This window comes from Eleutherodactylus coqui, chromosome 8, assembly GCF_035609145.1.
Source record: "Eleutherodactylus coqui strain aEleCoq1 chromosome 8, aEleCoq1.hap1, whole genome shotgun sequence".
NCBI classification, from domain to species: domain Eukaryota; kingdom Metazoa; phylum Chordata; class Amphibia; order Anura; family Eleutherodactylidae; genus Eleutherodactylus; species Eleutherodactylus coqui.
The window spans coordinates 123,905,019-123,965,966 of NC_089844.1; the positions used below are offsets into that span (position 1 = coordinate 123,905,019).

At 46.3% G+C, this 60,948-nt stretch overlaps 1 protein-coding gene across 1 annotated transcript; it reads right to left on the minus strand.

The window, feature by feature from the left end:
- Positions 1-12,742: 12,742 nt before the first annotated feature.
- On the minus strand, positions 12,743-59,922 carry LOC136577583 (cytochrome P450 2K1-like). Its single transcript, XM_066577510.1, has 9 exons — positions 59,728-59,922; positions 38,138-38,300; positions 28,629-28,778; positions 27,832-27,992; positions 25,304-25,477; positions 17,484-17,625; positions 14,971-15,158; positions 14,150-14,291; positions 12,743-12,954 (listed from the first exon to the last, which is right to left on the minus strand). The coding sequence occupies exons 1-9, from the start codon at positions 59,920-59,922 to the stop codon at positions 12,767-12,769; spliced, it is 1,503 nt and encodes a 500-aa protein (XP_066433607.1). The 3' UTR covers positions 12,743-12,766.
- Positions 59,923-60,948: the final 1,026 nt, after the last annotated feature.

Below are 60,948 nucleotides of genomic sequence, written 5' to 3' on the forward strand. Positions count from 1 at the left end.
CCAACCTTACATCTTAGATGATTTATCATCTTACTAGGTTTATATAAGCTATAATATATTTTTGTAGACTGGTTTCCATAAATATGCATTATGTCTTAGGGCTCATGTCCACGGGAAAAAGAAGAATTAAAATCCGCAGCGGATTTTAACTCTTCTCCCGCGCGCGGATCCGCACCCCATAGGGATGCATTGACCACCCGCAGGGTAGATAAATACCCGCGGATCGTCAATAAAAGTGATTTAAAAAAAAATGGAGCATGAAAAAATCTGGACCATGCTCCATTTTCATGCGGGTCTCCCGCGGGGACGGCTCCCGCGGGCTTCTATTGAAGCCTATGGAAGCCGTCCGGATCCGCGGGACACAAAAATCATATTTTACTCACCCGCTCCGGTTCTTCTCTTCTCCGCGGCGCCATCTTCTCTCAGCCGCGGCCGGATCATTTTGCTTCGGCCCGGCGCATGCGCGGGGCACGTCACTGACGTCATCATGCACATCCGCCGAGCCGAAGAATGAAGATCCAGCCGCGACGAGAGAAGATGACGCCGCCGCGAAGAGAAGAAACGGAGCGGATCGGAGGTAAGTTTATTCTCATTTATTTGCATTTTCAGCCCTCATGTCCGCGGGGCAGGAGGGACCCGCTGCAGATTCTACATGTAGAATCTGCAGCGGATCTGATTTTCCCCGTGGACATGAGGCCTTAATCTGACAATGTGCCATCTATATGAATTATGTTGGCTAATTAGGTGTGGAGTTATCTTGGCAAGCATGTTTTCTGCATTATGAGTAAGTTATTATATACATATGTTTTTTTTCTAATGGAAAGCCATCAGTCAATGCATTTTAACCAGTACTGGGAGAATAGACCTACCGTATATACCGGCGTATAAGGCGACGGGGCGTATAAGACGACCCCCCAACTTTCACCTTATACGCCGGTAATATAGTGTAAAAAAAAAAATCATTACTCACCTCCCCCGGCGTTCTGTCGCGCTCCGGCAGGATGTCGCTCGCTCCTCGTCCCCGGCGCAGCATTGCTTTCTGAATGCGGGGCTTGGAATCCCCGCCTCCAGAAAGCTAATACACACGCCGTCAGCCAGTTACAGCCATTCAATGACAGCATTGAATGGCTGTGATTGGCTGAAGGCGCACGTGGCTTCAGCCAATCACACCCATTCAATGATGTCATTGAATAGTGTGATTGGCTGAAGCCACGTGCGCCTTCAGCCAATCACAGCCATTCAATGCTGTCATTGAATGGCTGTAACTGGCTGACGGCGTGTGTATTAGCTTTCTGGAGGTGGGGATTCCAAGCCCCGCATTCAGAAAGCAATGCTGCGCCGGGGACGAGGAGCGAGCGACATCCTGCCGGAGCGCGACAGAACGCCGGGGGAGGTGAGTAATGATTTTTTTTTTTACACTTTTTTTTGGTATTACCGGCGTATAAGACGACCCCCGACTTCAGAGCAGATTTTTCGGGGTTCAAAAGTCGTCTTATACGCCGGTATATACGGTAATATTTTTGCTATCTGCTGTTTGTGACTTTTTAATGGCATATACTTATTATCAGCTAATAACATAGTATGTTAGGCTGAAAGGAGACAATGTCCATCTAGGTCAGTCTTTTTCCACCCCCCACACTCCTTGTTGATCTAGAGGAAGGCAAAAAAAAAACCAATGACGCAGAAGCCAATTTAGCCCATTTGGGGGGAAAAAGTTCTTCCCGACTCCGTAATGGCCGACAGAATAATCCCTGAATCAATGTTTTGAAAGTTGCTACCTGACTCCAAGACCCGGATCAACAACCCTGCCGGTTATTTAATGACTATATCCTGTAATATCATAGCACTCTAGAAAGGCATCAAGTCCTCTCCCTCTTGAACTCCTCTGTCTATTTTTCAATCACCACGTCCTCAGGCAGAGAGTTCCACAGGTTTACTGCTCTTACAGTAAGGAACCCCTTTTACTTATATTCCATGAGAACACAGGATCCAGCATGCTGAAATGCAGTATGACCAAATTTTCTTTCCTTTAACAAAAAGAGTTGGCGTGCCCCTATACACATAAGAAAGTCGAACACAAATCAAATGGTTAGGTCAGTGCTCATCTAATGTGTATGACCACCTTAACACATGCAAAATAAAAATGCAGAAGACCTTTAGGACCCTGTTCTTATGAGTCAAAAGTGGGACTCATCATACAAGGTACTATTATATTTAGTGTAGAGTCATACAGCTTCCCAAAGCCGGAACACCATTCAAACATGGTGGTATTATTGCAATGATTTGGGGAGATTTACTAACCAGGAAACTCGTCCTTATTGAAAGCATTTAATATATTAGGTCATCATGGAAAAATTGGGCATTTCGGCCACCTACTATTAACCTTTTCCAATCCACTGTCTGACGTCTAAAGACATTCTGATTGAAGGCTGTACAGCTCCGATGTTGGAAGACATTCGGCAGGGTATTCTTACTGTATATTACCGGCCGCTCTGTTGTCTGGGGCCTTTCAAGCATGTCCCATACCTCAGTACTGAATCTAGCCAGCAGATGGCGCCATTGTATAATGGCAGAAAGAGAAAGCCCCTAGGAAACCTTGAATTCAAAATTGGATTGCAAAGGGTTAATGTAGGAAAACGTCTTTTTCAGGCCATACTACAGGTACCTAATGGTTCTAAGATGTAAATATCTTATATTTTCTTAGCTGTTACTTAAATACAGATAACACACAAAGTTAGGAAAGATACCAGCGCTCAGGGGTGTCCTTATATACATGGCTAGAAAAGCATGATTTGTAAAGAAACTTACTTGGTAGAGCGGATAGTGGAACCTGCCATCTGCCCCCTTCCTGAACTCATCAAGATACAGAGGCTCAATTAGAATCCACATGAATCCATACAGGGACTCCTGCGTCTCACATTGGATCGTGCATCTTGTTTATTAGACATTGCAGGCAGGCAGACCTCTGCTGCGTTACAATGATACCCACTTCTGTTCCACGGAGCACTAGGAACATTTTTATGATGGAACAGATGCCACTTCTGTGGAGTACATGCTTCCTGGGACATGTGCCACATAACCTTCTATATGGATTAACTATCTCAATGAGCGGTATGTATAAAATTTCTGAGGTTGCAGTTACTTATTCTTCTCTTTGCTTGAAAAAAAGAGGTGTTTGGTTAGCCTCTAAAATGTCTAATAAACAAGATATATAATCCAATGAGCCATAGGAGTCCATTATGTGGATTCTAATTAAACCTTTGCATCCTATCATAGTATCATAGTTTGTAAGGCCCGAAAAACATACATAGTCCATCCAGTTCAGACTGTTACTCCCTAATGTTGATCCAGAGGAAGGCAAAAACAAAACAATGAGGTAGAAGCCAATTTTTCCCACTTAAAGGGAAAAAAATCCTTTCTGACTCCAATCTGGCAATAGGAATAATCCCCGGATCACTGACCCTATTGAAGTTATTAATGATTATAACATACAATATTGTATCACTCAAGAAAGACATTCAGGCCGCTCTTGTACTCTTTTATCGAAGTCATCATCATCACGTCCTTAGCCAGAGAGTTCCATAGTCTCATTGCTCTTACAGTAAAGAACTCCCTTCTATGTTGGTGATGAAACTTGCTTTCTTCAAAATGTAGAGGACGCCCCCTTGTTACAGTCACATTCCTGGGTATAAACAGATCATGGGAGAGATCCTTGTATTGTCCTCTGATGTATTTATACACGGTTATTAGGTGGCCCCTCAGACGTCTTTTTTCTAAACTAAATAATCGCAATTTTGATAACCTGAGGGGGACAAGGTTCCCTCATTCTCAGGATCAGTGGGGGTCTCAGTAGTGAGACCCCCACAGATCAGACTTTTATCACCTATGCCATAGATAGGCGATAAAAGTCTGTCATGGGACAACACCTTTAATTGGAGTTACATAGGGGGTCTTATTCTTAATTAGCGTGATTGTTCTCAGTAAGAGAAACCAAGTAATCTTGTAGATAGGATACCTTTTAATGGCTAACAAAAATACATGATGCTAATGCAAGCTTGTGAGCTAACATTAACATCATGTCTTTTTGTTAGCCATTAAAAGGATTCATATCTACCAGATTACTTGGTTTCTCTTACTGAGAGCAATCACGCTTCTCTCTACTGGCTAACAAAATACCAAACCATTTTTTTCATTTTGTTCTTAATTAGGGCACACAGGGGATCCTATTGCTAAGTGGTGGCACATAGGAGGTCCTATTAATTGGTGGGGTCTTTGAGGGGTCACTATTAATAAGTGCAACCACAGCAGACACGTTGTTATTATTCTAGAGAGAAGAACCGAATATGGACGACTCCAAAAAGAAACATCACTTGGATCACTGGAGGTACCTGCACTGTAATCACTATCACTGTGTAGAGACAGTATTTTAGTAGCATATAGTGTAACTATTATTTAGAGGTATATAAAAGTTGAGCCACTGTACCTAAGTCTGCTATATTGTTGTTTTATAGAATATATACGATTTATTTTGGGGGTACTGATGCTACATTTATGTTATAAACTTGGTTTTGGTGCTGTATTTGTGTATTCATCTTGGTTTTGGTTCGGTATTTATGTTATGAGATTGGTTCTGGTGCTGTATTTATGTACTGAGGTTAGTCCCGGTGTCGGGTTAAGAATGGAAGGACATGGGGCTGGCTACACATGGCCAAACCATGCCCACCTGCAGTGATCAATGGCCACACAATTTTGACAGTAATTTGTGTGGCCAACCGCACTGTGTGTTTCCATCCTAAGGGCTCCTTCACACTGGCGAGAGTGATATGGCGAGAGTGAAAATTGTGGCGATATTGCTTTTATGTACCTGCGATGTTTGAGCGTCAGTTATACTTTTTCGTGACAAATAATCTCTCGTTGCTTCGCTGCCACTTGCAATTTTCTCGCACGATAGATGACAATAGGAGCTTCTAATGTTAAAAACGCATTGCACGAACATCACAATTCCATGTGCTGCGATGCAACAAAACGGAGGCTCCATAGAGAAACATGGGCGATAAAAAAGAGCAAAAGGTAGAAAGAGATGGCAGACAGCGATTTCTAAATCTCGCAACATCCCATAAGAGAAAACATCGCAGATGTGAATGAAGCCGTTGAAAAGCATGGGTTTTACAACCTTTCACGCAGTCTCGCATCGTGCAAAAATTGCGTGATTTTCTCGCAAGTATGAAGGCAGCCTGAGGATTTATTAACATGTGACAGATTTGCAGAAAAATCTCACCTTTTTTGCTGCAGATTTCGACACAGATTTTGGTGTGGATTTGAAGCAGATTTCACTCCTTCGGTTAAAAGGGCGAAATCTGTTGCAGATACACAGCAAAATACATGTCAAAGTCCACACAAAATAGTGCAGATTTTGGTGTAGACTTTTTCCACTGCAAAAAATCTGCTGTAAATCCACTATGTGTGAACATTAGAGATGAGCGAGCAACAAAATGCTCGGGTGCTCGTTACTCGAGTCAAACTTTTCGTAATGCTCGAGAGCTCGTTTCGAGTAACGAACCCCATTGAAGTCAATGTGAGACTCGAGCATTTTTCAAGGTGACCCATGCTCCGCATAGGGGGGGTTGTGTGAATCACCTGAAAACATCAGAAAGTGATAGAAACACCACAGAAACGGATACGGAAGGGCAGGGGCAGCATGCATGGGTGCATCTGAGGCTCCCGGGTCGTACTATTAAGCCTAATTGTGGGCAAGAGCCTGATGGTCACCCCCCTAACAATTCACTTGGGACAGACCATAACCAGCAAGGCACATCTTAGCTAAGCACCACACTAGGTGCAACCAAGGCCAGTCACCGACTGCGGGTGACACCGCTGCTTCCTCTCCTGTGTTACATGCTGGCATTGCTGTCCAATCCCCCCCTAGGACGCAGGCACAAGCCTGCGCCCACAGCATACTCAAATTTTATCCTGCGCAGCGTTCAGCTGTCCTCATGCCACACGGCCGCTTGATAGCCACACCACCCTCATGTCTATTTATAAGTGCTGTAGGCACTTAAAGGGTGAAGTTGTGGATTGAGTGTATCTCCCTCGCAGGCTCTTAGTCTGGACAGGGTGGAGATCCAATGTGTCGCTGCCACCCCTCCCCTGGAGCACAAACTAGCACAGTTGGTGTTTCGGATGCTGGCAGCAATCCCAACTGCTGAGGGCAACGGCACGGCACCTGGTAAAGTGTTCTGCATGAAGCCTGCGGTTGCAATGTGAGCGCCGACTCCAGGTGTGGAGGAGCTGTTGGTGCTTGTGGACCGGCTGACAGATGTCCTCCGAAAGCATCCAGCCTGGACGAGGGACGGAGCTCCGACTGCGACCGGGCCCACAGAGACCATGGAGAAAATTTCGTCGAAAGAGGAGCCTATGGAGTGTGATGGTGCTTGGCGTCGGTCGTTGTTCGTGGGTCCTGCCTGCAGTGCCTCACAGAGACTGGAGACTGAGCCACAACTTTGCCGGATAAGTGTAAACCACCATTCTGTCGGGGCTCTACTGGACTCGGGTAGGCTGGTCACCTTGGTGCATGCTAGCCTGGTCGCAGAAGGCCTCATACCGGGTAAGCGCATAAGTGTGGTGTGTATAGATGGTGATACCAGGGTGTATCCTATGGCACAGTGTGACTTTGAGACCCCTGTCGGAACTATAACCTACGATGTAGGTGTTGTCAAGGACTTAATGCACAGCGTAATATTGGGACGTAATTTCCCTATATTCTGGGACTTGTGCGGGAAGGTGATAATCCCTTCGAAAGAGACTGACGCAAACCCAGCTGACCTTACACCTCCGCAGGATAGCGGCGTAAATGTGGACATTGAACCCAGGGATGTAACTTTTCCTTTACAGGTCTTGGCTGGAGATGATGCGGAAGAGGAAGATTACCCCTCGGTTCAGGATTTGTCCAATTTGGAGGATGCGCCTGAGAACTTTGAGGCAGCCCAATTAAGGGACCCCACTCTTGTTAATGCAAAAGAAAATGTCGTGGTAATAAATGGTGTGGTACAGGAACCGGGTTCTGACCAACGGTTCCTCCATTTTGCCATGAATAATAACTTGTTGTATAGAGTAACAAAAATAGGCGAGAAAGTGATGGAACAGTTAGTTGTGCCAAAGCCGTACAGGCGCAAGGTGCTAGACTTGGCACATAATCATGTATTAGGGTGACAACCCACTAGCGTTTGCGAATTCGCTGCGTTTTTTTCCAGGTGTCTATGGGGCTTTCTAATGTTAAAAACTAGAGATAAGCGAATATACTCGTTTCGAGTAATTGCTCGATCGAGCACCGCGATTTTCGAGTACTTCCGTACTCGGGTGAAGAGATTCGGGGGGCCCCGGGGGGCAGGGGGAGGCGTGGCGGAGCGGGGGGGAGCAGCGGGGAACAAGGGGGAGCCCTCTCTCTCTCCCTCTCCCCCCCCCCCACTTCCCGCTGCAACCCCCCCACTCACCCACGGCACCCCCCGAATCTTTTCGCCCGAGTACGGAAGTACTCGAAAATCGAGGCGCTCGGGCGAAAAAGGGGCGTGGCCGAGTAAGTTCGCTCATCTCTATTAAAAACGCATTGCGGCAAAATCGCAATTTACTGCAAAATTGCAATTTTGTGTGATGTGATTTTAACATTAACAAGTCCCATAGACCCCTGGAGAGAAAAAAAACGCTGCGAATTTTGCAGTGAAAAAGAACTGTAGTAGGTAGTCACCCTTAGGAGGACATTTAGGAACAGATAAAACACAGGATAGAATTCTTCAAAGGTTCTTCTGGACAGGGGTGTACAAGGACATAAAAGAGTACTGTGAGTCGTGTCCCACCTGTCAGAGCACCGCTCCTGTGTCGCACTTCTGCAGTCCCTTAGTGCCTCTCCCGATCATAGAGGTTCCCTTTGAGAGATTTGGAATCGATTTAGTGGGTACCATAGTCAAAGAGGACATCAATACATTTGGTCGTGTTAGATTATGCCACCCGGGACCCTTAATGAGGGTAAGCATGTCGGCGCTGTCAGTTGACAGGCGGGTACGCTTATCCATGATGATTCCCCCAGCAGCACTAAACACCCTCTCTGATAAGACGCTAGCAGCAGGGCATGCCAGCACCTTCAGGGCATACAGCGCAAGTTTGTGCCACGTGTCCAGCTTTGACACCCAATAGTTGTTTGGAGCAGAGGGATCACGGAGGATGTTGGTAGGTCAGCTATGTACTCCCTGTCCCTCTTTTTACAGTGTTCCCTCCGACTCAGCCTAAAATGGGGAGTGGTGACACAGTCTGGCTGGGTAGCCATAAAACTGGCAAAGGCCTTGGAGAGTGTTCCCCTGCCTGCGCTGAACATGCTGCCTGATCTTCGCGCCTTCCCTGCTACTTGGCCCTCGGAACTGCGCCTTCTGCCACTAGCGCTGTCAGATGGGAAGTTTAGCATCAGGTTTTCCAGCAGGGCCTTGTGGTATTGCATCACTCTCATACTCTCATCTTCGGGAATGAGAGTGGAAAGGTTCTGCTTATACCGTGGGTTGAGAAGGGTGAACACTCAGTAATCTGTGTTGGCCAGAATGCATCTAATGTGAGGGTAACGGGAAAGGCAGCTTAATATGAAGTCAGCCATGTGTGCCAGATTCCCAGTACACAACACATCGCTGTGCTCACTAGGAGGATGACTTTCATGAATCTCCTCTTCCTCCTCCTCTTCAGTCCATACACGCTGAACAGATGTGAGGAAAGTAGCATGGGTACCCTCTGCAGTGTGGGCAGCAGTCTCTTCCCCCCCCTCCTCCTCCTCCTCCTCCTCCAATACGCGCTGAGAAACAGGCGTGAGGGTGATCTGTCTATCAAGCGACATATTGTCATCCCCATCTCCTGTTCTAACCGCAAAGTGTCGGCCTTTATGCTTAGCAGCGAACTTCTAAGGAGGCAAAGCAGCGCAATGGTTGTGCTGATAATGACTGCATCGCCGCTCACCATTTGTGTAGACTCCTCAAAGTTTCCTAGGACCTGACAGATGTCTGCCATCCATGCCCACTTCTCTGTGAAGAACTGCGGAGGCTGACTACCACTCCGATGGCCATGTTGCAGCTGGTATTCTACAATGGCTCTATGCTGCTAGTAAAGCCTGACAAACATGTGCAACGTAGAATTCCAGCGCATGGGCACGTCGCACAACAGTCAGTGTACTGGCAGCTGGAAGCTATGCTGCAGTGTCCTGAGGGTGGCAGCATCTGTGGTGGACTTCCTGAAATGTGCACACACGCGTCGCACCTTGCTGAGCAGGTCAGACAAATGGGGGTAGTTTTTCAGAATGTGCTGAACCACCAGATTGAACACGTGGGCCAGGCATGGCACGTGTGTTAGTCTGCCAAGCTGCAGAGCCGCTACCAGGTTACGCCCATTGTCACACACGACCATGCCTGGTTGGAGGTTAAGCGGCAAAAGCCACAGATCGGTCTGCTCCGTCAAACCCTGTAACAGTTCTTGGGCAGTGTGCCTCTTGTCTCCCAAGCTGGGTAGTTTCAGCACGGCCTGCTGACGCTTTCCCACCACAGTGCTGCAGCGCCTCAAGCTACCAACTGCAGGCGACGTGCTCACATGTGGTAATTGAGATGTGGAGGTGGTGGAGGAGGGGTGGTGTTTGGAGGAGGAGGTGTAATACGCCAGAGAAACCATCACTGAGGTAGGACCCACAATCCTCGGTGTGGGTAGCACATGGGCAGACCTAGGGCAGACCGAGTTAGTGAGGGCACAGTTTATGTTGCATAAGACGTGCTGGTGGGGGGCAGGGACGGCGCACCGGGAAATATAGTGGCAACTGGGGACCGAGTACCGAGGGACTGCCGCCGCCATCAGATTGCAGAAAGCCTCTGTTTGATGCAGGCCAGGAGGCACTCGTGCCTGTGTCCTGGGAGGGGAATTGCATCTCTGTGCCAGGTTGTCACACTGGGGAAGAGGCTGTGGTGTTACCCGCAGGCGGTGAATGGCCTTCGTTCCACCTCATGGGGTGCTTAGCTATCATATGCCTGTGCACGCTGGTGGTGGTGAGGCTGGTAGTGGTGGCTCCCCTGCTGATCTTGGTGCTGCACAGGTTGCACACCACTGTTCATCAGTCATCTGTGCTCTCACTAAAAAACCTCCAGACCTTTGAACACCTAGCCCTCTGCACGGAGGCTTGCCACGAGGGGGTGCTGTGGGGAACAGTTGGTGGATTATTTGCTCTGGCCCTGCTTCTCCCCTTTGCCATCCTACTGCCTCTTCCAACCTGTTCTGCTGCTGCACTTGCCTCCCCCTCTGAAGCCCAGTCTTCAGTGAGGTTAGCAACCCAGGTGGGGTCAGTCACCTCATCGTCCACCAGCTCTTCCTCTGAATCCTCTGTCTGCTCCTCCCGCAGACTTACTGGCCTAACAACAACCTCACTGACAGACAACTGTGTCTCATCCTCATCATTCACAAATAGCTCTTGAGACAGTAATTGGAAGTCCCCACCCTCATCCCCCTGAGTCTGTGAAAGTTCCAAATTTTGGGCATCGGTCATGACAAACTCCTCACGTGGCTGTGAAACCATTTTTTCAGACTCAGGCCAGGGACTTGAGAAGAGTTCTTGGGTGTATGCCTGTTCATAATCTTTCCTTTTCCTGAAGTGACTAGGCTGAAATGAAGGAGGAGCAGCCTGAGGATTCAGAGGTGCAGTGCCTTGGCTAGCGTGAGTGAACTGTGTGGAAGACAGGGTGTTGGATAAAGTACTGGAGGCATTACCCGCTATCCACGTCGGCACCTGATCGCACTGTTGTGCTTTTAATAATGGTCTACTACCCGGACCTGCAAAATGTTAGATGAAGCTCGAGAGCGGAGATATGTGGCGCTCTACTAATCCCTCAGCAGCAGGCACTGTTTCACCCCGTCCAGGACTTTGACCTCTACCCACACCCTCATTCGGAAGCCCACTTCCACGTCTACGGCCTCGACCCTTACCTCTAGTCTTCACCATGTTGGATAAAGCACTTGGACTAAATGCTACGCAAAATGCAAGTTATGCTTCGTACGCTTATAGGCCAAAATAGACAGAATAATCAGTGTATACTGTTGTTAGCAGAAGTTCACAGCCACCCAGAGACTGGTATATTGTGTAAGCTCTGAACAGGGCCAGAAAAATTTAAAAGTGCATACTGCTGTTGAATAGTGCCAATTGACAGACCCCAAAAACTGGTATATACTGTACGCTCTCAACAGGCACAGAAAACTTTAAACGTGTATACTGCTGTTGAATAGCGTCAATTCAGAGACCCCAGAGATTGGTATATACTGTACGCTCTCAACAGGCCCAGAAATATTTAAAGGGGGATACTGCCGTTGAATAGCACCAATTCACAGACCCCCAAAGACTGGTATATACTGTATGCTCTCAACAGGCACAGAAAAATGTAAAAGTGGATTTTGCCGTTGAATAGCGCCAATTCAAAGACCCCAGAGATTGGTATATACTGAACGCTCTCAACAGGCCCAGAAATATTTAAAAGGGTATACTGCTGTTGAATAGTGCCAATTCAGAGACCCCCAGAGACTGGTTATATAGTGTGCTTGAAAAAAAAATCTGTGCGCACCACTGGACCCAGCCAGCCAAAATGCTGATGCACACAATGAGAGGAGTAGTAGTCCTAGAAAGGACTGCTGGGTTCTGATAGTCAGGATCCCTACAAAAACACTTTCCCTGCCTAGCAATGCTAGCAGAAGCTCTATCCCTAATCTCATGCAGCATGCGCCTGAGGCGAGCCGCGGGCGGCAACAGCTTTAATACTCGGCGGTCACCTGATCCAGCCAGCCACTCACTGCTGTAGACGTGCAGAGGGTTGGCACGTCACAGCAGGAAGTGGTAAAGCCCTACCTGCATTATTAGTGGCTAAAAAGTGCGCTAAACATGCGGGTAAGGGACATTAAAGTTTCTCGAGTACCAGGTGGTGCTCGCTCGAGTAACGAGCATCATCAAGTATGCTACGACTCGAACGAGCATTAAGCTCGGACGAATATGCTCGCTCATCTCTAGTGAACATGCCTTAAGTGTGGGCTGCTTTTCATGGGCCATTGTTTTGCACTTGCCCCGTATCCTAAAATTTACCTGCCATGTACTGCAATTGGCAGGTACAGCTGCAAGACGTTTTTGTTGTCTGAGATGACTTCCCGATATTGTTTTGCCTAGTTATTCTTACTATCACCGGTGGGGGAATGGAGTGAAAAATTTTGTTTTAGCAGAAGACGCCATCAAACTGGCCATGCTAGAACTTCACTGCTGTGTACCAAAGAACCTACCCTTGACCCCTTAACACCCCTAGATCAATTAGAAATTTATTATTGACCCCTTTACTAAGAGATCTACTTCCTGTCCTATATACAGAAATCAGGAGCAGTCTGGAGCATACTTACAATACATAAGGATTCAGGAGCACAGTAAATTTTTTTCTTTACTTTTGGCTGGAGATAAACTTTAATGAAAAAGCCCAATGAATGCTACTGAAACTACAAAGTTTCCTTTGGATTAAGGTACATTAAGCTAATTGGATGCCCTTGTAAGTTCTACACCACTAAAGATCTGGAGCTGAGCATTGTCTAGTTCAATAGCACAACTGAATCCCCCCCAGATACTGTATGTAAAGATGAGATACATTTTGTACTTAGTTTTTATTTTATTTTATCTAACATAAAAATTATGAACAAAAGCATTAGTCTCTGTGTTGTTGCCTTCCATCACTATATACTACTCGTTGAGCTTGGCACAAATCATATATGGTGTAGGAACCAATGTGAAACCAACGTCGGGCTTGAGATTCAGATCTTCCTTGGACACTCCTGCTGGTGGATAGAAAGTAAATGCTTGGAGAAGTCCTGTGAAGAACAGGAAAAGTTCCATCTTGGCTAAGCTTTCCCCAGCACAAGCTCGTTTTCCTGTTGAAATAGAATGTAATTAGTAAACCATATAGGGATCGTATAATAAGTGTTTGGTCTTAATTCCTGCAGTAATTGAATATACTGGATAATCTAAACTTAGAATGTCAAGTAAACATGAAAACATTAGTTTCATAGAGTTTTCGACACTGGTCTCCATTCAAATATCAATGTTAATTCCAAGACTAAAAGGAAGAGGGAGGTTGGATAAGTTGGCCTGCTTCCCCATTTCCTTTGCCCAGGTATAGCTAAGCCATTTGGGCTGCACAAAACTAAACTAATCTTTCTGGTGATGATGCTGATGGGGTACTTAAATGTATGACCCAGCAGCAACCACTAAGCAAGACCAGGGAGAGTCTATTGATAGGTTAATAGGTTGATATGTAAAATGAGACAGCTCGGTCGGGACGAAAACGTGTGTAGATGGGAAAAGAACTGGCTCAGAGATAGGAAGCAGAGGGTGGTAATAAATGGATCGTACTCTGATTGGGTCACCATTGCTAGTGGGGTGCCACAGGGTTCAGTATTTGGCCCCATTCTGTTCAATATATTTATCAATGACCTGATAGAAGGACTGCACAGTAAATGAGCTAAATTGGAATCTTAGTAGCATAAAGTATCTCCAAAAGGAAAACGGAGTCGGTGGTTCTCTAAAAAGAATATGCTTTTCTTTAGTAAATAAACTATGCCATTACATATCCCACTTAAAAAGAAAAGGCTGGAGGACGCGTTTCAGTTCTCAACGCTGAGCCTTGGTAAATTGGCATCTGCCTCGTTGGTGTTTTTTGCCGCCCTCTGGATCAACAAGGCGGGAGGGGGGGTAGAAACAGGCTGAACTAGATGGACATTGTCTTCATTCTGCCTAACATACTATGTTACTATGATGGACATTACTTAGTACATCTGCTCTTTTGTTTGCACACATTTGTAATTGATAACTGACATACTGGTAAAAAATTACCAAACGTTAAGGACATATCTGGGAGGTTGGAGGCTGGTAGAGGATATAGCCAAGATGCTAGGTGACCTAAGTCTGCAACTAACCAGTTTGCCTTGGCCGGGATATTTATAATAGATATGGCAGGAAATGATATACAAAGGATTTTAATAAATACACATGGTCAGGAAGTATTTTTCCCAGATGATTTACAAGTAAAATATTTTATTCTGCATTTTAGAGAGTCTGGTCACCAACCTGCTGAGAAAGGCATAAATGCATCATTTCGGACAAATTTCCCGTTTTCATCCAAAAAGTGATTTGGGTTGAAATTATATGGAGTTTTCCATTGAGTCTTATCATAGAGAACTGATGTCAGCAATGGAATAACCTCTGTACCCTGTGAACAATAAATCACCAGTTATCTTTCTTTAGTATATACCATTGAATTTGTTTTTTAAAAATGCAATTTTTGGGATGGCAATGGACCCCATTGCAGTCCCTTATGTTAACATTTGTCTAGAAGTAAAAGACTAGGGGAGGTTTAACCCTTTCCAATCCACTGTCTGACCTCTGAAGACATTATGGTTTAAGGCTGTACAGCTCTGATGTTAGAAGACATCCGTCGGGGTTCTCTTACTGTATATTGCCAGCTTCTCTGCTGTCGGAGCCTATCCAACGTGTCACTTCATGCAGTACTGGCTTTAGCCAGCATATAGCGCTGTTGTATAATGGCAGAAAAAGAGTAAGCCCCCTAGAAAAACCAGGATACAAATTGGATTGGAAATGGTTAAGACCTGCACCCGGGGTTCCGCTTTCCTGCTCCATTTGAGGAGCAGTTAAGGGGAATCTCCTTAGCCTAACAGCTCCCTCTCATGACGAAACCAAACAGAACTGAACAGACCCGATTGATTAGGGTTTATTTGGTTTCCGCTCAGGTGCCTAGCTTTTGGACAAAAGAAAGAGTGCTGCAAGAACTTGAGGTTCCATCGCAGTTTTTACACAAGTTTATACACAATGAATTAAATTGTAATTCCCTGGATCATACAGCTTCTTTTTTTTTTTTTTACTGAACTCACCTTTGGGATGCAGTGACCCCGAAAATTCACATCAGTTGGGGTTGTGTGTGACAGATTAAGAGGAACAATATTGCCAAACCTCTGTATTTCATGTATTACTGCATCAGTATATGGCATATTCTTTCGATCCTCTATGGTAGGCAACTGTCCTGGTTTGATATGTGTTTTAATTTCGTCCTGTACCCTCTCTGTAACGCAAATGAAAATTGGTTTTGTCACATAACATATACCAACACCATCCTGCCCATACAAATCAACTGGAAGAATATAGGTTTTTTACTGTGACTTGCATCCCCTATACAGGGATTCCCATGTAATGGGAGATACAATGAGCTGTCTGTTAAGAGAGAGGAGGTGAGATTATTCTGGCAGCTCACGAGTTACTCTTCTTGGCCACATGGCTCTTCTTTGTTGATTTGCATACAGCACAGAATAACCTTGGAAGCTCATCAGGAATAGAGAGGGCGTTAGAAGTGATTGATTTGCCATCCCCTACAGGCCAGCGAAGGTACTTTTTGCTATCAGTGGTAAATAAAGCCCAGGACCAAGCGCCGTATATTTACAGAGTTTGGTCCTTAGAGGGTTAAACAATTAATTTTGTCAAGGTTATTAAACCTTGCTGATGGAGGCAAAACACCTTTTAAGTCACTTAATACTTCCCAGAATTCATTTACTATAGGTCAACCATCGGTTCAAACTAAAAAATGTATGTTTTACTTCAAATCAATTTAAAAGCAGTGAGGCTACCAAATGACAGGGTGGCTACTGCAACCATGAACAGTGGCATTCTGCCAGTGGTGGCAGACCACGTAGCTGCTATGGGTCCCATCGGCCTAATGGCCCTGTCCAACCACTGACTTGCCTCCCATACACACACCTACACACACACACATACACTGCCATCAGAACTCTCTAGCTTATAGTCTTGCTTAACAGTGTGGCTCCATGTAGTGTAGAACCCGATTGTTACCCCAATATCCTGCTCTCAGCATAGTAAGTGCTCTCAGTGTAATATGTAACAGACATTAGGAGACAATGGGGAAACAGTCAAACTCTGCACTGCATGGAGGTGCACTGTCAGGTAGGACTGCAAGTTAGGAAGTTCTCCTGCTGACCATACTTTAAGAGGAGGGCACTATATCTTTGTAGGGACACAGAGGAGGCACTATAAGGCCTTATGTCCACTGGGAAATTCGGGCCTGCGCGGATTCTCCATGCAGAATCCAGCAGCGGGACCCTCCTTTCCCGGGGACATAAGGCCTAAAAAAAGATTTTTCTTACCTGTCCGGACAGTGCGGGTTCCTGTCCGTCGCGGCCGGATCTTCTTTCTCTGTGCCCGGCGGATGCCCTCGGAACGCTGGCAGCGTGCCACGCTCATGCGCCGTGCACTCTTTTTCCCTCTGAACTCCTGCTCTCCCGTGCTCCAGCGCCGGAGAGCAGAAATTCAGCTGCGAGTGTACCGCGGGACCAGACGGCTTCCATAGGCTTCTATGGAAGCCTGCGGGAGACCCGCAGAAAATGGAGCATGCTGCGTTTTCTCTCAAGTGCGGGAGAAAATGCAAATCCATTAAAGTGCCATCCGCGGGTGCAAAATACAATTTAATTGCCCGCGGATGGCTAATGGATCCCTATGGGCAAAATCGAATGCGAATTCCGCAGCAGAATCCGCAATTCGATTTTGCCAGTGGACATGAGGCCTAACTTTGTAGGGTCCCACAGGGAGCACTATAATTTTGCAAGGCTACAAACGGGGCATTATTATTTTATGGGGCGACTATAACTATGAAGGGGCACAGAGAGGTTCATTGAGGGTACCGGCAGGATGTGGGGTGTGTGCAGCGATGAATCATGACTTGAAAATTTTTCTTTACTGTGGTTTAGATTTACATAAAGACGAAAAACAAAATCGAATGGCTACAATCAGAGAAGACGTAACCTATGAACACTGGAGGTAACCGCACTGTAATCACTGTGTAGTACAGGTATCTGACAATTATTTGGGGACTGCATTATTTTGGGCTACACTAGGGCTGAGGCACTGTATCTATGCCTGTTGTGTACATATGCTGTCTCTAAGATAATCGTTTTTGGAGGGGGCAATTCTGAGTTTTTTGCTGTGGGTCTTCATGAGTTGTATATATATGCCCTGGCTGTGTATGGCTAAATAAAATTTAAAATATATATATATATATATATATATATATATATATATATATAATGTGTGTGTGTGTGTGTGTGTGTGTGTGTGTCAAAAGTTACTAGAGTAATTGGAAGCTACATGTACAAATATAGCAAAGTTTAACTCGAATGTGATAACCTTCTGTGACAAGTTATCTGGATGCATTGAAAAGCTGCTGTCATTTTATCTCAACACAGCAAAAGCCATCAATAAGCAATGGAAATGGCAAATTTTGGTGCAGAAAATTATTTTAACACATTAATTAAGTCAAGTTAAACTTTGCTATATCTGTAGCAATAGTCATTGATAAACAATTACTTTTATGAACAATTACTTTGCATTTCCGGGTACTTCATCATCAACAGAACTCCCCAGCGGATTGTCGTAGATGTAGTTTCAGTTCCAGCAGCAAAGAGATCCAGGACTGCATTAATCAGATTATCATCATCAAAAAGTGTCTGAGGTTTTGTTGACTCCTGAAACCACACAATGCGTATATTCTATTGGTTACTATACATAGCTGGTGTTCCATTCCCAAACCGTATACAGTAGTAAGTTACTTCTATCAGGGTAGTTAAAGCCTATTTCTGCTTTATAATGTTAGTGTAAGCAGGAAGGGATCTCCTTACGTTCATTTAGGATGTTGTGTCATTATTGTCACATACCCTACTTTGTATTGTACAAGCTGAATAATGTGCAGATATGCAGAATTATCTTTACATTGTGCCAATGCTATGCTGCCACCTAGTGGCCTGTAATTGTTTTTTCACTTCTAGAGATGATCATGTACCCTGGAAGAAGTCAGAGGAGTCGCAGCTAGAGAACAGAGCGATCGCACCGACCTGGCCCCTGGTCACTACGCTAAGCAGGAGCAAATACCATAGTAGAGTCCATCATGCACCACGAATAACAGGAAACCTGCATATTCGCAGAAATATGGGCACTAAATCAATGAGAATTTGTGTCTATATGTTTGTGTGTGCAAACACGGGCTGCATTTGTGCACACAAATAAACCTCCCCATAGCCGAAATACGCAAACGTAAGAGCATTTCGGCTTAGCAAATATGGCGCGTGTTTGTGCGGCAGAATTGCACTTATGCCCGTGTTAATTCGGCCATAGGCAGCAGCTGGAGAGATGTCTGCATTTGTAAGGATAAGGATGGTTGTACTCGTCACACTTGGGCAGGATAATATCACTCCTTAGGCAGAGTACCAAGAAGGTGAGTGAGGAGGCTTATAAGTCGATCCATGCTCCTCTGGGTAATATGCAAATGAGGAAGATGGAGCAATACTTCTGCAGCGCCACCTATTGGATGGCAGCATTTGAATGCTGCAGCAAGCTTCATGTGGTTGCGTGCATAAGTAGTCGCAGTGAGGATTTTTGGGGGTCGATTTCAGCCTGCACTTGTGTCTGGGATGTTTACCTGCACAGGTGATGTATAATTGCAGTTCTGTCTGCAGCGCTGGTTTCTCTACAGCATGATTACTGGATACCTGGGCTATTTGAACTCGCATTCATTTTCCTGGAATTGCCAGTGATATTATCATCAAAGCCTTTTCTATGTTTGTGCAGTTTATTAAAGAAGTGTTTGCTGTTTTTTCTGAACTTTGAACTCGGACTATGCTTTGGAATTGCAGTGACCCGGAGGACACTACAAGGTAGGCTAATAGGCAGCAAAGTCCTGTAATACCTGACTATGAAATCCTACAGAGACATAGAGAGTAATGTATAGGGAAGACATTGGCTGCTCGCTAGTGAATTGGTGGAGTGGGAGGAGTTGTGCAAAGCCTGGGAAAGTAAGCAGGGTAGAGGAGAAAGTGTGTTTGGAGAGGGGAGTAAGCATGGGAAATCAGGCGGAAATGGAGGAGGAGTCGTGGTTGGTCATCCGAGGTGGAAGAGAGCGGATTCAGTGTAAGGTGCTGCAGCAAGGAAAAAGTCCTCGAAGGTTAAGAGTTAGAGAAATAGGCCCGGGACAAGTTGCAGCTAGGAGCAGGAGTCCGCCAAAAGAGTACTTCTCAAAGCAGTGCTCAGAGGGAAAAACCCCAGATAACTTAGACTGGTGGGATTACCTTATCAAACAGAGAAAAAGGAAAGGAAGTTAAAACATGTGATCTTCTGTTTACCGTATGACTGTCAAAGTTATTGCTCATTTGAAAACTGGCAAGTGTGAACAGCTGTTTAATCTTACAAGCATTAAGTAAACTGTGTACTTTTGGTTTACTTTGGAAAACCTGGTTTGGACTCTTTATTCCATCTCCACCAGAATGCTTTATCAAAAAGGTACTGGCGTCACGAGAACATTCTAGTTATATGGTTATCATCACCTATACTATTTTACCACAGTGTGCCGCTGGGCCATGCTTAAGTGCTTCCGGGGAGGGACAGTAGAGCTGCCGTTAATTCCCATTGTCTCCCCGCATAGGCCTGCGCTCGGCTACCACATAATATGCTCTCTAGTATATCCTTCGGCACTTTGACTTGGTGACTACTTAGGCTTTGGACTCAGCTGTTCCATTTGACTTCAGCTCTGCATTATCCCCAGGTCATGACTATTCCCTTCTATTTATGACTCTGCTTGATTGGCTATGTGTGTTACCACTGTATCCCTAGGTGCAGGGAGTATGAGGGAGTCTATTTAGGTGTTTCCCTGGGCGATTACCCTGTCTAGGTGCAGGGGTAGTTAGGGACTGCTAGGGAAAGTACAGGAGGTGCACGCTTATCTGTGTCTATGTTCCCTGTTATACATTCAGTCTGTGAGTATGGTGTCTGAGTGCTCGCCTAAATAAGGCCGGCTTCACACGAGCGTATGCGTATTTGCACCTGAGTGCTGCAGTTTTGCGGAATAAACAATGCTTTTTTTGCCTGCAAAGATCGGCGTCTTTTACTGTACTTTTTGCGCACGACCACTTGTCTTAATGTATGTGTGTGAGTGCTTCTCATGCGCCGCCCCTGCTGATGTCATTGCTCTGCCCCCTGGTGATGCCATCAAAGGTCCTACAACAGATATAAAACACAGAGCCTGACCGACAGAAGAACAACACAGTTAGGGCTCTTGAAAGGGGAGGACAAAAAAACCAAAATGAGAATACAACTAAACTATTATTATCTCAGAAGACACAACTCAGCAGTCCTGACAGAACACACTGACCTACCGCTACCACAGAGATCCAGTGGGCTAAAGGACCTGTGGTGATCTGACTGTCGTGGGAGAAGCCAAGCTGTGTGTGTGATGTGTGGGGTGTGGTAGAGCTGTGTGTGTATGTACTGTGTAGCAGAGCTGTGCGGCGCATTGCATTGGAGGTTCAAAATCCGCGCCTTTAGGAAACGTTGGCTCTGATTGGTTTGCGAGCACCGTGGTTCAACTAATCAAGGCCATTGCTCAATGAACCAATCACAGCCATTCAATACGATGGCTGTGATTGGTTCATCGAGCGCTGCAGTGATAGATTCTAGAGCGCTACTGCTCAGCCAATCAGAGCAGCGCTTCCTGGAGGTGGAGATTTTGCACCTCCAAACCAGAAAGCGCTGATTGAAAACTACAGGCTAGTCTGCGAGAGCTGCAGAGGAGATGCATGGCAGAGCCGGACAGCGCCTATTAGGTGATGTATTGTGTTTTGTTTTGTTTTTTTGCTATAGCCAGGGCTTATTTTCGTGGCAAAAGAGCACTACAAAGTCATGCAACTTTGTAGGGACACAAATCGTGATATCGCTGCGAGAAGACACAGCGATATCGCACAGAACACAGATGCGATATTGCTGCAATTTTCTTGCGGCGATATCGCTATTGCTCCTGTGATAGAGGTTTTATGGTGGTGCAGTTTTCTTATGTACTTACATCTATGCACACTGGAGGTATCCAATGTTCTCCATTCTTACTGGATGGCCACTGTCTTTGCATCTCTAGTTGAGCATACATTTTAGATCTGTTATTTATGTATAGAAAAAGGTGAAAGCCCTCACTGACTGACTGACTGACTAACTGACTCACTGACTGACTGAATCACTGACTTGCCACTAATTCTCTAACTCCCCGGTGTCGTACAAACTTGAAATTTGGCACAAACATTCTTTAGGTCCTAAATAGGAAAAGTGAAGGGGTCACAACTCGATTATTTAATGCTAATTGCAAAATTAAGTGCACTACTATGTAATGTAACTTCCTGGTGTTGTACAAGTGTGAAATTTGGCACAACAATCTACCTTACCTCTATGTGTATATACTGAGGAGAATCTACCTCCCCTCTTTGTGCATATACTGAGGAGAATTTACCTCACCTCTATGTGTATATACTGAGGAGAATTTACCTCACCTCTATGTTTATATACTGAGGAGAATCTACCTCACCTCTATGTGTATATACTGAGAACAGTCTAACTGACCTCTATGTGCATATAATGAAAAGCTGTAAAGTACATAAGGAAACGGCTATGGACTGCAGGCATGGAGCATGCCTGTAAGCCTACGAAAGGGCTGCAATCTCTAGTCTGGGGTTAAATTTTAATAAAAGGGGTGTTACCTTTGAGTGTAAAAAGTGAGGAGAGTGGGAGGGGTGGCACATTCTGCAGAGGGACATGGGTACATGCAGTCGGAGGAAAATCTAACGCTGTATATACTGAGGAGAATCTACCTCCCCTCTTTGTGTATATACTGAGGAGAATTTACCTCACCTCTATGTGTATATACTGAGGAGAATTTACCTCACCTCTATGTTTATATACTGAGGAGAATCTACCTCACCTCTATGTGTATATACTGAGAACAGTCTAACTGACCTCTATGTGCATATAATGAAAGGCTGTAAAGTACATAAGGAAACGGCTATGGACTGCAGGCATGGAGCATGCCTTTAAGCCTACGAAAGGGCTGCAATCTCTAGTCTGGGGTTAAATTTTAATAAAAGGGGTGTTACCTTTGAGTGTAAAAAGTGAGGAGAGTGGGAGGGGTGGCACATTCTGCAGAGGGACATGGGTACATGCAGTCGGAGGAAAATCTAACGCTCCTCTATGTGTTTACATATATTATTCTTTGGTTCCTCTAAAGTAACCATGACTTCATGAAAATTTTCAGTGCGAACAGGAAAGCACCTGTACCAAATTAACTCGGACAAAGCCAGATATATCAGCTAGTCTTCTATATATTGTATTTATGATGTCTTGACAGACATAGTTGTATATTTACATTGGTTATTAATAAAGATTGACATTCATTTTTATATATTCTTTATTTGTTATAGTCTGTTTTGTATGCTCATCTGCACAATGGTAAAGACATCTGCTAATGTGACATCTTTAATAGCACAACTTACCCGCCGTACCACATCTGAGGGCGTCAACCATAAACAATATTGCACAATTTCATCAAACCTGTTAGAAACTACTCTTGGACTACAGACACATGACATGGGTGCAATTTGTTTTTGCTTTTTTTAGCAATTCTTGGGAACATGGAATAATAAATGCTAGTTTCTTTAGGGTGGCTTCACATATTGTGGATTTGGTAGAAAATCCCCACGAAAATCCATGTCAAAGTCTGCATTAAAATCTGCACGATTGATTTTGACCTGGATTTTGACATAAATCTGCAGTAGACTTCAACACTTCAATTGAAAGGGTCAAATCTTCTGCACATCTATGTCAAACTACGCTCCAAAATCTGCCATGTGTAAACGTACCTTTCTTGGCAATGCCAGTATGGGCTCTTGCACATTTGCATTTTCCTTTTTATTTTATTTTTTTTCAGCTGTGTGTGGGCTTGTTTGTGTTTTTTTCTGGGCATTTCTTTTTATTGGCACACTTTTGGGGTACATGTGAATTTTGAACCAGGGTGACTAAACAATTTCAAATTCTGCCATTCTGTACATTTTTGTTTTACATTTCTCATTGATATGTTAAAGAGCTACTCAGCCAAAAACAATTTTTTCCAACCCTGCCCCCCCCCCCCACCTGATTGACTGACTGTTACACTCTGAGGCCTTAGTCACAAGGGCGTTTTTTCCCGCGATTTGCGGATCGCATGACGGATGCGTGACTGGGGCCGAAAAATCGCCCGAAAAAACTGCTTCTAGCTGCGTTTCAATAGAAACGGGCCGGAGCTGTCCAGCACTGTCCAGCGCATTGAATTCAATGGAGCCGGCAATACAGCCGGCTCCATTGAAAGCAATGCGCTGTGGACGATCTCACGATGAATTTTCGGGAAGGGCTTAAATATATAAGCCCTTCCTGGAAATTCATCCAGAAATGTGTAAAAATAAAACAAAATTATATACTCACCTGGTCCCGGCAGACGGAGTTCAGCCGCGGCGGCCGGCAGTTCTCCTGAACTGCTCTGAGTAGTATTCAGCAGCTGTATTGCCGGCTCCATTGAATTCAATGGGCAAACATCATTCTTCTCTGCCACAGCTTTAACAGCTGTGGCAGAGGAGAATGATTTGTCTAGTATATATTCTCAATGGGGTCGGCACTGCTGCCGCCGGCCCTATTGAGCGCATATAGAGAAGAGAACAGGAATCGCAGATAGGTGCGATCTGCGATTTCTGTTCTATAATTTAACGGACGAGCGCATAAAAATATATGGGGGGATAGCTACAGGGCGTGGACAAAAATGTGGAAACAATGTGTAAGCTCACTAGCTCTTATGCGGTTCTGGACAGCGGCAAGCGTCTCCACTCTCCCTGTCTGCTTTCATCCAGCACTGAGAGGGTTAACCAGCTCTCTGGCTCTGATCTCCCCTGTGGAGTTAAATAGGTGTTACTCTGCTATTTAAGCTGACTGTGGCACTTTCCTTTGGCCTCAGAGTTGGTGTGTGTTCTTACACTCAGCTTTCTTCTGTCTCAGTTCTGCCCATGCTGTCTCAGTTCTGCCTCGCTCTCTGAGTTCTGTGTATGCAGTCTGAGTTCTGTCTGTATTCCTGAGTTTGAGTTCTGTCTGTCCCATCTCAGGTCTGCACAGCTCTCTGAGTTCTGTATATGCAGTCTGAGTTCTGTCTGTATTCCTGAGTATGAGTTCTGTCTGTATTCCTGAGTCTGAGTTCTGTCTGTATTCCTGAGTTTGTATTTAGATTCTGTTTATGCTGTCTGAGCTCTGCCTCTGTCTTTACGTTTGTTTTCTGTCAGTTCCATTGCTCTGTCCTGCATTTGTGTGTTCCTCTGTCTGCTGCTAGTTCCTATGTTTACTGTCCCATCAAGGATAGTCAGACCCAAGGTTCCAGCACAGTGCCGCCCTTATCAAAATGATTGGCTTACTTACAGGTAGGGGCCTTCCAAGTGTCAGTCTCCCCCTTTTCCCGGCAACAGTCCCCTATCTGAGGAGTCAGCTGCCAAACCACTCCAGGATCTGTCTAGGCTTGGTTGGTTGGTCCAGGGTCCAGTGGATCCACATTCCCAAATCCATAACATATTGTATGAAATAACCATTAGCCGTTTAACCATTAGCACTGAGCTGTCCTTTTGACCCCTGCATGGCTGAAAGCTTTCCTGCCAAATTTGCATTTACTTCACCTCTTGCCCTGCTCTGGGTGGTTTTGGTAGCTAGCTAGTAACAGCAGCTGAGTGGCTCCAACCCCAGACCAATGGAACATTGTTGCTCAGGCAGAAGTTCACTCCTGCTCAGCAGCATCTGTGTCATATTACCTCCACTTACGTTACATGGGATTATATGTTATATTTCAATAAGATATGTAGAGACTGATTTTAAGGCTTGCATTTCGTATGGTGTTTCCATATTTTTGTCCACCCGCTGTACATGGTAAAGGAAAAAAAAGTCACCGCTGCAATGGTCACCTGTTTTGTTGTGATAGATGATGTTACAGGAAAGGAAGGGCCCGTAGCGGGGCTGCAGCGCTGGGTGGAGGGGTAAGTATAGATCATTTTTTGTAATGCAGACAGCCCTAAAGCAGGGTTGTTGGGTAACCAAACAACCCCTTTAATCCCATCTTCTTTGGTTTTAGGAAGTGAGAACTCCATTCTGCATTATTAGGAAACAAGGGGGTAAAGAATTGGTCCAAATGTCAAGGAAGATGTTCTGTATGAGTAAAATTTCTAACTCGGATAGTAAAATGCCCTGATGTTCCCAATATTAGTGACGTGACACGCCTGTTGATCTAAAGGAAGATAATGCTGACATATATACCGCTATGGGAAACAAACAACTCACCTGTTCCTGTTTCATAAGATATGCATCAATATATCCAGTGATATCATTTGCATCGAACTCCACTCTTCGTTGCTTCATACTGTTTGTGATATAAGCTTTTAGATCTTTTATATTCTGCTCTACTTTCTTATGGAGGCCCAAGAGTGATCCAATTACAGGGTAATAATTGAACAGCTATTGAAAGAAATAGTCCCACTTTAGACATTCATGTATAAAAAGTACAGACAAGTGCAATAAAATGGGGCTTTATGGGAGTTCACAAAGCAATCAGACACACCACCTTTAAATATAGAAGACATACATATTATGAATTTTCTAAGCTCTAGTATTTTGATTTTTTTTTATTTTAAAACAAGTGGCTCAGTGTATGGCCACTAAGAACTGGAAGAGCAATACCTAGGGCATCCAGTTGAGGGAGCTGTCCCAGGAGCAGGTAGACAAGTTTTTACCTATTTATTTTTTCAATTGCAGCCTCCTTTGACCTGGCAACAATTGGAGGACAGTCCATCCACATTACACATAGCTGTCAGAGAGGGAAAGAAGAGCAAGTTGCTAAGCTTCTCCTCCCTCCCCTCTGCTGTCCATGACAAACTCTTCATTAATGGGTAAAGCAGCTGTCTGCTGCTTCACCAATCATAGGTGCATTATGCTAGTCACATGGCACCCTTTGCAGTTCACAGAGGACGTTTGTGACCTGTTAGAAGTTGGTGTAGATTTGGAGTGTTGTCACTAGTCCAGCATCTACCTGTTTGTTTGCTGGATTAATTTGCAAAGCACCATCTGTGCCTTTCAAATTAGGATCCTTTAAGACAAGACAGTTCTTGTAAAGTCCCTGTTAGCTCGTTCGCTCTCATTCAGGCTGTTTACACAGACAGATACATCTGTGGCTTACTCAAAAGAGCATAGTTCATTCTATAACATTTGCTGCATTAGACGAAGTGGAGAAAATGTCAGGTAACCTCTGAGTATAGAAGCTTATGCTATCTCTCAGAACACACATCTATTACCCAGAGCCTCTGTTAAGAAAATTGTAGATCAATGTATCAGTTAATTGTTCTTTTATTGCATTGTAGACTAGAAATATATAGCATGATACTAGTATAAGTAGTGAAGGGGTTAAACGAAACCATTCTATAGCAGTGCATGTTTTCTGATGGGACAGACGAGATAAGACAGTCTCCTAGACCACCCATGTGTGCATGTTTACTGATGGGGCAAACAGGAAATAGGACAGACTTCTAGACCCCCCTTGCATTCCTTTTTCCTGAATTCATAACGGTTTCATTGTATGTTATAGTTACACCTTAAGAGGTGTAACTTTTGTTAATCATTTTTTGTTTTAGCCTATTATGTATTCTTATTAATCATGGAGGTATATACTTTTGCTGTGATGTCATTTATGGTACATAAGCTTCGAACACCTTGGAATAAATTAGAAATCATCTGATACCGCACAGGCTGGTGTGATGTCCAGACTTCTGCACGAGATCTGGGATCATCTTCTCTTTGATAAACACATAAATTCTCCTTACAGCCTCCAGATATTAAACGATCCTCCTAGGCAGGAATTAGGAGGCAGCATGGTGGATGGATAGCAACTAGAGATGAGCGAGCATGCTCAGATAAGGTAGTTACTCGAGCGAGCATCTCTCTTCTAACTGCATTCTTGTCTGAGCAGGCTTGGGGGGGTGGCTGGGGTGAGCGGGGGGCGTTAGCAGGGGAAAGAGAGAGAGATCTGGCATCTGACTATTTAGGCCTCATGCCCACGGCCAAGTTGGTTTCCACGGCATATAGCAGCAGAATTCAAAACAGCACCCCCCCCCCCCCCCCCCCAAAGACTGTATACTCACCTTTCTGGATCCACCACGCAAGTCCTGTCTAGCGAGCCGGCGCGCATGTGTCTGGTACTTCCGCCAGACGCGCATTTTCCCACAGCAATTAGAGCATGCTGCACTTTCTTCCAGATGCAGAATTCCGTGGTAGAATTCGCAGCATGAACATTACGCTATTATGTTCAAAAGAACCTAATAGATGCGGGATAATGCCACAGATTTCTGCCGCCTGACACGTGGCAGAAATCCATCCGTGGGCATTAGCCCTTAGTGACTGAGGTTTTTTTTTTGGGGGGGGGGGGGGAATTAGTATTCAGTTTTGCTATGAGGTTTCATGAAATCAGTTTACATCTGTGAACCTTTTTTGGATATATACACAAAACTCTATAATTTCAGTACAGCACAAATAAGGCTAATAAACATGTTTTGTACTCGCACAGATGATTTTCAAATTAGTTGCGCCTTGATTTTCTTTCAACTTTCTCTCATCAAAGTATCCACCCTTATCTGTGAACACCGTAACTAATTGTCTAAATAAGTCTATATTCCGCACAAATTAGCTTCTTTCTTTCCTTTCTAAAAAAATCTACAATTTGGTGCTCTATTGAAATTATTGATCTGTAGTTTAATAAACCGATACTAATGAGACCCACTAAAAAGACTGGATACATCTTAATCATCAGGAAATGTTCTTACCATCACTTTTGGTGTACCGACCAGTTTGGCATTTTCATCTAACATTTCGATTAATACTTTAAATTTTGGGTCACTGTACTCAAACCTTTTCCCAAATATAACAGAGCAGATTACATTAGATACCGCACTGTTTATTAGGATGTGTGGATCGAAGGGCTTACCTAGAAGAAGAAAATGGAAATGATAAAAAAAAGGATGCAATATAAAAGGCCATTCCTAGACAATATTAGTCAGAGAACACTACTCAATCGAGACAGTACTCTAGTAGATAATGGTGAAACACTGCTCCAATCACTATGCACTATTATGGCGTGTATGTGTGCCAAGATAGAACATGCTGATTTTTTTTTTTTTTTGCGCACATAGTTCGCACCATTTGTGTGAGCAGCAACATAGCAACCTATGGGAAATTAGTACAGCATATTACATGCGTAAAACCTGCATACGTAATATGCTGTGACCAGACGCTTTTGTGAGCCCGGTGTAATTACATGCAGTAATTAGTATTTACTGTACACTAGTTTTTATACATGTTGCACTTTTTGTAAATACCAATACTGTCCAATAGTGTACAGTATACGGAGCTCATACAGACACTTATGAGTCACTAATTTCTGTGCAAGTAGGGCAATAAAAGATATGAGGTGGGATATGTATATTTGGCCAAAGAATCCAAGCAAAACTCAGGCCGTGGCTTTGAGGTTGGGAAGGTGTAGACTGGGATGGAGAAAAAGACAGACCAAAAACTAGACAAGAGCTTATGAGACACAGGCTTCTTGGTAAATGATAAAGCTTACCCTTGTGAGCTTTAAAACTATCCAAAAGGGGGACTAATTCATCTTGAATTCGGGTTTCCACAGATTTCTTCCCCATTCCAAAGTCTCGTAGTGTTGATAATGTGAACCTCCGCATTGCTTTCCATATTTCTCCATTGGCAAATATTATACCTGATGAAATACAGTTGAGTATGAGCAGAGTAACATTACACATACTGGAGACAATCAATCAATCATACCGGACAAACAAGGAATATAGCAGAGAAAATAAGAATATTTTTTGGGGTGGGGGGGCTCAGTTTTTGTTTAAACGTATGCAATAAAGAAGACTTAAAGGGGTTGTACTGAGAAGGATATATATATATATATGTATATATATATACCCTTGTAGGTAGAAAAGAAAACACTGGAATATATACATTTACATAGATATAGTTATATGCCTTTCTTTTTATGTATACTAACTTTATTCTCATTTCTACTATCTCTATGAAAAAACTTAATACGTCACCTTATACCAGATATGCCAAAGGCCTTGCCAGGCGAAGACAAAATGTATCTTTAAACACAGCATAGAAGAATCGGACGAAGGACGTGTGCTTGGCCGTTTTCCCAGAAGCGCAATATCAAGATGTTCAACTATGCATCTGAATTTTCACTGTCTCAGGCCGGAAATCCGGACTTCCCATATATGGAGAATGCATGCTTGGCCGCTTTCTTAGAATTGAGTGGGTGATTCCTTGCACTGGAGTTAAAGGGGTTGTCCCGCGCCGAAACGTTTTTTTTTTTTTTTTCAACCCCCCCCCCCCGTTCGGCGCGAGACAACCCCGATGCAGGGGTTAAAAAAGAACACCGCACAGCGCTTACCTGAATCCCCGCGCTCCGGTGACTTCTTACTTACCGGTTGAAGATGGCCGCCGGGATCTTCTCCCTCCGTGGACCGCAGCTCTTCTGTGCGGTCCATTGCCGATTCCAGCCTCCTGATTGGCTGGAATCGGCACGTGACGGGGTGGAGCTACACGGAGCTACACGGAGCCCCATTGAGAAGAGAAGAAGACCCGGACTGCGCAAGCGCGTCTAATTTGGCCATTAGACGGCGAAAATTAGACGGCAACCATGGAGACGAGGACGCCAGCAACGGAGCAGGTAAGTGAATAACTTTTGATAACTTCTGTATGGCTCATAATTAATGCACAATGTACATTACAAAGTGCATTAATATGGCCATACAGAAGTGTATAGACCCACTTGCTTTCGCGGGACAACCCCTTTAATTGAATACGTGATTTTCTGTACATAAGCCAGAGGCGCCATATCAAGATGACGACTGTTTTCACTGTCTCAGGCCGGAAATCCGGACTTCCCATATATGGTTATGAGCCCATCACCCATTCCTGGTGATGGGACAAAAGGGTATAAGATCTCATGTAATCTGTAATAAAGCACGGCGAAGCGCAGTCATGTCCCGTGTGAGAAACTATACCAGACCTCTGTGTGGTGTCTCTTCTTACCGCCGGCAGCGGGGCAAGTGGGGTGGGCCTGATTGGTGCTGTACTTAGAATTACCCTGACAATTTGGCGCAACCAACGTGGGGCGGTAAAACACCGGAGCTTACAACGCATTCCACCCGGATCCACGCCACGGAGAAGCCGTCCTGCTGCAAACCGAGCCTGATCAACTCACAGAACTCCAGGTAAGACCAGCATATATTTATGTTGTGTTTTACGCTGAGAGTCTTGCAGCGGGACTGACTATCTGTGGTTTGTGACCGGACGGGTTGGGTTAAGAGCTCTACACGGTAACTCGTGTGGGCTTCGGGTTTGCCGTCATGGACCACTGACCGTGATATGCGCACCAATCGGTCACCCGGAAACTAGTCTGTAGTTTATTTGTACTTTGAAGTCCGTAGTGTTTTAGCAATAGTGAAGGTTGTTTGTTGTATCTGCAGAATTTTTTTTCCTCTTTTTCTTTTCATTTGGTCTCACAGAAGAAGGAACCCTCGGTTATTTTAGTTGTTAATGGTTTAGCTAAGGAGAGGGAAGCACTCTGTGAGACAGGTCCCATAGAAGAAGGAACCCTCGGTTGTTTTAGTTGTTAATGGTCTAGCAGAGAGGGATACACTCTGTGAGATAGGTTCCACAGAAGAAGAGACCCTCGGTTTTAGTTTAGTTATGGCTTAGCAGAGAGGGATACACTCTATGAGTTAGGCCTCATAGAAGAAGAGACCCTCGGTTTTAGTTTAGTTAAGTTGTTGATGGTGGAGAGGGATGCACTCTTTGGGACTGGTTCCATGGAAGAAGATGCCTTCGGTTGTTTTGCCATATATAAGGGGCTGACAATTCGGGTCAGAAGGATGCACTCTATGGAGCGTGTTATTATTATTGTTGTTGTTGTTGTAATATGCGTAAGACCTTATTAAAGAAGATAGAGCCCCTCAAGGGCTGCCGCCATGTGGATGAATTTGTAGAATGTAAGAAAACTTATGAAAATGTGTGACATCGACCCGCACGGTAGATTACAAAAATGGCGTCTGGGAGGAGGTCTTTAGGACCAAGAGGCGCCTTGAAAGATCAAGGTTTGCTAGAAAGTGCTGGAGTGAGAAGCAGAGAGACAGTCAGAGAAGGTTATAAAACATGTGATTTGTTGGCAAAGAGAGAGGAAAAGGTGTATAATATGTATAATCCATACTAGGTGGATATATGTGTGTATATATGTATATACTATATGTGCAAATAGTTAACTGAGCTTGCTTTTAGAAGAGAAGGGTTTGTTTATGTAAAGCTAGAGCTTGTGTTTAGTTTTCAAGGTCAAGAGATAACGAAGCGAGAGAAAATGCAATAATAACCCTGGATAATATCTTTGCTTGCTGTAAAGGAATGAAGGCTTGAAATGAATTTAATTAATTATACCGTCTTAGTAGGCAGGAAATATAGCAATTTCTAAGGTATATTCTTACTTATACAGGGGTTGAAAATGAATGTTGCAAGGTCCCAGCATATGTGTTAATTATGAGTTCAAATGCAGGGAATAGTTAAGCTAAAACAATTCAGTCTGTGTTTCATATTCGTAGAGAGATAAGAGATGTTTTGAAAAGGTGGGGGCTTTCAGACTTCACTTTTTGTTCAGGGTCAAATACAGAGAAAGAAAGACAAGGGGGGCTGAAAAATACCCACAGATTCTAAAATACTTCAGCGTTTAATACAGCATATAATAGCTTCAGTAAATAAGAAAGATAGAATGTCTCAGTCACTCAGCAAACTTTTTTCCCATAATTTGTCAAAGATAGCGCTCATTCACAATCTCATCTCAATAGAATCATGTACTTTATAACAATATAGCACTCACCTCAATGTTTTTCAACTGATGTTTGTTTGTCAAACTTTTTTTGTCTGGGCATCTGTATGTACTGGTACACCTTCAAAGGGGGGTGAGGGAGCAAACTTGAGCGAATGGATGGATGAGAGTTAGTGACCCGTGTTCGGGCTGTGGTGAGTGTGTGATGCAGATAATGACTGGGGATAAAAGTCCCCCCCATGCATGGGACTTTGCTTGGTTGAGATGTGGACGTGTAGACTGTTAAGCTGAAATGAGCTGTGAAAAAAGACGCACGGAGCCAATATCGAAGGGGTGGAGCTAGATGATGTAATAGTACATAATGTTTCATCCCTCTTCTCGACAAGGGAGGGGGTGAGGATCTTGAGCAGCTAGTAAAAGTTTTTGTTTTGTTTTTTCTCCTGTCTCAAATTTGATAAGACATTGCAGGCAGGAACAGACTAATAATGAATTTGCTTAAAGGGATATCACATTTCCAATATTAATAGGTGTTTGTAGATTATTCTGCCCCGATGTAACTCATGTCTCTGTTATTGGTGCTAACATTTTACAGGCCTTATCTGCATCCATCAAATCTTTTTACAATGTTGTACTACCTTGAACTCGGCTACTATTCTTCCAATTGAGTATCCTCGTTCAAAAGGGGGGGAGGAGAAGGCATAGGTGATCTAGGTATTGCAAGTCAGCCATTTATAAATTTTTTTGCAAGCCATTTTTAAATTTTTTGCAACAAGATTCTGATCTTTTTGTAATAGAATATCAGCCTGATTGTCTAGCATTGATGCAACAAGAAAATTTAAGTTTTAAAAAGTTACTGAAAGCCCTTGTTAACAATGCATATTTTGAGTTGTTTTTTATAGATGGTACCCAGGGTGATTGACGACTCCATACTGGATATACAGTGGTTAAAAGCAGAATGCCTCCGCATGTCGCAGTACAAGAAGTGGAACTAAAAGCCCTCGCTGAGGCGTGTAGAGTGGAGGAAGGTAAGACGGCAAACATTTACACTGACTCCCGGTATGCATTTGGCATAGCTCATGATTACGGCCCAACATGGAAGGCCAGACAGTTTTTTACCACAGCAGGACAGCCAATTAAGAATGATGCAGCGGTCTCACGGAGGCCCTACTTCTACCTAACAAGGTGGAAAGCTCACACCAATTCCTACACCGGAGAAGCAAGAGGCAACGCCATCAAAGACCACACAGCAAAAGCAGCGGCCCTCAAGCCGTGGAAGAAAAGAAGAAAAGAAGAATTTAACAATAACTTTGGACTTTGATAAAAATTTGGACTTTGACAAAACTTGGACTTTGATAATAACTTTGGACTTTGATAAAAACTTGGACTTTGATAAAAATTTGGACTTTGATATGCTAAAGACTTTACAGTTACAAGCCAGCAAGGAAGAAAAGGAAAAATGAACTAAAAAGGGACGGCATATGGTGAACAGTCAACAGCACTTGCCCACCACGGTCCCTGTGCCTCATGATGGCCCAGCTGACGCACGGAAAGACGCACCTCTTAAAACAGCAATGATGTCGATGCTTGAACGAGGACGGGTGGCTCCTGGGTTTTCTGTAGTTGCTGCATCATTTGTCCAGTTTTGCATGATCTTTGCCGTAAGCAACAGGGCAGAAGTAAATTTGCCACATAACACTTGCCGGGACCACTCTACCCATTTCAGGGATTGCAAATTGGCTACACTCAGCTCCTACTTGTTGGGAAGTAAGAATATGTGCTTGTTGTTGTTGATGTTTTTCAGGTTGGAGACCTACTCTGTTACCAAAGTAAATAAGCAGGTAACCGCACAGAAGCTCATGAATGAGGTAATCTGCAGATATGGGGTACCGGAAGTGATTGACTCAAACAAAGGTACAAATGTCACAGGTGAAATAATGCAATACATCATGTCTGCTTTGGGTATATTCCAGGCTTTTCACACACCCTACCATCCGCGGAGTAGTGGGAAAGTAGATACAAAAGGCAATGAAGAAAACGGGCAAATCTTGAATTGAGTGTCTTCTATTAGTTTTTCTTTTTCTCAGGAGGGTACATGCCACAGTATCAGAGTTTGGGGAATGATTTTCTTGTTAATTTTGTCATAGGCCTCCCCAAGGAATTGTCAATAATGCTTTCTGCAGTCTCTGCTTTTCTCCCAGGTCCTACAGATGAGTGTCACAATCTAAAACCAGGTGACAGGGTCTATGTGAAAAAGTTTGAGAGAGAAACCCTGTTTGAATGTCCCTACCAGATGTTGTTCACCACCCCAACTGCAGTCAAGCTCGAAGGAAAGCCCACTTGGATCCACACTTCGCACTGAAAAAACTAATGATCCTGTATATCCTTTACATGCTATAATTTGGTACAATTCCTCTAACACACCTTTGACTACTGTACATTAGCCACCTGTTTCAGAACAAATTAATACAATCAAATGTGCAATATGAATCCTACACTGAGGGTAAGAATCCAACACTGCATCGTGCTAAGAGAGAAGTTGACGCTCCAGGTGGTAACTTTGATCCACATGTATACATAGATGCAATAGGAGTGCCAAGGGGGGTGCGAAATTAATTTAATTCTAGAGATCAGGTTAAAGCAGGTTTTGAGTCCTTATTTGCTATTGTCACTGTTAATAATAATGTAGATTGGATGAATTATATCTATTACAATCAGCAGAGGTTTGTAAACTACACCAGAGATGCTTCTGCAAGGGTTAGCTGACCAGTTAGGGCCCGCTGCATCCATGGCCCTAGAGTGGCCCTGGATATGATTTTAGCAGAAAGAGGTGGGGTATGTAATTTCCTGTATGTGTATTATCCCTTTGATCAAAAAGAGTATGAGTAAGGGACTGGATAATGTGACCAACGTTTCCCTTGTTTGAAAAAGATGAAGAGCCAGTTCCGATAGTGCCAACCACGTACGTTACCAGAAGAATGGAGAAATGGACTAGTACTGCGCCGCCTCGGTCTCATAAGATGGACTGTCAGTGGAATTCCCATTTGCCTAGGGAAAGTGCAGAAGACCTTAGGTTCCGGCGAGGGCACACCCTGTGGGGTGTTAACTTGTACAGATAGAGGGTATGGATGCCCGGAAATAAGCCCAGGGAATCCATGGCCTCCTTCTGAGGTGAGGTAGGGATCCCCCCTCCTAGGAGTAGGGACTTACGGGCAGTGGAGAAACCTTGACGCAAGGGAGAGGCGACCGAGGAAGAGTGCGAGGCCTGGTACTTGATCTCCATATTAAGTTTTTTAGGGGGGTTTGAGAAGGATATATATATATGTATATATATATATACCCTTGTAGGTAGAAAAGAAAACACTGGAATATATACATTTACATAGATATAGTTATATGCCTTTCTTTTTATGTATACTAACTTTATTCTCATTTGTACTAACTCTATGAAAAAACTTAATACGTCGCCTTATACCAGATATGCCAAAGGCCTTGCCAGGCGAAGACAAAATGTATCTTTAAACACAGCATAGAAGAATCGGACGAAGGACGTGTGCTTGGCCGTTTTCCCAGAAGCGCAATATCAAGATGTTCAACTATGCATCTGAATTTTCACTGTCTCAGGCCGGAAATCCGGACTTCCCATATATGGAGAATGCATGCTTGGCCGCTTTCTTAGAATTGAGTGGGTGATTCTTTGCACTGGAGTTAATTGAATATGTGATTTTCTGTACATAAGCCAGAGGCGCCATATCAAGATAACGACTGTTTTCACTGTCTCAGGCCGGAAATCCGGACTTCCCATATATGGTTATGAGCCCATCACCCATTCCTGGTGATGGGACAAAAGGGTATAAGATCTCATGTAATCTGTAATAAAGCACGGCGAAGCGCAGTCATGTCCCGTGTGAGAAACTATACCAGACCTCTGTGTGGTGTCTCTTCTTACCGCCGGCAGCAGGGCAAGTGGGGTGGGCCTGATTGGTGCTGTACTTAGAATTACCCTGACAGTACCAGGATGACCAATTTTCCCCTATCCACAGATTTGTCACTGCTCGCTTGCTGAAGACTGGCTCAAAAGAAAGTCTAGCGAACAACGACAGCCCTCGAAGAAGCCCTGCAGCTGCTTCATTCTTGTGATCGGTGAGGGTCGTAGCAGCGGGAACGCAGCTATCAAAACTTTTTAGATGTCCCTATGACATGTCTAAAGTTTTTTCAAAGCACAGTTAAACTTGAAAGGCTTAAATAAGGTTCAGGAATGAAAAAACTAAGCACCACAACAAGGGCACAGAATCTGAGATAGTTCGGAAATGATCAGAAGAAACTTCAGAAATGTTATTTTACTGAACAGAGTAGTAGATGCTTGGAACAGGATTCCAGTAGATGTCGTTTGAAAATTAAAAGTAAGGGTCACTTTATATGGGTTGATTCTCAAGCATGTCAATCCGCGCTCATTTGCTTTTGCTTTACACTAGCTGCAAATCGCAGCCATGGGGACAAATGATTGTAAGTCAAATCATTTGTCCCCATAGACCAGCTGTAGATGTACAGCCAATCACTGAGCATTTTTATGCTTGCTGTAAAACAACGATCAGCCCACGAATGACCGTTCGTTTGTTCACCGACTGATCATTGGTCCTTACTAACGATCTGGTGTTTAGATTTAGCGATCATGTCTTTCATAATGATTATTTTTATGGCAAGACAATTTTGATAATTTTATTGTTTATTGCTTTTGCTTCATTAAGGCTGCCTTAATATCTGTGTCGGTGGTTCGCTTTTCAGGGACTAGTAAAGTGGAAACCTATGGTCAAATGGTTCCGTCTTATGATGGAACCGAACATCGCCGAAGTACACCCATGGTCAAATGGTCCTGTCTTATGATGGAACCGAACATCGCCGAAGTACACCATTGACTATAATGGGGTCCATTCGGTTTCTGCTCAGCTGCCTGGCATGCAGTACTTTTTCTTCCGGTATTTTGGGCAGGATCTACGATGGAGACCCAAACAGAGCTTCCAGCGTGTATGTGAAGGCAGCCTAACACATTATCATTCTGCTGTCAGTCTACATGCTGTGGGTGAGGAGAAGCCGACACAGCCTGCCTCTTTGACTCGGAAAGTGTGTTTATTCTCAAACATCTCAGCGTTTCCGAATAGCACAAATGGGCAATTGGCATATCTGTCCTGAGTTGATGCTGCCCATGGTCCAGCAGCTTTATCCTGATGACAGGCTCCCATTAAACACGCATCTAGTAGCACACTGGACCTTCTTTAGCCTTCAGAACAACACATTCATCATGGCTTAGAGTCTAAGTTTTCTTGAAGTTTGCTGCCAATTGGATGGAGGTACTGATATGCTCTTAAAAAGACAGGCAGGGTTCATCAATTCATGCTGCTTCTGCCAAATTCTGCCCCTGCTATTAGCACAGTGCAACAGAAAACTGAATTCAACGGATTCAATGTTTTTAAACTGTTCAGTGATCTAATTGTTGTGTTCTTTTGCCTTTCTGTTTCTATTAGACACAAATGGCGCAGGAACTGGTCGTCTGCTGTTATAGCCCATCCCTGCTAAGGAACAATGAGTTGTGCATTTGGACATGTTATTTACTGCACCAGCATTTTGGGGGGGGGGGGGGTTGCTTGAATGCAGTGACTGTTCTTCAGAATGATTCTTAACATCTTCCTCTGACCCTTATCATCCACAAATTGTTTCTATTCACAGGATCTTATTTCGCTGTTTCTCCGCGATCACACCATTCTCGGTGTATACCCGACACTGTTGCTTGTGAAAACCCCACAAAGTTGGTAGTTTTTTAAATCCTGGTCCCAGCTACTCCAGCACTGTTGCCCATGCCTCATATGAAATCCATCAGATTACTCAATTTTCCTATTCTAATGAAGAGCCACACTGAAACTGATCTACAGAAAACTTTCCCACTTGATTTTATGCTGCACACGGGTCTGATTTCCATACAGGGTAGCTCCAATCGTGGAAGGGACGGGGTCTTGTGGTCATTTAATGTACGTAAAATCTAAGAGATGTTTCTGTTTAGGATGATTGTTTTCCAATTTTACAAATGTCATACATTGATGTAGCATTTTTGTGAATCTTCAATCAGAAGACTAGCAGAATCAGTAATAGTCACAATATCTAAATGCACATAGTAAAGCATTCTCCTCTACTAAGAAGTTTCTATAGATGAATTATGAGGTTTATAGGAAGCAAAATATAATTACCACGTTTGTTGGTCATTATGTCAAAGATTGGAGAAGTCGCTCTTTCGCTAAAATCTTCAGCTCGGGTCACAAGTGCTTCTTTTACAGCCTTGTACCCAGCAATTATTATTATTTTCTTAGGTCCAAAATTCAGAGTAAAGACGTCCCCATACTTCTCAGACAGCTGCAACGTAAAATTTTAAGTTAAATATGAATTGAATGGTCTGTAAAGATGAAATTGTGTTTTCAAATAACAATACTTTTAAAAAAACAGAACCATAAACATGCACTTAGAACAGTACGGACCACAGTTCCTGCTGAGTCCATAAGGCCTAGCTAATATGCAATCTGAACGATCACTGCATTAGGAACAGTGGGCACCTGACCCCGTGTGATCAGTCTGGATAGGTTAGGCGTCAAAAGACTGGATGGCGCTACTCCTGATAGGAAAATAGTACTGCAGTCCGCTACGGTAAAACATACACTAACTTTTTTTAAATTAAACAAAATGATAGGGAAATTACATGTTTCAGGCCCGAACCTGACACTTCATCAGATTCAACTGTCATACAGAAAATGTCAGCATTTAACTCCTTAGTAACCAGCCCATTGCCTTTTTACATCCTAGCTTGCTGGACCTTAATCGCTGAGAACGTAGAAACATGTTTCCTGCAGGGATTAAGGCCCTCTAAACTGACGACGTGACAGCTCCATGCTGCCAGCTCCCGTAGGTAGCCGGCAACCTGGAGCTGCCATTCCAGGTCGCGGGACTCCTCTCCCAGTCACATGATCGCCAGCATTTACCAAATGCCAGCGTTCATATAAACGTCAACAAAAAGTTTTTAAAAAGTTAAAGATTCAGCTGCCCTGATGGATCAGATCCATCAGAGCAGCTGAAAGTTCTTACCCGCCTTCTCCGCAATGTCCCGCACTGTCCTGGCCTCCCGGGTCCCGTCGGCGCCATCTGAGCATGAGCGCCAGACGTTATACGTCGGACTCGTGTTTAGAAGGGCGCGCAGCCCGGGAAATGTAAAAACTCTCTGGCTCCCGGCTCCCATTTTTGGGACATCTATATCGTTTTGGCCCCTCAAGGGCTCTACAAGTGGGCAATGGGGCCTCAAACACCTTCAAGCAAAATGTCTGTTCTAAAAACCACCAGCTGCTCCTTTCGTTTTGGGCCTCGTTGTGAATACGGACATAATATTAGGGCCACAATGGGTATGGTTCTGAACACAGGACAAACAGGGGGATCCATTTTGTGGATCCAAGTCTTCATTCCTATGTATGCTGTACAAAAAAAATGTTTTAAAAGTGACATAATTGCCAAAAAAATGAAAATAGTAATTTTTTTCCTCCTACCTTGCTTAGATTTATTCAAAAACTGTGAGGTCAAAATGTGCATTACACCCCTAGATTAATTCGATAAGGGGTATAGTTTTCAAAATGGGGTCATTTGTGGGGGTTCTTCATCGTTTTGGGCACTCAAGGGTTCTACAAGTGGGCAATGGGGCCTAAATAACCTTCAAGCAAAATGTCTGTTCTGGAAGCCACCGGCTGCTCCTCTCGGTTTGGGGCCCATTGTGCATACGGACACAAGATTAGGGCCACAATGTCCCGGAACTTAGCCCCTCCCCCCCTCCCATTGCAAATAGTGGCGAGGGGTGGAGTGTGGGCGGGAGCTCAGTACACTGCTTCCGGCTCTTCCGGCCTCCTCCTCCTGCAAAGAGGGGCACCATATATCAACCACGTGTGAAAACCTGGCCGATATACGGTTATCTGAACAAGCCCTAATTGTGCTGTTATTTTTATTGAATGGTGAACGCTGTAATACAAAACTGAAAAACAATGGTGGAATTACTGAACTTTTTCTATCACCCCTTCCCTCCCCCCTAAAAAAAAAAAGTTTTAATAAAAGTTCTACAACACCTTATATGTTCCCCTGGAGTGGTACCATTAAAATATACAACTCATCCCAACAAAAAAACAAACCCCATATGGCCATGTCAATGAGTTATGGCTCTTGCAATGCGACAATGAAAATCGTTTCACCCCTTAGGGTGGGTTCACACGAGTGTGTTTTTGTGCATGCATACACAAGCACAAAAACACGCTTGTATTTACAGAATGCAGTATGTAAGCCGCACCACGTAGGAATCTTTTTAAGAAAGCCATTAGTTGAATTGAAGTCAAAATTCCAGCTTTATTGGTTAAAACTCAATTGGTTACAGAGCTTTGCGACGTTTTGTACGGCACAGGTGACTTTATCAAGCATGCCTGCAAAGATAGGACATGCGTGCACCATAGGGAATGCACGCATTGTTTTCAATGGAGCCGCAGCTGCTGCCGGCGGCTTCATTGAAAACAATGCTCTGCCGGCTCCCTGCATTCTTTTTCAGGGAAGGGCTTTACATACAAGCTCTTCCCTGAAAAAGAAAACTTTTTGTGTAAAAAAAAAAAGGTATTCTTCAATTCTCTACCGCAGCTGTCACACATGTCAGCTGCGGTAGAGGATTCTGCTGCCATCAATTGATTTCAGGGAAGGGCTTTAAATATAAGCCCTTCCCTGAAAATCAAGTAAAAGTTGTTTAAAAAACAAAAAAAATAGATACTCACCTCCCTTCAGCTGCCGGGGCACAGCAGCATCTTCTCCTGCTGTCCCCTGCACTGTGATGCTGATCTATCAGCAGGAGGGGATTTAAAATCCCCGCCTGCTGAAAGAGCTGAATGTGATTGGCTGAGGTGCTCAGCCAATCACAGGCAGCTCTCGCCCGTCAGGCAGCTCTCTGCCGGCAGCAGAATCCTCTACCACAGCTGACATGTGTGACAGCTGTGGTAGAGAATTAAAGAATTCCTCTGCTGCATCTACCACAGATGTGGCAGATGTAGCAGCAGGGGATTATTTTATTTTGACTTCTGCCGCTGTCCCCGACTCTGCAGCGCTGCCGAGCTATCAGCAGCCAGGGATTTAAAATCCCTGCCTGCTGGTAGCTCTGATTGTGATTGGCTGAAGCACTTCAGCTAACCACAATCAGAGCTACCAGCAGGCGGGGATTTTAAATCCCCGGCTGCTGGTAGCTGACAACTACAGAGCCAGGGACAGCGCCAGAAGTCACGGCTGAGCCCCGGCAGATGAAGGGAGGTCAGTATTTTTTATTTTTTTTTAATACACATTTTTAAATGGCTTTTCAGGGAAGGGCTTATGAAGCCCTTCCCTGAAAAGCCATTGACGGGATGCCAGCAGCAGGATTCTCTACCGCAGCTGTCATGTGTGACAGCTGTGGTTGAGAATTGAAGAATTCCCTTTGCTGCATCTGTATGATGTAGCAGCAGGGAATTCTTTTAATTAGCGGGGGTGAAGGAAACAACTGCCGCATGCTTATATGTAAAGCCCTTCACTGAAAAAGAATGCAGAGGGCCGGCAGAGCATTGTTTTCAATGGAGCCGCCAGCAGCAGTCGTGGCTCCATTGACAACAAGCACGCAGCTGTGTTCACGCGTGTTTTTGCTCGTACCTAGGTGCGGACGTATGTACGCACCTAAGTACGCACAAAAACACGCTCGTGTGAACACACCCTAAAGGCACCAAATATCCTGGTCACTAAGGGGTTAAACCATAACGTAGTTTAATACATTTATATAACAGTAAAATAATGTCTGTACATGTAAGATGCACCAATGCCTGTTAGGGCATAGCTCAGGTATGCCCTAGCAGCGAGTAAGGGTCGTTTTACAAGGGGCGCTAAATCATTCAGCGGGAATGCGAATAATTTTCATTTAGTGTAAATGCATTCCCCGACTGAATGACAATTCATTCTCTTCTTGTTAATCATTCAGTTTACAGATGCATAAAACTGAATGACTGCAACACCTCCATTCACTAGTGATGATCGTGCCCGTGTAAAAGCACGGGGACGATTACCACTGGGACGTTCCGTGTAAAATGGCCCTGAGACCAGACAGTGGTTATTTCCCAATCAGCCCCCTCCCTTTGCACTACGATCAGTGCTGATTAGAGATGAGCGAACGTGTTCGTCCGAGCTTGATATTCGTGCGAATATTAGGGTGTTCGGGATGTTCGTTATTCGTAACGAACACCATGCGGTGTTCTGGTTACTTTCACTTCCTTCCCTGAGACGTTTGCGCGCTTTTCTGGCCAATTGAAAGACAGGGAAGGCATTACAACCTTCCCCCTGCGTCGTTCAAGCCCTATACCACCCCCCTGCAGTGAGTGGCTGGGGAGATCAGGTGTCCGCCTAATATAAAAGTCGGCCCCTCCCGCGGCTCGCCTCAGATGCGGTGTGAGTTAGATGAGGGACAGTGCTGTTTGTACCAGAGCTGCTGTAGGGAAAGAATTGGTAGTTAGTGTAGGCTTCAAGACCCCCAAAGGCCCTTATTAGGGCCACTGATAGCTGTGTGTTGGCTGCTGTTAGCAGTGGCAATTTTTTTTCTTCTCAAAATCGTCTCTGCAGAGCGTTGCACCCGGCATTAGGGACAGAAGTGTTGCATAGGCAGGGAGAGTGTTAGGAGTGAGTGTAGCCTTCAAGAACCTCAACGGTCCTTTCTAGGGCCATATTTAACCGTGTGCAGTACTGTGCTGGCTGCTGTTAGCTGTGCTGCATATGTTTTTTCTTCTCAAAATCGCCTCTGCAGAGCATTGCACCCTCCATTGATACTGCAGGGAAAGAATTGTGTAGGCAGGGCCACAACACAGTTATTATTCATTGAATATACGCAGTGCTGCCTTTTGGTGGAAAAAAACTGAAAATAATTGTATTTGTCCTGCCTCTGTCCGTCCTAAGGGCGGTGGACACGTGTCGGCTGCGTGTGCAACGTTTAAGAAATCAGACGCACCCAGCTACGTTTTACTCCTGGCTTCGCCATTTGCTTTCCTTAATTGGGAAAAAAAATACCTGCTCTGCCAGAGTTCATAACTCTGCTACCCTCACGTTCTGTGACACATAAGCAGGGACACAGCACAGTTATTAAACTTCTCATGTTCATTGAATATACGCAGTGCTGCCTTTTGGTGGAAAAAAACTGAAAAAAAAACTATTTGTCCAGCCTCTGTCCGTCCTAAGGGCGGTGGACACGTGTCGGCTGCGTGTGCAACGTTTAAAAATCAGACGCACCCAGCTACGTTTTACTCCTGGCTTCGCCATTTGCTTTCCTTAATTGGGAAAAAAAATACCTGCTCTGCCAGAGTTAAAGGGGTGGTCTCGCGAAATCAAGTGGGGTTATACACTTCCGTATGGCCATATTAATGCACTTTGTAATGTACATTGTGCATTAAATATGAGCCATACAGAAGTTATTCACTTACCTGCTCCGTTGCTGGCGTCCTCGTCTCCATGGTTCCGTCTAAATTCGTTGGCAGCTTGCTTTTTTAGACGCGCTTGCGCAGTCCGGTCTTCTCCATTCAGCACGAGCCGCTTCAGTGTGCTCCCCGCTACAGCTCTTCTGCGCATGCGCAGACGAGCTGTCACTGATCGGGAGCGCGCCGCAGCGGCCATTCTGTACCTTCCTCTGTTAGAGGAAGGTGCAGAAAGTGGAGCTGCCCAGCGGAGAAGCCCAGCCCAGCAGCCCCGAGAAGCCTCCCAGGTAAGTGATTTGTCGGGGGGGGGGGGCTGCCGCTGCGCCGGGCTGCGCCGGGGGGGCTGCCGCTGCGCCGGGCTGCCGCTGCGCCGGGCTGCGCCGGGGGGGCTGCCGCTGCGCCGGGCTGCCGCTGCGCCGGGCTGCCGCTGCGCCGGGCTGCGCCGGGGGGGCTGTCGCTGCGCCGGGGGGGGCTGCCGCTGTGATGGGGGAACTAGCGCTAGGCCGGGGGGGCTGTCGCTAGGCCGGGGGGGGGGGCTGCCGCTGTGATGGGGGAACTAGCGCTAGGCCGGGGGGGGCTGTCGCTAGGCCGGGGGGGGCTGCCGCTGCGATGGGGGAACTAGCGCTAGGCCGGGGGGGCTGTCGCTAGGCCGGGGGGGGGGCTGCCGCTGCGATGGGGGAACTAGCGCTAGGCCGGGGGGGCTGTCGCTAGGCCGGGGGGGGCTGCCGCTGCGATGGGGGAACTAGCGCTAGGCCGGGGGGGCTGTCGCTAGGCCGGGGGGGGCTGCCGCTGCGATGGGGGAACTAGCGCTAGGCCGGGGGGGCTGTCGCTAGGCCGGGGGGGGCTGCCGCTGCGATGGGGGAACTAGCGCTAGGCCGGGGGGGGCTGCCGCTAGGCCGGGGGAACTAGCGCTGGGCTCCGGAACCTAGCGCTGGGCTCCGGGGCCTTCACCTGGGCTGAGGGTCTAGCGCTGGGGAGCCGGGGGCTAGCGCCTTACCTGCTGCCTGGCGGTGGGCGTCTGGTCGGCGGCTGCGGGGCGTCTGGTCGGCGGCTGCGATGCGTCCGGTTGCCATGGAGACACAGCTGGCGGCGTCTCGGGAGCGCGCACGTCGGGCTGCAGCGAGCGACGGGGAAAGAGCCGGCGGCCATCTTGAGGAAACTTTTATAAGTTGCTGAAACGCTGGAACGGTAAGTACGAACCAGCTAGAAATGTCATTTACAGGGGGGCTTAGTAATGTATGCTTAATGGGGGGGACTGGGCAAAAAAAAAATTTAACTGCTTCCTCGAGACATCTCCTTTAATAACTCTGCTACCCTCACGTTCCGTGACACATTAGCAGGGCCACAGCACAGTTATTAAACTTCTCATGTTCATTGAATATACGCAGTGCTGCCTTTTGGTGGAAAAAAACTGAAAAAAATTGTATTTGTCCTGCCTCTGTCCGTCCTAAGGGCGGTGGACACGTGTCGACTGCGTGTGCAACGTTTAAAAATCAGACGCACCCAGCTACGTTTTACTCCTGGCTTCGCCATTTGCTTTCCTTAATTGGGAAAAAAAATACCTGCTCTGCCAGAGTTAATAACTCTGCTACCCTCACGTTCTGTGACACATTAGCAGGGACACAGCACAGTTATTAAACTTAGATTATTCATTCACTAGAGGCAGTGGGGCCTTTCGTTTTCAAAAAACGGAAAAAATTATATTTGGCTGCAGTCTTGCGCCAATTTATTTCCTGCCTGTGAAATCAAATCACTGGTAATACAGCATGCTGAGGGGTAGGGGTAGGCCTAGAGGACGTGGACTCGGCCGAGGACGCGGAGGGCCAAGTCAGGGTGTGGGCACAGGCCGAGCTCCTGATCCAGGTGTGTCGCAGCGCGATTAGGAGAGAGGCACGTTTCTGGCGTCCCCACATTCATCGCCCAATTAATGGGTCCACGCGGGAGACGGTTATTAGAAAATGAGCAGTGTGAGCAGGTCCTGTCCTGGATGGCAGAAAGTGCTTCGAGCAACCTATCGTCAACACGCAGTTCTGCGCCGTCCACTGCTGCAAATCCGAATCCTCTGTCTGCTGCTCCTCCTTCCTCCCAGCCTCCTCACTCCACTACAATGACACCTGCTCAGGAGCGGGAACACTCCCAGGAACTGTTCTCGGGCCCCTGCTTAGATTGGGCAGCAGCGGTTCCTCTCCCACCAGAGGAGTTTATCGTCACTGATGCCCAACCATTCGAAAGTTCCCGGGGTCCGAGGGAAGAGGCTGGGGACTTCCGCCAACTGTCTCAACAACTTTCTGTGGGTGAGGAGGACGATGACGATCAGACACAGTTGTCTTGCAGTGAGGTAGTAGTAAGGGCAGTAAGTCCGAGGGAGCAGCGCACAGAGGATTCGGAGGAAGAGCAGCAGGACGATGAGGTGACTGACCCCACCTGGTGTGCAACGCTTACTCAGGAGGACAGGTCTTCAGAGGGGGAGTCAAGGGCATCAGCAGGGCAGGTTGCAAGAGGCAGTGCGGTGGCCAGGGGTAGAGGCAGGGCCAGACCGAATAATCCACCAAGTGTTTCCCAAAGCGCCCCCTCGCGCCATGCCACCCTGCAGAGGCCGAGGTGCTCTAAGGTCTGGCAGTTTTTCACAGAGACGCCTGACGACCGACGAACAGTGGTGTGCAACCTTTGTTGCGCAAAGCTCAGCCGGGGAGCCAACACCAACAGCCTCACCACCACCACCATGCGCAGACATATGATGGCCAAGCACCCCACAAGGTGGGACGAAGGCCGTTCAGCGCCTCCGGTTTGCACCCCTGCCTCTCCCCCTGTGCCCCAACCTGCCACTGAGATGCAACCCCCCTCTCAGGACACAGGCACTACCGCCTCATGGCCTGCACCCACACCCTCATCTCCGCTGTCCTCGGCCCCATCCAGCAGTGTAGTTCAGCGCACCGTCCAGCCGTCGCTTGCGCAAGTGTTCGAGCGCAAGCGCAAGTACGCCGCCACGCACCCGCACGCTCAAACGTTAACCGTCCGCATAGCAAAATTCATCAGCCTTGAGATGCTGCCGTATAGGGTTGTGGAAACTGAGTCCTTCAAAAGTATCATGGAGGCGGCGGCCCCGCGCTACTCAGTTCCCAGTCGCCACTACTTTTCCCGATGTGCCGTCCCAGCCCTGCACGACCACGTATCCCGCAACATTGTACGCGCCCTCACCAACGCGGTTACTGCCATGGCCCACTTAATCCTGGCCGCATTCCGAAAACCAACAAAATACAACCGTGCTACTAGGTCCGCAGTCACCACCACATTACCACCAACGCGGTTACTGTTAAGGTGCATATAACCACGGACACGTGGAGAGGACACGTAGTGCCTCAAAAACATCCCCCTCCTCCTCCAACAGGGAAAACATTCTTGGCAAATGCCTTTGCATTGGTTCGTCTGGTGGCAGTCCAAGAATTTCACCTTTACCGACACTACAAGAGAGCCCCCCCACCATCCCCCCGCCACGGCCCACTTAATCCTGGCCGCATTCCGAAAACAAACAAAATACAACCGTGCTACTAGGTCCGCAGTCACCACCACATTACCACCAACGCGGTTACTGTTAAGGTGCATATTACCAGTCTGACTGGGGCATGCAGACACCTTGACAGAATGAATAGTGTGTGACACATAGGTTCCCCATTGCTATGCCCACGTGTGCAGCTCCTGATGGCGGTGGCACAGGATTCTATTTCTCATTGCTTCTGTACAGCATTGTGGGCTATCGCCCCGCCCCTTTTAAAGAGGGTCGCTGCCTAGCCGTGCCAACCCTCTGCAGTGTGTGCCTGCGGTTCCTCCTCATGGCAGACGCACTTCTAAATAGACATGAGTGTGGCGTGGCATGAGGGCAGCTGAAGGCTGCGCAGGGACACTTTGGTGTGAGCTGTGGGGAGGAGGGGGGGCGGTTGGTCAGCATGTAACCCAGTAGAAGTGGCAGTGGAGTGTCATCCAGGCAGTGATTGTGCTTTGTTGTAGCTAGTGTGGTGCTTAGCAAAGGTATGCCATGCTAATGAGGGCTTTTCAGAAGTAAAAGTTGTTGGGAGGGGGGGGGGGGCCCACTCTTGCCGGTATTGTGGCTTAATAGTGGGACCTGTGAACTTGAGATGCAGCCCAACACGTAGCCCCTCGCCTGCCCTATCCGTTGCTGTGTTGTTCCCATCACTTTCTTGAATTGCCCAGATTTTCACACATGAAAACCTTAGCGAGCATCGGCGAAATACAAAAATGTTCTGGTCGCCCATTGACTTCAATGGGGTTCGTTGTTCGAAACGAACCCTCGAACATCGCGGGAAGTTCGTTCCGAATAACGAACACCCGAACATTTTGGTGTTCGCTCATCTCTAGTGCTGATCAATGTGCATCAGGGGTTAAATGTCTGTGATCAGGGTTTTAATTGATCTTGGCTATTAGTACTAGAGTGCTGCCAGCAATTGCTGTCATATTCCCTTGCGAATAGCAATGGCATACATATACCGCATTATGCGGGAACGTGCATGTATATCCTTTCGTGAGAAGGGGTTAATTACGTTGACCCATTGCAGACTGCAGATCCAGAACAAATAGAAATAGAGACATCCTGTCATGGTTGAGTAATGCTGCTGGTAGGTTAGGGCTTACTCACACGGGTGTACGCAGTTTCGGTCTGCGGAATACACAGGGTATTCACAGACCAAAACTGCTCGCATTTACTATGTGTTTTGGACCTTCTTACATTCCTTTGGGTGCGTGATTCATGTGCGCAAAAAAAAATAAAAATACAAGAAGGATCTCTGCTGGCTTCTTTCATAAATACGCATGTATCATGTGTATTCACTGCAGAATACTGCGGTGCTGTTTACCCTCTACCCCATCTAAAACTCACCAGATTTGCTAGGCAGTCTGTCAGGAGAAGGAGCAGCAAACTAAAAACAACCCTTGCCATTTTACATGCAGCTACTGGCGCACCCTAGTGAGATGCCGCCCTAGGCACAGGACTTCAAATGCCTAGTGCAAGATAAGGGCCTGCGCACTTGGTCTGTTTACAGACTGCAGAGGCCATCTGTGAAAGGGATTTCATAGCCTTCTGTAGCCAATCACAGACCTCAGCACTCTAATGCTGAAGTCTCTGATTGACTGCAGCAGCCTATAACAGACCTCAGCGCTCGAATGCTGAGGTCTGTGATTGGCTGCAGCAGCCTGCAATGTCCCTTTAACAAGCTGACTGCAGACTATACACAGACCTAGTGCTGTGAACAGAGCTACAGCTCTGCAGAGAGCCAAGGGAAGTGAGTGTAGCATCTTTTATCAATGGGACTCTGTCACATCCTATAAGCACCATAAACTTAGTTATGGTACTTATTGAACAGGTCCTGAGGAGTCCAGATATACATTTTATACTTACCAGGCTTGCCGTTCCTGCACTGCCACCTCTGGAAGGGAGCACGGTAAGTATAAAAAAGTACAGCCCCTGACTCCTCGGGACCTGCCCTATAAGCACAATTATTTAGCCTACAGTGCTTATAGAATGTGACAGGTTCCATTTAAGTTTAGCAATGAGAAGCACAAATTATTTTAAAAAACAACTTGGACAACCCCTTTAAACCCCTAATCGCCAGCTTATATTAGGCCTTAATGACCAACTATGGGCAGGTCGTGTGAGCCTGCCCATAGTATACAGCTGTGCAAAGAACTGTAAGCCAATTGGATGTCTCTGCACTTCTGGTACACCTTCCCTGTAACAGCATTCAGCTGTATCCCTCTCCTCTGTCTTCTACTCATTCTGAAGGTCCCTTTATACAGGACAACTGTAGGGCGAATTAGCGCCCAACAGACATCCGTTGGACTGCCACCAGACTAGAGCTCTGTCTAGTGTTTACACTGGAACGATAGTCATTCAAGTGAATGTAGGTGTAGCGGTCCGGAATCATTTTGTCCCGCTCACCTCCATCCACAATAAACAGAAGTCGCTGAAACATTGAGCGGCTCCTGTTTACACGTCCCGACAGTCACTTGGTTTTTAGTTCTGCTAAAAGCTAAGTAACTCTGACAAGTTAGCAATTTCATCCAAATTTGTTCTTTCTAGCGAGATTTTGGGCGATAATAGTCCCATGTAAAGTATCCTTTACACTGCAAGTTACAGAGGCGATTTCTGAACATACTGCATAAGGGAGCATGTAGGCAGGAAAAGAGGCACTGCAGGCGGCTGAAAGGTGAGGAGAATCACAAATTACCCAATACACAGTAGATTACAAAGCTCCATGGAATCACATGTACTACTGATCTTTACCCCGGGGAGCTGTCTTATCTACCTACTCAAAGATGCGGTGCAATTATACACTCATTATGAATCTCGGTTCTGATGACTCTCACAAGGGCAGTTGAGTTCAAGTTGATATGAATCAGCAAAATATTTGAAGTTTGATTTTAAGCCAGTTTTTCTAGAGTCAAAAAGGTCAAAAGTATAAACAGGGATAATAAAAGGAACTTTGTAATAACATTCTTTGTAATAACATTCAATGTCCTTGTATTTTGCCATAAAAAACATTTTAAATGATTAATGATTAAGAGATGTAATGATCTTCTAATACAATATGAAGCTGCACTTGGTTGACCTCCTTATCCTTTCTGCTTTTTTGGAGGTTATACTTGTACCACATATGCAGCATATAGGGGCATTCTCAACAATGGAGACCTTCATTATCTGAAAGTATAACAGGAATACTGACTTCTAGATTGCATGAAAGGGAATGCATAAATGATTTCCATAGATGGCAAGCACTGGTAGATTACAATCAACCAGAGAATTCGAGAACCTGGAAAAGTGAAGCTCCATGAGAGGAGACTTGTTTTGGCCAGTAAGCCATTAGATGTAGAGATGAGCAAACACCAAAATGTTCGGGTGTTCGTTATTCGAAACGAACTTCCCGCGATGTTCGAGGGTTCGTTTCGAATAACAAACCCCATTGAAGTCAATGGGCGACCAGAACATTTTTGTATTTCGCCGATGCTCGCTAAGGTTTTCATGTGTGAAAATCTGGGCAATTCAAGAAAGTGATGGGAACGACACAGCAACGGATAGGGCAGGCGAGGGGCTACATGTTGGGCTGCATCTCAAGTTCACAGGTCCCACTATTAAGCCAGAATACCGGCAAGAGTGGGCCCCCCCCCTCCCAACAACTTTTACTTCTGAAAAGCCCTCATTAGCATGGCATACCTTTGCTAAGCAACACACTACCTCCAACAAAGCACAATCACCGCCTGCATGACACTCCACTGCCACTTCTACTGGGTTACATGCTGCCCAACCGCCCCCCGTCCCCCCCACAGCGCACACCAAAGTGTCCCTGCGCAGCCTTCAGCTGCCCTCATGCCACACCACCCTCATGTCTATTTAGAAGTGCGTCTGCCATGACGAGGGACCGCAGGCACACATTGCACAGGGTTGGCACGGCTAGGCAGCGACCCTCTTTAAAAGGGGTGGGGCGATAGCCCACAATGCTGTACAGAAGCAATGAGAAATATAATCCTGTGCCACCGCCATCAGGAGCTGCACACGTGGGCATAGCAATGGGGAACCTATGTGCCACACACTATTCATTCTGTCAAGGTGTCTGCATGCCCCAGTTAGACCGGGCTTTTTAATTCATAGACACAGGCAGGTACAACTCCCTATTGTGAAGTCCCTGTCGACCGACAGCATGGGTGGCTCCCTGGAACCCACCGGCGGTACACAAAAATATCCCATTGCATTGCCCAACACAGCTGAGGTAGTAATGTCGTGCGTAATACAGGTGGGCTTCGGCCCACACTGCATGCCCCAGTCAGACTGGGGTTCTTTACAAGTGGACACATGTAGGTTACACTCCGTGTGCACCTACAGCATGGGTGGCTCCCTGGAACCCACCGGCGGTACACAAAAATATCCCATTGCATTGCCCAACACAGCTGAGGTAGTAATGTCGTGCGTAATACAGGTGGGCTTCGGCCCACACTGCATGCCCCAGTCAGACTGGGGTTCTTTACAAGTGGAAACAGATGCATTTATAATTCCCTGTGGACCCACTGCCTGGGTGGGTGCCAGGAAGCCACCGGCGGTACATAGAAATATCCCATTGCATTGCCCAACACAGCTGAGGTAGTAATGTCGTGCGTAATACAGGTGGGCTTCGGCCCACACTGCATACCCCAGTCTGACTGGGGTTCTTTAGAAGTGGACACATGTAGGTTAAACTCCCTGTGGACCCACTGCCTGGGTGGGTGCCAGGAAGCCACCGGCGGTACATAGAAATATCCCATTGCATTGCCCAACACAGCTGAGGTAGTAATGTTGTGCGTAATACAGGTGGGCTTCGGCCCACACTGCATGCCCCAGTCAGACTGGGGTTCTTTACAAGTGGAAACAGATGCATTTATAATTCCCTGTGGACCCACTGCCTGGGTGGGTGCCAGGAAGCCACCGGCGGTACATAGAAATATCCCATTGCATTGCCCAACACAGCTGAGGTAGTAATGTCGTGCGTAATACAGGTGGGCTTCGGCCCACACTGCATGCCCCAGTCAGACTGGGGTTCTTTACAAGTGGACACATGTAGGTTACACTCCGTGTGCACCTACAGCATGGGTGGCTCCCTGGAACCCACCGGCGGTACACAAAAATATCCCATTGCATTGCCCAACACAGCTGAGGTAGTAATGTCGTGCGTAATACAGGTGGGCTTCGGACCACACTGCATGCCCCAGTCTGACTGGGGTTCTTTAGAAGTGGACACATGTAGGTTAAACTCCCTGTGGACCCACTGCCTGGGTGGGTGCCAGGAAGCCACCGGCGGTACATAGAAATATCCCATTGCATTGCCCAACACAGCTGAGGTAACGTCAGCTGGAATGCAGGTGGGCTAAAAATTAATTTGATTACACTGTAGGCGAGGGCCCACAAAAATTGCTGTATCAACAGTACTAATGTACATGACAAAAATTTGCCATGGCCAGCCAAGAGGGCAGGTGAAACCCATTAATCGCTTTGGTTAATGTGGCTTAAGTGGTAACTAGGCCTGGAGGCAGCCCAGTGTAACGAAAAATTGGTTCAAGTTACAGTTCCAACGCTTTTAAGCACATTGAAACTTATAAAAATTGTTCAGAAAAATTATTTGAGTGAGCCTTGTGGCCCTAAGAAAAATTGCCCGTTCAGCGTGATTACGTGAGGTTTCAGGAGGAGGAGCAGGAGGAGGAGGAGGAATATTAGACACAGATTGATGAAGCAGAAATGTCCCCGTTTTGGATGGTGAGAGAGAACTATGCTTCCATCCGCGGGTGCAGCCTACGTATTGCTTACGTATCGCTGCTGTCCGCTGGTGGAGAACAGAAGTCTGGGGAAATCCAGCCTTTGTTCATCTTGATGAGTGTTAGCCTGTCGGCACTGTCAGTTGACAAGCGGCTACGCTTATCTGTGATGATTCCCCCAGCCGCACTAAACACCCTCTCTGACAAGACGCTAGCCGCAGGACAAGCAAGCACCTCCAGGGCATACAGCGCGAGTTCAGGCCACGTGTCCAGCTTCGACACCCAGTAGTTGTAGGGGGCAGAGGCGTCACCGAGGATGGTCGTGCGATCGGCTACGTACTCCCTCACCATCCTTTTACAGTGCTCCCGCCGACTCAGCCTTGACTGGGGAGCAGTGACACAGTCTTGGTGGGGAGCCATAAAGCTGGCCAGGCCCTTAAAGACTGTTGCACTGCCTGGGATGTACATGCTGCTCGATCTCCGCACCTCCCCTGCTACCTTGCCCTCGGTACTGCGCCTTCTGCCACTAGCGCTGTCGGCTGGGAATTTTACCATCAGCTTGTCCGCAAGGGTCCTGTGGTATAGCAACACTCTCGAACCCCTTTCCTCTTCGGGAATGAGAGTGGGCAGGTTCTCCTTATAGCGTGGGTCGAGCAGTGTGTACACCCAGTAATCCGTTGTGGCCAGAATGCGTGCAACGCGAGGGTCACGAGAAAGGCATCCTAACATGAAGTCAGCCATGTGTGCCAGGGTACCAGTACGCAACACATGGCTGTCTTCACTAGGAAGACCACTTTCAAGATCCTCCTCCTCCTCCTCCTCCTCCTCCTCAGGCCATACACGCTGAAAGGATGACAGGCAATCAGCCGGTGTACCGTCAGCAGCGGCCCAAGCTGTCTCTTCCCCCTCCTCCTCATCCTCCTCATGCTCCTCCTCCTCCTCCTGTACGCGCTGAGAAATAGACAGGAGGGTGCCCTGACTATCCAGCGGCATACTGTCTTCCCCCGCCCCCGTTTCCGAGCGCAAAGCAGCTGCCTTTATGGTTTGCAGGGAATTTCTCAAGATGCATAGCAGAGGAATGGTGACGCTAATGATTGTAGCATCGCCGCTCACCACCTGGGTAGACTCCTCAAAATTACCAAGGACATGGCAGATGTCTGCCAACCAGGCCCACTCTTCTGAAAGGAATTGAGGAGGCTGACTCCCACTGCGCCGCCCATGTTGGAGTTGGTATTCGACTATAGCTCTACGTTGTTCATAGAGCCTGGCCAACATGTGGAGCGTAGAGTTCCACCGTGTGGGCACGTCGCACAGCAGTCGGTGCACTGGCAGCTTAAAGTGATGTTGCAGGGTGCGCAGGGTGGCAGCGTCCGTATGGGACTTGCGGAAATGTGCGCAGAGCCGGCGCGCCTTTACGAGCAGGTCTGACAAGCGTGGGTAGCTTTTCAGAAAGCGCTGAACCACCAAATTAAAGACATGGGCCAGGCATGGCACGTGCGTGAGGCTGCCGAGCTGCAGAGCCGCCACAGGTTACGGCCGTTGTCACACACGACCATGCCCGGTTGGAGGCTCAGCGGCGCAAGCCAGCGGTCGGTCTGCTGTGTCAGACCCTGCAGCAGTTCGTGGGCCGTGTGCCTCTTATCGCCTAAGCTGAGTAGTTTCAGCACGGCCTGCTGACGCTTGCCCACCGCTGTGCTGCCACACCGCGCGACACCGACTGCTGGCGACATGCTGCTGCTAACACATCTTGATTGCGAGACAGAGGAGGAGGAGGGTGCTTTAGTGGAGGAAGCATACACCTCCGCAGATACCACCACCGAGCTGGGGCCCGCAATTCTGGGGGTGGGTAGGACGTGAGCGGTCCCAGGCTCTGACTCTGTCCCAGCCTCCACTAAATTCACCCAATGTGCCGTCAGGGAGATGTAGTGGCCCTGCCCGCCTGTGCTTGTCCACGTGTCCGTTGTTAAGTGGACCGTGGCAGTAACCGCGTTGGTGAGGGCGCGTACAATGTTGCGGGAGACGTGGTCGTGCAGGGCTGGGACGGCACATCGGGAAAAGTAGTGGCGACTGGGAACTGAGTAGCGCGGGGCCGCCGCCTCCATGATACTTTTGAAGGACTCCGTTTCCACAACCCTATACGGCAGCATCTCAAGGCTGATGAATTTTGCTATGCGGACGGTTAACGTTTGAGCGTGCGGGTGCGTGGCGGCGTACTTGCGCTTGCGCTCCAACAGTTGCGCAAGCGACGGCTGGACGGTGCGCTGAACTACACTGCTGGATGGGGCCGAGGACAGCGGAGATGAGGGTGTGGGTGCAGGCCATGAGGCGGTAGTGCCTGTGTCCTGAGAGGGGAGTTGCATCTCAGTGGCAGGTTGGGGCACAGGGGGAGAGGCAGGGGTGCAAACCGGAGGCGCTGAACAGCCTTCGTCCCACCTTGTGGGGTGCTTGGCCATCATATGTCTGCGCATGGTGGTGGTGGTGAGGCTGTTGGTGTTGGCTCCCCGGCTGAGCTTTGCGCGACAAAGGTTGCACACCACTGTTCGTCGGTCGTCAGGCGTCTCTGTGAAAAACTGCCAGACCTTAGAGCACCTCGGCCTCTGCAGGGTGGCATGGCGCGAGGGGGCGCTTTGGGAAACAGTTGGTGGATTATTCGGTCTGGCCCTGCCTCTACCCCTGGCCACCGCACTGCCTCTTGCAACCTGCCCTGCTGATGCCCTTGACTCCCCCTCTGAAGACCTGTCCTCCTGAGTAAGCGTTGCACACCAGGTGGGGTCAGTCACCTCATCGTCCTGCTGCTCTTCCTCCGAATCCTCTGTGCGCTGCTCCCTCGGACTTACTGCCCTTACTACTACCTCACTGCAAGACAACTGTGTCTGATCGTCATCGTCCTCCTCACCCACAGAAAGTTGTTGAGACAGTTGGCGGAAGTCCCCAGCCTCTTCCCTCGGACCCCGGGAACTTTCGAATGGTTGGGCATCAGTGACGATAAACTCCTCTGGTGGGAGAGGAACCGCTGCTGCCCAATCTAAGCAGGGGCCCGAGAACAGTTCCTGGGAGTGTTCCCGCTCCTGAGCAGGTGTCATTGTAGTGGAGTGAGGAGGCTGGGAGGAAGGAGGAGCAGCAGACAGAGGATTCGGATTTGCAGTAGTGGACGGCGCAGAACTGCGTGTTGACGATAGGTTGCTCGAAGCACTTTCTGCCATCCAGGACAGGACCTGCTCACACTGCTCATTTTCTAATAACCGTCTCCCGCGTGGACCCATTAATTGGGCGATGAATGTGGGGACGCCAGAAACGTGCCTCTCTCCTAATCGCGCAGCAGTCGGCTGCGACACAACTGGATCAGGAGCTCGGCCTGTGCCCACACCCTGACTTGGCCCTCCGCGACCTCGACCGTGTCCACGTCCTCTAGGCCTACCCCTACCCCTCAGCATGCTGTATTACCAGTGATTTGATTTCACAGGCAGGAAATAAATTGGCGCAAGACTGCAGCCAAATATAATTTTTTCCCTTTTTTGAAAACGAAAGGCCCCACTGCCTCTAGTGAATTAATAATCTAAGTTTAATAACTGTGCTGTGTCCCTGCTAATGTGTCACAGAACGTGAGGGTAGCAGAGTTATTAACTCTGGCAGAGCAGGTATTTTTTTTCCCAATTAAGGAAAGCAAATGGCGAAGCCAGGAGTAAACCGTAGCTGGGTGCGTCTGATTTTTAAACGTTGCACACGCAGCCGACACGTGTCCACCGCCCTTAGGACGGACAGAGGCAGGACAAATACAATTATTTTCAGTTTTTTTCCACCAAAAGGCAGCACTGCGTATATTCAATGAACATGAGAAGTTTAATTACTGTGCTGTGGCCCTGCTAATGTGGCACAGAACGTGAGGGTAGCAGAGTTATTAACTCTGGCAGAGCAGGTATTTTTTTTCCCAATTAAGGAAAGCAAATGGCGAAGCCAGGAGAAAAACGTAGCTGGGTGCGTCTGATTTTTAAACGTTGCACATGCAGCCGACACGTGTCCACCGCCCTTAGGACGGACAGAGGCAGGACAAATACAATTATTTTCAGTTTTTTTCCACCAAAAGGCAGCACTGCGTATATTCAATGAATAATAACTGTGTTGTGGCCCTGCCTACACAATTCTTTCCCTGCAGTATCAATGGAGGGTGCAATGCTCTGCAGAGGCGATTTTGAGAAGAAAAAAAAAATGCAGCACAGCTAACAGCAGCCAGCACAGTACTGCACACGGTTAAATATGGCCCTAGAAAGGACCGTTGAGGTTCTTGAAGGCTACACTCACTCCTAACACTCTCCCTGCCTATGCAGCACTTCTGTCCCTAATGCCGGGTGCAACGCTCTGCAGAGCCGATTTTGAGAGAAAAAAAAATTGCCACTGCTAACAGCAGCCAACACACAGCTATCAGTGGCCCTAATAAGGACCTTTGGGGGTCTTGAAGCCTACACTAACTACCAATTCTTTCCCTACAGCAGCTCCGGTACAAACAGCACTGTCCCTCATCTAACTCACACGGCATCTGAGGCGAGCCGCGGGAGGGGCCGACTTTTATATTCGGCGGACACCTGATCACCCCAGCCACTCACAGCAGGGGGGTGGTATAGGGCTGGAACAACACAGGGGGAAGTTGTAATGCCTTCCCTGTCTTTCAATTGGCCAGAAAAGCGCGCTAACGTCTCAGGGAAGGAAGTGAAAGTAACCCGAACACCGCATGGTGTTCGTTACGAATAACGAACATCCCGAACATCCTAATATTCGCACGAATATCAAGCTCGGAAGAACACGTTCGCTCATCTCTAATTAGATGCTAAAAAAGGACAAAATTAGCACAGAGCATCCATAAGAGTAACAGGAGATCCAGAAGGAGAAGCTACCAAAACATGTGTGCTCTAAAAGTATAGTATATTGTCTGGTACGTGCGAGAGAAAGTGCTGTCAACCCAGAGGCGCTGTCCAACAAGGCTGTGGGCCTCGTGATGATACAACAGACTGGAAAGAAAGGGGTAGGTTGAAGACAATATTTGAGGCCAAAAGGTGAAACGTAACTTCTCTTTTATTGAACAAGTAATTTGACACATTTCAAATGGGCAACACAACAAGATGCAGGACAGCCTATAACTATGTGTATCCATCCAGATTTCTAAGTGTCAAGGCAAATGAAGTAGAACTGCTGTGCCTCTAAACCAATCCAGTTTAGGGCTAATTTCAAGGGCTGTACCTTGGCATCGCCAGTTTTATCCCTTAACCCTATCAATTGAGATCTGATCTCCACGGCAAGGGACCCTAGACTGCCACCACAGAAATAGTCTTGTTAAAAGGCAGCTAATGCAACTTGGTCAGATTTATAGTAACAAGCTACCAGAGGGTATAGACTGAGACATGATGGAGCAACACGTCATGACAGGTGGAATTATTCCATAATACAGTGCTGGAGGGTGTAGAAAGAGGCATAGTCGAGGAGCATAGCCAAAATCAGGGCAGACGGAATTCTTGTGAAACCCAGAAGCAGGCTGAAATTCAGGGCAGTCAGAGAAAACATGGTGAATAAACGACCCAAGGTTGGGAATAGAGAAGTCAGGAAAACTTAGATGAGACAGGTATGAATCAAAACAAGGAGAACAGGCAAAATGGCAATCACCATTTGTACTTTATAGAGACTAATTCCTCCCGCATCCTCTGGCGCAAGAGGGAGCCTTAAAATAGAGCAGGAACAGTCAGGATGTGTTAGGTGTAGAAAGTCTGGTTGTGTACACTGGCCTAGCATGTGGACCCACTTTTCGGGGGGCAGAGAGGGAGCCCAAATGATAGCGGTTGGGGTATATGCTGCTGGGCATAGAGGCAGAAAGATAGGGCTCATAACCACCAGCTGGATGAGGTGAGAGATGTTGGCAATCTTAGACTTACTACATGACTCTGAGGAAGAGGCATTGTTGCCCTTAAAGGCATCAAATTGCTGGTTAAATAAAAGAGAAGTCAAGTTTTACCATGTGACCTTGAATACTGTCTTCACTCATTAGGGTTGTGCAGTACCCTAGCCTTTTCCTTCCAGTTAAGTGCCTATTAGAGAGCAAGAAGCCTCCATGTTGTTTTTGAACCGGAGCCTTCTGCTGTCTATTTTTGTCTCTGAATGAGATTATAATATGCATAATATGCATTGTGGCTTTCGAAATCAAGGTACAGGAAAGAAAATGCAAAAACTCAAAACTGAGTCAGGGTTCACACTCTGTTGTGGCATGCATCCAGCCTCTCCATCCTGGGGCTTCCTCTAAATCGCCAAAACAGCATTCATATGGAACTCTGGATGCAACCATGGACTTTAATTATTCAAATAGAAACCAAAGATGCAAACTTTGGTCTTCGTTTGATCTGGGTTTATTTCCTTTCCTTTTTGTTTGGGAGGACAGACTAGCCAAGTTGACTATGCTATTCAGTCCTTCAACTTGAAAATAACAACTTCAAAATACACCAAAAACATTAAAAGAGATTATCTTACTACGACAAGTTCTGACACTATTAGGACATATGGACAGCATAGAGGGGCTTCCTAGCAAAGGTCCCCCCTTTGAGCCAGAGTTGATGCAAACAGCAGCTCTTACTTAGGCGGACTTCGTCTGTCAATGTATTGCATGCTATGACATTTTCATGAATCTAGTTACCCTTTTTTAGGAAAATATACATAGGAACTTTCTATTATCTTCTGATTATGGAGGAAGAAGGCTTGTTGGTTTGTTTCAGACTACGTTAGGCTATATTTTCTCCACAAATTGCACAGCAATGAGCCAGGAAAAAAAACACTAATTGAAAATATTAACAAAAGGATATTTTAAAAACATGTTAGCAGAACATGGATGTATCTGTCCCTAGTACAATGACAAGAAGATGGCACTCACAGCTCATTATGAATGCACTTATACCCCTGTTTCAATCATCAACCCAACACCCAACCAATGCTCCCACTGTGCTGCCCATTTTACATACATGGCAAATAAAGTATCCTACCTCCATTAAGGATTGGTATGGCTTATTCAGGTCCACAAGGTTAAGGTTACCAATGAAAGGAAGGGGTGTAGGTCCAGGAGGCATATTTGCTGTGGTCTTCTTAGATCCATTTTTCCAATAGATGAACAGTACAATGGAAATAAAAAAATATATTAACAGATCAACTCTAGTCAAGAAGTAGGCTATAAAAGCCATAGTGGAGTACTGTTACGAGTCCGCTCTGAATGTGTCAGTGTTGTTATATTTATACACAATACACATGGACTTAATTCACCTACACATGTTAATCTTTACTCGGGTACAAATAAGCTATAATAAACTGATTGGCTCATTTCCATTTACCACGATCAGTCATTGTGGTTTTGATTGCATAACTTTAGTTTGATATGTTTTATACTATGAAGTCAATACATCAAATAGAAAAAGTCAGCTCACCCAATCCCATTCAGCCGGTTCAACTTACAGGTATTCACAGAGAACCCAGTGAACTTCTGGTAATTATGTTGCTCCATAATGAATGCATAAGCTTCCAGCACTTCCTTAGAAATGGAACTTTTATTTCTTAATCCATAATAACAGTTTCAATGGTGTATATACCATAGTGTCTACACGTTCCTAACGTTACCGCTCTTGGTCATGGCATCCTAACAATGAAAAACTAAAGCAAGAAAAGCAATCTCAACCAGAAGCTGTAAAGATAATCATGTGACATTACTGGTATATTAGCATTCACTATAAACTATTTCCCATTCCATATTATTAACATATCAATATACAATGATACCTTGGGTTGAGAGCGCCTCAGCTTCCAAGCTTTTTGATTTGAGAGCAGGTTCTCTCCCGAATTTTTGCTCTGATTTAAGAGTAAAAACTCGGGTTACAAGCCTTGCTCTTAGTGGGGAGGCTGCTGCTGCTGCTGATGGCCCCATTGAAAGCAATGGCCTGCCAGCAACCCCTGCAGTGATTTTCAGGGAAGGGCTTTAAATATAAGCCCTTCCCTGAAAATCATCCCTAGCTGTAGTAAAAAATATACACTCACCTGTCTACCGCCGCCGGGGCTCAGACGTGACTAGCTGCTGCTTGTTCTCCCTGCATTTTTAATTCCCACTTGCTGAAAAGTTTCAGCGCTTACAAAGACAGGGGCAATACAGAAAGTCAAAAGTACAAAAATTACAGAACCACGGTTACATAGTAATCAGTTGATGGAAACAATAGGGGTGA

What these genes read in the sequence shown, in the direction of transcription:
- LOC136577583 (XM_066577510.1), bottom strand. Translation starts at nt 59,922, where the DNA reads ATGGCTTTTATAGCCTACTTCTTGACTAGAGTTGATCTGTTAATATAT. An exon ending in CATACCAATCCTTAATGGAG is followed by an intron (nt 38,301 to 59,727) that starts GTAGGATACTTT and finishes TTTACGTTGCAG; the next exon opens with CTGTCTGAGAAGTATGGGGA. An exon ending in CATAATGACCAACAAACGTG is followed by an intron (nt 28,779 to 38,137) that starts GTAATTATATTT and finishes GTATTTCATCAG; the next exon opens with GTATAATATTTGCCAATGGA.